Here is a 72,089-nt window from a genome sequence, read left to right as displayed (position 1 = left end):
CCTGAAATCCCCTTTAGCTTTAATCTTTTAGAGACATTTGAAATTTTCAAAATACCTCTTGTCGGTATAAGTTCTTTTTCCCTCAAGACAACTGTATTTGGATGTTACTTAAAGGATGTTGTAATTATTCCATTCTTAGAAACACTACAATTATTAAATGTTGATAATGAACATACGTATATCCATTTATTTAACAAATATTTACTGAACACCAACTATGTGCTAAGCACTGTCTTAGAAGGTACTGGAATACAGACATAGCTACTCCCTTCTGAAGAAGCTTACAGTGTAGAGGGGGGATAAATATTCACAAGGTAAACATGGTTGCTAGAGACAAAACACACTAACTAACGAACAAAGAATCATAATAGAGCAAGAGGGAGCGTGGCATGGTGGTAAAGAGGATGGGCTCTGGAGTCAGATCCCCTGGGTCAAATCCTGCTCCATCATTTCTTAGCCATGACTTTGAGCAAGCTTCTTAACCTCTCTGCCTCATTTGTTTCATCCATAAATTGAGAGCAATAATAGCTCTACCTTAAAGGTTTCTCGTGAAGATTTAAAAAGTTAATATTGTAAAGCACTTGAAACAGTGTCTGGAACATAAGTGATACAGGAGTATTTGTAAAATTTAAAGTAAATAACGGCTAGTAGGAAAAGACTATGATCTGGGAAGTATGTATTACTTAAGACAGCTCATTGGAGGGGTGCCTAAGCTAATCTGGAAGAAGCAATGTTTAAATTGAGAACTGAAAGAACAGGAGTAGCCACTGCAAAGGTAAAGAAAAAGGAACAGAATGGTGTCTGTCTGGCTAGAACATAAAATGGCCATTAAAAACAATTTTAAAATGTCAAGGTAACAGTTTAGGGACCAACTTAAAAAAATCTGGACTTAAATCCCAGAGAGCCAGAGGTCAAGAAGGTATATAATAATAAAATATAGAAGGTTATAAATGTCATGGATTAAATGAAATAAGATCCCAAATACTAAAATTCAGCAGATTCCTTAAATGCTTGAAAGAATAAACATAGAACCAATAAAGGAAGTGATGTTACTTATATGATTATAAATTTATGAAGCTAATTTCCCAATTGAAGTGACACTGATTAAAAATAAACTGTGGCTTCTTGGAAAAATCTATGATATTCTGGAGATAGATCCCTATTTTTAAAACTAGACATTCTACCCTAACACAAAAAATAAAACCCTCTGGGCTAGTTGGAGCAACGACACATTCTTAAGAGAGCAGCAGCTCTTTTTTTTTAATGCCAAGATAAGAAATAATTTATTATAAAGAAAAGAAAATTTTCTCATTCAAAACACAGAAATCCATACAATTTTGCCATGACCAATATATATGAACTGTACAAATTTACACCAGTGCATAATTTACCAAATAAAAGATGAATAACAAAGTTCACAAAATAGATGGTGGTTTGTAGAAAAGACTTTTACCCAATGTGCTGATTTGAATGTATTATGTCCCCCAAAATGCCATTATCTTTGATGCAATCTTGCATGGGCAGATGTATTAGCATTGATTAGATTGGAATCCTTTGAGTGTTTCCATAGAGTTGTGACTCAATCAATTGTGAGTGAAACGTTTGGTTGGGTAATTTACATGGAAGTGTTACCCCACCCATTCACTGTGGATCACTGGAGTACTTTAAAAAGAGCTGCACAAGCCTGGATGCTTGCTGCAGATGAAAGACAGTTTGAAGATGGCCGTTGAAAGCAGACTTTTGCTCCAGAGAAGCTAAGAGAGGACAAACACCCCAAGAGCGACTGAGAGTGTCATTTTGGAGAGAAGCTGAAGCCCAGAGAGGAACGTCCTGGGAGAAAGCCATTTTGAAACCAGAACCCTGGAGAAGATGCCAGCCATGTGCCTTCCCAGCTAACAGAGGTTTTCCGGACACCATTGGCCATCCTCCAGTGAAGGTACCCTATTGCTAATTACTTACCTTGGACACTTTATGGCCTTAAGACTGGAACTGTGTAACCAAATAAACCCCCTTTATAAAAGCCAATCCATTTCTAGTATTTTGCATAACAAGCAGCATTAGCAAATAGGAACACCCAACTAAGTACAAGGAAAGTTACAAACCAGACATCCATTTTCTAAAAATAAGAAGTGTACTGAGTCTTAGAAAACCACAAGCTAGGAAATATACAGAGAGCTGGCAGGTGCTAATACCACAGTTGAAACTGTGTCTTTTTAAGAGTCTTTTTAAAAGCCTGATGCTGGTAGATTCTGATCACTTGATACTTTCCAGGCCAAAAACACAATACAAGGTATGACCATTTCCCCAAGTCCTGCTTACTAGTTTCTTATGTACACTGACACAAATATAAGTGCTAGGTAAAAGTCTTGGCATAAAATTTCTGGTACTACTGTATTTAAAACATTGAGTTTTCCTATTGAGCTGCCAAGAAGGTTAACAATAACAATTTTCAAGTCTAATAGTGCATATTCCTCTGCAAGAGCTACAGCAGAGAAAGATTCTTTGAAATACAAATTTGCATTGAAGGGATTGATGTAAAAATTAGTTATGATGTCTAGGAGAAAAGGAAACCACTCTAGGATTTCATTCCCTAACAAATAAAGTGATTGTTTACTTGGACTCATAGGCTATTAAATCATTGAACGGTACTGTCCAAACTATGGTGCTGTCACATTATTAGTATTATTATTATTATATCACCATTTTTTCTTGTGTCAGATCTCCACAGCTGTGACACAGTTTAAATTCTATAGTCCATCCCCAAAAGGAGCCCTCCCACCACAAAAATCAAATTTATCCATGCACTATAAGATGGTCAGTCCACAGACTATACCTTACCCTGCTGCAGTCATCATATTGTAGTTTTTGGAAGGGCTTGTTCTGCCCCCTCTTAGAGATGTTTCTGTTGTCTACCATTTGCACGTTGGTGCTGTTTTGGGCTGGCGAGCCTTCATACCACACACAGAGGGCGCCATCCTCTCCAATTCTGTAGGAGCTTGGTAGGGGTCAACCCAAAGCGTGAATTCGCTTGGGAGAAGCCTGAGCAGCTCCTGACTGCTGAGTCCAATCGGCGGTGCTGCCTGTCCAAACAGAGGATCCGTATTTTGGTTGATGCGAATACAACAGTAACCGAATCCTTTGCATGGCTTTTCTGGGAACCAGCGATGTTTATAATGTTCTGCCAGCAGCTACTGCACGCTGTGGCTAAAGGTCTGCAGCTGTCGCTCGCTCGTGAGCTCTTTGGTGCAGAGGAACTTGGAGATGTCGCTTCTCAGGGTGGCAACCCGGGTGTAGAAGGGACGCAACTGAATGGGGGCGGCCCGGGACTAAGGGGTTTGGCGGAGCTTGGCGTCGCGGTTCCAAGGGCTTCCTCACACGGTAGAGAGCTGAGTGGCAAAAAGGGCAAGAGGGGCCAATAGCTACCTCTTTTTTTTTTTTTTTTTTTTTTTTTTGCCTCCTTCCTTTTTAGTAAAAAAAAATGTTCCAGACAGCAGGCGCGAGAAGAGAAAAAGTGGTGAGCCACCGCCGGCTGGTCATTCGCGGTGACTTTCCCGCCACTTCATCCTCCAACTCCATAGACTCCCAAGCAAGCTCCCAAGGGTTGCATTTCCAGCTCTGAGGGGCAGCTCTTCTAATCATATTATTAGCAGGTTCCAGGAACTGAATGCAACTTTGTGGTTGGTATATATGGTTCACACTATCTATATGAAGATGAATTTCAATAGCTTAAATGTTGCCCTTCCATTCAGTTCCTAAAATAGACTTCGTGTTCTACCCTGGGATATTATTATCTTTCCATTATGCCCATTTTTGTAAGTTAAAAAAAAAATTAATACCAGCAATTTCATATGGTTAAACCTGGTATCTATTATGAAAATGTTTATAGTGTGTTGTGCTGCTTTTTGCTGAAAGGCAAACCACCAAGGCAGCAAGTGGTCTCCCAGCCCTCGCAGGTGAGTAATGCAGACCATACCATTTCATAGTGAATGTTTCTTTATGGACATACTCCAGCTACTGGAAAAATTTGTCTCCTTATAGGAAGCCAAATGTGCCTCTTTATAAATTCTATCCATTAATACCAGTTCTTCTCTCAAAAGCTACCAAGAGCCAGTGATCTTCCTCTCCCACCAGATAGTCCTCGCCGTCCCACACATTCTCTAGTCTTCCCAGCTGCATGTCCTCAGCAAATTTGATTAGCATGCCTCCCATAATTTAACTCCAATCCATTAAACAGCACTCTAGATACAGTATGTTAGTTTACTGAGATTCCACCTACACCTAGAGGCACTCAGTCTATAACCAAGTTTCCTCTAACTTCTTAGTCTTAAGATACCATACACACTTTGCATGTTTATCGGGGGGGGGGAAAAAAAACTTTATTTTTTTGAAGGAAAGGCATTATAATTTTAGTGCCACAATTCTGTGCTGACATTAAGTATATATCATTCCCTTATGCAGATGATGGCATGGTGATTTGTATCTTTGTGGTGTAGGCTTTTAGCTGTAAGCAACATTCAAGTGTTGCTAGACAGATGGTGATTGAACAATCAAGACTTTAAAAAGTATTTCACATAAGTACCCTGGAAGTAATTGGTTCAACAGCTCCATAATGTGAAGATGGGCATTTCTAAAATTTTTTTGGTTCCCTTTCATTGTCACAGGATGGTGGCAGTGGCTACAACTTTGTCCTTCCATGAAAGCAGAAAGCAGAAAGGAATGAAGTGGAGGGGAGAAAGAAAAAACAATGCCTTGTTTGCCCTGATGACTTCTTAACAGGGAGGGTAAACTTTCCCAGATGGCTCTTACAGCTAATGGACCAAAATGGAATACATGTCTATACCTGTTGTAGTTTCCTTGACTGTTCAAGCAAATACCATGCAATGGGTTGGCTTAAACCTTGGGAATATATTAGCTCATGGTTTTGAGGCTAGGAAAAGGTCCAAATCAAGGTATCATCAAAGTGTTGTAGGGCTAGCCGCCGGTGATCATTTGTCCTGGGCTCCCCTGTCACACAGCAATGCACATAGCGGCCTCTCCTGGCCTCTCTTTCTCTTCTCTGCCAGCTTTCTTTCTCTCTGTCTGAATTTCCTTCTGATTATAAAGGACCCCAGTAATAGGATTAAGACCCATCCTGATTGGGCTGGGCCACACCTTAACTGAAGTAACCTCATCAAAAGTTCCTTCTTACAATGGGTTCACACCCACAGGAATGGATTAAGTTTAAGAGCATGTTTTTCTGGGGTACATAGTTCCAAAACACCATAATACCCTACAATATTGGTTCTCAGAGTCCCTGAGCCATCGGCAGCGGCAGGACCATCCCCTCGAAATTTGTTAAAAATGCAAATATCAGGCCCCAACTCAAACCTACTGAATAAGAAACTCCCAAGTTAGGGCCCAGCAATCCATGTTGTCACAAGCCCTCCACATGAATCTGATGCATGTTAAAGTTTGGGAACCACTGCCCCAGTTATTGGCAAAGGAGAACCAAATCACAATAACTGGCTTAGACCAATCACTATTCCTCCGTCTGAACGGGGCACATTGTGGCCTGAATTGCAAATGGGCTTCTGACAGCAAGGAAAAGAGGGGGAGAGGTTCCATGACAAGTGGGATGGAGGAAAAAGGAGGAGGAGGAGTATAAAGAGCATGAGGAGGGGGGAGGAAGTAGCAGCAGGAATAAGGAGGCCTCAGTCACCATGGAAATGGGGATTAGAAGTAGATCTCAACTCAAGATGAGCCTCTTGCTTTGAGAAGCATCTACAATTATTGATTTTTGCAGATTAGAGAAAGCCAACACAATTAATGAAAAACTGCAGGAAATCAGTGTTCTAATGAAAAATATGCTTGATTATTCTACTTCAAATGTAATTTAAGAGTGTGACAAGTACTATACCACAGCACATTTGCCAAGAAGTGATACACACTGCAAAAATCAGCAGTTAATTAGAACTTCAGTAAGTTCCACATTTCGCAGGGAGTGTGAGGTGGGGTAAAGTTTATCAGCATCATTTAGCAAAATGCAGATTAGTGGTTCAGTGGTTTTCTATCCTTTCTACTCTTTTTTACTTTTTTTTTTTTTTTAGAGAAGTTATGGGTTTACAGAATAATCGAGCAGAAAATACAAATCTCCCATATAGGCGCCCCCCAACACACAGACAGACACACGCACGCACACACACACACACACACACACACACACACACACACACACACACAGTTTCCTCTGTTATTAACATGAATTAGTGTTGTACCTGTTAGGAAAATCACAGACACCTGTTAAAGGGCCATTGCCCAGACCTCACCAACCCCCACCTCCTTCTATGGTGAAGTCACGAACACATCTTAGTGACCATCCTCCAGCCTTCTGCTACCACCACCGCATTTTCTATTCCACAGCCCAGAAAAGATGCTCAGTCTAATGAAAAGGCCCAGCCAGACATTAAAAACAGAAACCAGGAAGCAGCAGCCTGAGATGCTCATCAGAACAGGAATTCTCAATGGCAGGGCCATTCCCCACCCTGAGGTAGATAAAAACTTTACTCAAACAGTATAGATTTGTCACTCTTCTCCTGTGGGAAGAGGGGTGTGTGGAGCTGCCATCTACCCATCCCCTTGGGAGCAGTTTTCAGCCATCCTGGAAGATGGGCTGTGATGGGACTCTTCCTCTGTTGTATTGCACTCTTTGTGCTGTGTGACAGAGACATTATTTGCCCTTTCTGGACTCTTTATAGGGTGCAAGAAATAAAGGGATCATTTGCTGAAAGTATCTGTTGTGCCCCGAACCTGTGTTCCCATGTTGTAGCAAATTACTCCACGGTACCTTTGTTACAATCAATGAAACAATATTATTATAATTTGAATACAAAATAACTACAGTCCATCATTTATATTAGGGTTCACCATTTGTGTTTTACAGTCCTATGTTTTTTTTTTTAATTTTTATTCTAGTACCATATATACAACTTAAAATTTTCCCCTAACAACATTCACATATATAATTCAGTGCTGTTAATCACATTCACAATTTTGTGCTACCATCACCACCATCCATTACCAAAATGTTATAACCAACCCAAATAGAAACTCTGTACAATTTAAACATTAACTCCCCATTCCATAGCCCCAGCCCAGCCCCTGGAAGCATACATTCTGACTCTATGAGTTTGCTTATTCTAATTATTTCATACCAGTGACAGCATACAATATTTGTCCATTTTTGTCTGGCTTTTTTCACTCAACATGATGTCCTCAAGGGTGATCCGTGTTGTCCCACTTCATGAAGTATCAGAACTTCATTCCTTTTCATGGCTGAATAATATTTCATGATATGTATATGCCACATTTTGTTTATCCATTCATTAGTTGATGGACACTTGGGTTGCTTCTATATTCTGGAAATGATGCATAATGTTGCTATGTACATCAGTATACAAATATCTGTTTAAGTCCCTGCTTTCAGTTCTTTGGGGCATATACCTAGAAATGGGATTGCTGGGTCATACTGGTAAGTCTATACTTCATTTTCTGAAGAACTGCCAAACTTTTTCACAGCAGCTACACCGTTTTACATTCCCAGCATTCATTTCTCTAACAGCTAATGATGTTGAGCACCTTTGCATGTGCTTTTTGACCATTTGTATATCATCTTTGGAGAAATATTTTAACAAGTCTTTTGCCCATTTTTAAATTGGATTGTTTGTCTTTTTGTTGTTGAGGTATAGGATTTCTTTATATGTTCTGAATGTTAAACCCTTAAAGATATGTGGTTTCCAAATATTTTCTCCCTTTCTGTAGGTTGTCTTTTTACTTTCATGAAGTCTTTTGATGCACAAAAGTTTTTAATTTTGATGAAATCCCATTTATCTATTTTTTCTTTTGTTGCCCATGCTTTGGTGTAAAGTCCAAGAAACCATTGCTTAACATAATGTGCTGGTTTGAATCTATTATGTCCCCCACAAAAGCCATGTTCTTTAATGCAGTCTTGTGGGGGCAGAATTATTAGTCTTCTGATTAGGGTGGAAACTTTTGATTGAATGTTCCCATGGAGATGTGACTCACCCAGCTGTGGGTAAGACCAGATCATTTCCATGGAAGTGTGGACCTGCCCATTCAGGCTGGGTCTTAATTAGATCACTGGAGTCCTTTAAGAGAGCTCACAGACAGAAGGAGCTGAGAGAAGCTGAGAGAGACAATTTGGAGAGAAGCTAAGAGCTGACACAGACCCAGACACTTGGAGATACTGGGAGATACTGACAGAAGGATGTTTGGAGATGCTAAGCTGAGAGATGAAGCCCAGAGTTTGCCCCAGAGAAACTAAGAGAATGCCCCCAGGAGAACCAAGCAGAGAGCTAAGAGAAGCTAAGAGAGACAGAAGCCCAGAGACATTTTGGAGAAAGCCATTTTGAAACCAGAACCCAGGAGCAAAGGACCAGCAGATGCCATCTACATGCTTTCCTAGTTAACAGGGGTGTTCCAGACACCATCAGCCTTTCTTCAGTGAAGGCATCCTCTTGTTGATGGCTTAGCTTGGACACTTTTCTGGCCTTAAGACTGTAACTTTGTAATGAAATAAATCACCTTTATAAAAGCCAATCCTTTTCTGGTATTTTGCATAACAGCAGCTCTAGCAAACTGGAATACATAAGGTACTGACGACTAGGAATTTTATATTTTGGTTCTTATATTAGATCTTTGATCCATTTTGAGTTAATTTTTGTATATGGAGTGAGGTGGGTGTCCATCTTCATTCTTCTAAATATGGATGTCCAGTTTTCTCAGTATCATTTATTAGAGACTGTTCTTTCTCAATTGAGTGGACTTGGCACCCTTGACAAAAAGCAGTTGGTCATAGATGTGAGAGTTTATTTCTGAACTCTGAACTCAATTCCATTGGTCTATATGTCTGTCCTGTACCAGTACCTTGCTCTTTTGCTCTCTGTAGCTTTGTAATAAGTTTTAAAATTGGAAAGCATGAGTCCTCTAAATTCATTCTTCCTTTTCAAGATGGTTTTGACTATTTAAGGATCCTTATCCTTCCATATAAATTTGATGATTGGCTTTTCCATTTCTGCAAAGAAGGTTGTAGGAATTTTGACTGTAATTGCATTGAGCCTATAAATCACATTGGGTAGAATTGACATCTAAATATTTAATTCTTCTAATCCACAAACACTGAGTGCCCTTCCATTGTTTGTCTTCTTTGATTTTGCTTAATAATGTTTTGTAGTTTTCTATGTACAAGTCCTTTACATCCTTGTTTAAATTTATTCCTGAATACTTTATTCTATGCTGCTATTATAAATGGATTTTTTTTAAATTTCCTCTTCATATTGTTCATTTGTAGTGTAAAGAAACACTAGTGATATTTGTGTGTTGATATTGTACACCACCACTTTGCTGATTTTTTTTACTATCTCAAGCAGCTTTGTAGATTTTTCAGGATTTTCCAAATAAGGATCATGTTACAAATAGGGAAAGTTTTGTTTCTTCTTTTCCAATTTGGATGTCTTTTATTTCTTTTACTTGCTTAATTTCTCTGGCTAGAATAACAGTGGTAACAGTGGGCATCCTTGCCTTGTTCTTCATCTTGGAGGGAAAGCTTGCAGTCTTTCACCATTAAATATGGTGTTACTTGTGGGTTTTTCATATATGCCCTTCATCATATTGAGGAAGTCCTTCTATTCCTCATTTTTAAAGTGTTTTTAAAATGTTCAGCTTCACTAGCTATTAGAGAGATGCAAATTAAGACCACAATGAAATACCATCTCACACCAATTAGAATGGCTGCCATTAAACAAACAGGAAACTACAAATGCTGGAGAGGATGTGGAGAAATTGGAACTCTTATTCATTGTTGGTGGGACTGTATAATGGTTCAGCCACTCTGGAAGTCAGTCTGGCAGTTCCTTAGAAAATTAGATATGGAGTTACCCTTCGATCCAGTGATTGCACTTCTCGGTATATACCCGGAAGATCTGAAAGCAGTGACATGAACAGATATCTGCACACCAATATTCATAGCAGCATTATGCACAATTGCCAAGAGATGGAAACAACCCAAATGTCCTTCAACAGATGAGGAGATGAATAAAATGTGGTATATACACACAATGGAATACTACACAGCAGTAAGAAGGAACGATGTCATGAAACATGTGACAACATGGATGAAACTTGAAGACATAATGCTGAGCAAAATAAGCCAGGCACAAAAAGAGAAATATATGTTACCACTAATGTGAACTTTGAAAAATGTAAAACAAACGGTTTATAAAGTAGAATGTAGGGGAACTAGTGATAGAGAGCAATTAAGGAAGGGGGATAGATAACCCAATAAGAACAGATAAGGTATCATGGGTAAATTTAACGTTCTGTGAATGCCCAGGAATGACTATGGTCTGTTAATTTCTGATGGGTATAGTAGGAACAAGTTCACAGAAATGTTGCTATATTAGGTTACTTTCTTGGGTAGAGTAAGAACATGGTGGAAGTAAAGTAGTTATCTTAGGTTAGTTGTCTTTTTCTTACTCCCTTGTTATGGTCTGTTTGAAATGTTTTTTTATTGTATGTTTTTTTAAATTTTTTTCTTTTTTATATATTTGATTAAAAAAAAGTTAATTAAAAAAAATGAAAAAATATGCAGAGTCCCCTTGAGGAGCTGGTGGAGAAAACAGGGGTGTTGGGCTTCCCCACCTTGATGGTTGCTAATGTGCTCACAGACAGAGGGGACTGGTGGTTTGATGGGTTGAGCCCTCTGCCACAGGACTTGCCCTTGGGAAGACTGTTGCTGCAAAGGAGAGGCTAGGCCTCTCTATATTTGTCCCTAAGAGCCTCCTCCCGAATACCCCTTTGTTGCCCACATGTGGCCCTCTCTCTCTAACTAAGCCAATTTGGCAGGTGAAATCACTGCCCTCCCCCCTACATGGGATCAGACACCCAGGGGAGTGAATCTCCCTGGCAACATGGAATATTACTCCTAGGGAGAAATGTAGACCCGGCATTGTGGGATGGAGAACATCTTCTTGACCAAAAGGGAGATGTGAAAGGAAATGAAATAAGCTACAGTGGCAGAGAAATTCCAAAAGGAGCCAAGAGGTCACTCTGGTGGGCACTCTTACACACAATATAGACAACCCTTTTTAGGTTCTAGTGAATTGGAGTAGCTAGCAGTAAATACCTGAAACTATCAAACTACAACCCAGAACCCATGAATCTTGAAGATGATTGTATAAAAATGTAGCTTATGAAGGGTGACAATGGGATTGGGAAAGCCATATGGACCACATTTCCCTTTATCTAGTTTATGGATGGATGAGTAGAAAAATGGGAGAAGGAAACAAACAAACAAAGGCACCCAGTGTTCTTCTTTAATTGTTCTTTTTCAGTTAATTATTATTCTATTTATTTTTGTGTGTGTGGTAATGAAGTTGTCAGGGATTGATTTTGGTGATGAATGCACAACTATGTAATGGTACTGTGAACAATCGAATGTACACTTTGTTTTGTATGACTGCATGGTATGTGAATATATCTCAATAAAATGAATTAAAAAAATAAAGTGTTTTTATCAAGAATGGGTTCTGGATATTTTCAAATGCCTTTTCTGCTTCAATTAAGATGATCATGTGATTTTTCCCTTTGTTCCATTAATACGGTGTATTATATTAATTGATTTTCCATACTGAATTACCCTTGCATACTCAGGAAAAAAAACTCTTGACCATGGTGTATAATTTGCTTAATGTACTGTTGGATTCAATTTGCTACTATGTCCTTAGAGATTTTTGCATCTATATTAACTTATTTTTTTTAATTCTCTACTTCATTTATCTCTTTCTAATCTTTGTTATTTCCTTCTTTCTGATTGCTTTGGGTTTAGTTTGCTCTTATTTTTCTAGTTCCTCCAGGGCAAGTTCTGTTAGGACAAGCAAGAGACAAGTTTCCTGATTCAGTCTTTCAGGCCGCCACTTGATAGGTTGGCAGCAACATACAGGCACCCCAGTATGCACATCGGGGTTACTCTGCTCTGTTCAGAACAGGGCTAGGGACCCACAGTGGGAGTGTAGGCTGACTTCACACTGCCCTGGGGAGGGGATAAGGAGAGGCCGACAAGGGCTCCATGACTTTCTCCTACCATTTTTAAAGCTATCTTCTTGATGCGGCACTCTCCTTGTTGGTGCAACACTTTAACTGTTTCCTGGAGTTTGAGTAAGATAGCTCTGCCAGTTTTTGCTAGTTGTTCAACACTTCTCTGGGAGAACGGTGTCTTGGAGCATCTTACACTGCCATCTTCGATGACCAGAAACATCTTTCCTACTCTTGAAGAGATTGTTTTATTTCTGCAAAACAATATTAGAAACTGCACAAAGCTTTGTTTCCAACCATTTATATCTATGCTGTCCAGTTTGGTAACTTCTAGGCAAGTGTGGTTATTGAGCACTTGAAATGCAGCTAATCCAAACTTGAGATATACATAAGTATAAAACACACACTGGGTTTCAAAGACTTAGTGCAGCATAAGAATGTAAAATATCTCATTAACAATTTTTTTATTGACAACACATTGAAATGATAATATTGTGATATAATGGTTTAAAGAAAATACATTATTAAAGTTAATTTCACTCTTTTAAACTTTTTTAATGTAGCAACTAGAACATTTAAAATTACATACACAGTTTGGATTATGTTTCTATTAAACAGCACTGATATTTTATATCTTTCATATAATTTTACCATTGTAACCTTAGTAACAAGTTTGAACTCATGAAACATTTTTCATATACCAACCAAGCAAGTCAAAAAATAGGTAGAATTTGTAGTTGCTTATGTTCCTGTGAGGTAGGATCTGAGAGATTCTGGCTGGAAAAACATTCTATCCACAAGTTTTATTACATCCAAGAGTTAATGTCTTTGTATGAAACACATTTTCCCCAAGTACCCTCACTCCTGCAATATTAATATGCAGTCAGCATTGTGAACCACTAACATAAGGGGAATTAGTTTCTCCTCTCACATTCCGCTAAAGCAGGAGGGGTCTGGAAAAGGAGATGGGAACTGGCACCAGACAAGAAAGGGAGGTTATCTGAAAAAGGAGAAATAAGCAGAAAAAAAAGAACAGAAAACAAAGGACATTGAAAGCCAACCCATCTCATCACAGTTTTGCCAAGGTATAGTTCCACCTCTAATCAATGATTTGATTGTTACTGGTGATTTGAAAATACTTTTTTTGTATTATTGCAATATTTTACAAAGTAAATGTGCAATAAATATTTTAATGAATTAATTCTTGTTGCTTATCTGATAATAAAACATCTTTTAGCTAATGAATATTGATTCTTGCCAGTTTTGTGGTCTGCCAGTTCCTCATCCATAGTCCACTCAGTAATCATCCAAGAGGGAGTGACCTCATTCTTATTTGGGGTTTAATGCTGCAAACACCAAGATTTCAGGAAAACATATTTTTCTCTACCTTTTAGAAAATACTTGCTAATTTGACACAGCATATTCACTTTAGAGAACTTCCATGAAGCTTTGTGTTCAGTTTTGTTTACCACGTTGTAAGTGGTAAATTGCATACTTTCCTTTTTCTGGCATCATTGAATTCTGACACTCCATGGGTAATTGGTATTGTTGTTTTGATACCTGGGCTGTTGACATGTGTGGCAATTCCTTTAAACAGTAGCTCACCTGCGGGTACTGGTAATCCTACACAACCTTCAAAGGCTGTCAGAAGGTACTTTCTTCAAATTTTATCATTTCATGAACAAATGTGAAATTTTTGGTAAAGTCGTGGTTTCTTTATATTTATTATTCTGGAAGTCATTCCCAGCTTGACAAGCTAGAATATACATTTGCTATGAATGTTTTCTTTCAGTTCATTTAAGCACGATGCTGATGACAGCAGCCAAAATATTTCCTCACTAGAGGAAAACAATTTATTGTGAAGTACATTTTATTGATTTCGTAGAAAACTTTTCAGATCAAGAAAATACAGGAGTCCCTTACATCAAACAGCATATGCCCCCTTATAATCACAATCCTTAACTAGGCAAATGCTTTAAAGAAGCAATTGAATCTAGTTGCATGATTTTGTAGTTATCTTAGTCATTCCCAAATCATTAAACAAAAGCACAAGGCACAACTGACAGTTTTGTCCCTTATCCAACAAATTTGACAGGTGGGACCATCTGTCTTCACTAATCCCCAATTCTTTCTTTGGAACCCTTCATCTTTCAAATGAATGGATCTTGCATTCAAGGTTCCTCAAAGGCTTTCAATAGCAGGAAAAACTGGGGGGAAAATATCAAGCTGTTGGCTCTGTCAAGTTTTGTTCCTAAAGGCCAATATTTCATGTCAGCTTTCATCGACAAGAGAAAAATTAGAGAAATGGTAAATCAAAGGACAGCCCATTTAATCATGCACAAGTGGCAAACTGGCTGAAAGGTTTTTAAATAACCCAAGTTATTTGGTAACTAACTCTAAGTCCAGGCCCTCACTTTCATTTTCTACCTTCTCTACATCAAAATGTTACCAAATCTAATTGAGTTACTTCTCTATTCTTCCACAGCCTGTGCTCCCTCAGTTCAGGCTCTGACCCCCACACCTAAATTTCTGTGACAACTGCTGACAGGTCTCCTTGCCTGGGACTTTCTCTCTCTCTAATTTGCTCTCCATACCTATTGCTTCTATTATCTTCAGAAAGCACAATTATGATCACGTAATTTCCTTTCTCAAAAAAGCTTCAAAGGCTCCTGAGTGCTTACAGAACCAAACCCACACTTCCTCACCTGGCTTTCAAGACTGTATTGCTTGGTCCCCACTCAGCAAATAATCAACATCTGTAAAGGGCCTCATCTTCCAGGCACTCATGTAAACATTGAGGTTACAAAAAGGAATGAGAATATTAAACAGTTATTGGTATTAAGTGGGGGAAAAGGAAAGATATAGTTTTCCTTGAAGATCTCATCTTGCTGGTGAGGTAGGCACATAAACAAATATGATGCTACAATTCAGTGAGTGTTCATAACAAAGTTATAAACAACACTTTGGGGACAGCATGACGGGAAAGGCTAGTTTGACTCTTGGCCTTAACTTCCACATGCACTCCACCTTCTTGTCCCAAACACACCTGGGCAGAATCCCTGTCCTTCAGCCATTTGGGACAATCCATAATCCTTAAAGGTACATTGCACTCCTCTACCTCTGCACATTTGCTTATCTGGTCCTATCCATCTGGAGGGCTTTTCCCTCCAAATTCTTCCTGTTGGCATATCCATCCTTCCATCTCTCATCACCTGTAAGTTTCCCTCAGATTTTCCCAGTTGGATTAATCTTCCCCATTTCCCCACAGTGTATTTTGTGTCATTAAACTCATATTGTAACATTTATCTTACTACTTAAGGACAAGAATTGTATCTTTATTCTGTCCTTTATGTCCCCCAAGGTATCCAGTACCTGTTACGTAGATAATCCCCAAGATATATTTGATGATATGCAGCAAATGCTTTAGAATAGGACCTTGACAACATGGTACCTGATGTTTGGTATTGACTGTTTTTGATGAAATTCTACATCATTGTTTTCTCTGTCACATTATGCTTAGTTTCAAATATCCAATAGTGTTTTTTATAGCTTCTCTAACCAGATTGCAAGGCAGTTTTCATTTATCCATCAACACAGTGTTGGGGAAAGATAATGTCTCTTTTCTCTAATGTGTTCTATAACTGCAGATTTCCTTGGCTATGCCTCTCTCTGATGATTCTTGATCCAAATGGCAATGCTGTAACCCATGGTAGACACTGAGCCACAGAGCAACCACATTGCAGAGATTGGTTGGCATTTAAAAAAGGTCTCAAATACTTGCTAATTAAAGGTCTTGGGTAAATTCTAGGTTTGTGAACTGTTACCCTCTTCTGCTTTGGATAGAGATATTCTTGGTTTCCATGACACAGAAACTGTGTCTGTGCAATGACAAAATGGCCATCAATTAAGTTTCTTTAAGACATCAATTCTCAATCTGGAGTAGGGGCGGCGAGCAATCAAAGAGGTGTTTGATCTCACACAGACAATGTAGTTGGCTAATTTGATTTTCTGCTTTTCAACTCAGTATTTTATTATTATGTAGACAGGAAACATTTATTGCCTACCTACAGGTTATGAGGCACCATGTTAAACCTTCTGAATGATATGAGAGGACTAAGACTATGTCTTCAGGCTTCAAGCTTACTAGGTATTTGGGAAGCTAATTATATGAAAAATACAGCTAATCCTTTGTCAGCAGATATTCTGACTACAATTCAAAGAAGCCACAAAGGAGTACCTGACCAACTGATATCTATGCATTATCCATAGTAATGGCTGTATATTCAGTTGATGGGAAAACTACTAAGAATTGGAGTTGTCCAGCAGGATGGTCAAGAAGGCCAATGGGAAGCCTGGTTTAACTGAAGAAGATATTCTTAATTGGGAAACTAATTTTTTTAAAGGACTGAAGATAAGCTTATGTATATAATTTCTCAAAATGAAGTGCCAGGTTCTAAGATCCTAAATCACTTCAAGGTTAAGTCATTCTTTAGACTTACCTGTCTCACTGGATGACTCCCTGTCTTTCCAGAGTTAACTCCCACCACCGTGCTGGGCCAAGGCAGCAGCATCTGTTGCCTGCTTTGCTGCACTAAACTTCAAGAGATTTCTCTAGTTCTCCTTTCTTCTCCTTCCATTCTCCACAGGCTATCCCCACACAGAAGCCATAATGTTCTTTAAAATGTAATTCAGACATCACTCCTCTGCATAAAGCACTCCAGTGGAGTTCCACTGCATTTGGAATAACACCCCAAATAGTCACCACCATCTTAAAGACTCTATGTGATCTTGCCCCTGCCAGTCTCTCTTACCTCAAGTAATACCAATCTCACCGCTGGTCACCGCTCTTCAGCCACACTGGCCTTTCCAGCCATCAAATATGCCCGTTTTATCAACGCCCCTGCAGTTCCATCCCCAGGCCTACACAAGGCTGGATGCTTCCCACTATTCTGGACTCACATTAAACTTCACCTCTTCAAAGTCTTCCCTGACCCACCCACTCTAAAGTAATTTCTGCTCTCAGCCCTGTCATTCATCGTTTCACTACTTTATTTTTAAGATCTCCCATTGTTCAAAATTATCTTATTTGTTTAATTATATGTTATCTGTCCCTGTCTATTAATATACATGCTCTCTTGAGCCTGGGGGCACAGTCCGTCTTATTCAGCCCTGCATCTCCAATGTCTAGAGCAGCCCCAGGCATGTAATAGTTACTCATTGCATAAAGTGTGTGCTTTACGCCCTGTTCACCAAACCGCAAAACACATTTTCTCCTTAAAAATGTCCCCTACCCTTCTCCACCACTCTATGTTTACTCTTAGCTGAAACTTACCTCTGCCAATTTCTCTTGTTGTTTAAATTCTACCTGCTCTTCAAGATCCAATTTAAATATCACCTAATTCATAAAAGTTTTGCTAACCCCTCAAATTAATTTTACCTCCTCCCTCCTCCAAGCCTTTATGGTATTCTCCCTATCTTTTTAATATGCCATTCAGTAAATTATGCCATATATTGCAATGATCCATTGTCTTATCCCCACTATAAAATTTTAAGCTACTTAGGGCTAGGACTGTCTCTCATTCATCTTTGTATCCTTAGCATCTAGGAGAGTGGCTTGCCTTATATGAAGTAGACACTCAATAAAGTTTTGATAATCAATAAATTGAATGAACAACTAATGTATCTATGCATTTCCACTCCTGGAGATACGACCCTATGAGAAATGAAAAAGGCACCCAAACTTCAAGGTCCTTTTTAAGCAGATGGGCACTCCTCAGTAATTTTTTGGAAGACTGAAAGTAGGAATAATTCCCTTCCAGTTTTTCTATCACTGCTCTTAACCAACTTACTTATTACTTTAAGTGTCTTATAAGTCAGCAAATTTTGTATTCCAGTTCCAATAATTAAATTCTTTTTTAAAAAATTACTAGGTGACTTATTGAAATGTCATTTAAAAAATAAACTTGCAGAACTGCCTCAGAGGATGGGGCCAATAGCAACCCACTGAACTAAATCAATTGAGCTATATTGAAGTAGTTAGTCAAAGATACTCATTTTTATCTTGGCACTAGAACAAAAATATGGACATAATATCCAGACGGCAAGTAAACAACATTATTGTCATTTTCAAGTTGAAAAAAATATGATTTAATTTCTGCAAAATATATGACAAATATGGGAGTGGGAGAGGAGTTATTTTATAAGACAACTTTAACCTCAAACCATAGTCTACATGTTACAGAAAACGTGAAGTGAACCCCACCCCAATCAAGATGGGGCGTGAAATGCTTCAGGTCTCCATCCTCCCACAGACATTTTGAACAACCAAAATGAGCTGGCAAAAACATCTTTCTCAGAGCTAAAAGAAAAAAAAAAAAAAAAAAAAAAAACAGTTAAAGGGCTGCAGTAAAGGGTGAGCACTGAATCAAGGAAAAGGACTATTTAAAAGCAGTAGGATCTCCTGGCACCCTCACTGGCCCCTCTCCCATCACTCATTGGCTCAAAGTGGGGGTGACCCATGCGCCAAGTGCAGATCCCCAGTCCCAGTTCCAGAGTGAACCAAGTAACTCTCATGCACATATTAGGAGCCTGTATGTCTGGCCCAATCTGTCTGGTGGTGGCCTGAGGTACTTGTTGCCCTAGAACTTGTCTTGCGTATAGAAAGCAGCTCACTGAGCTATCCTACAGAATGCTGTGAGGGAGTAGTCAAGTCTTCCTGGGGTAGTAGATTGCTGACTGTAGGACATACAGTGTAGTTCCTGGGACCATGAGGAAACTGTTTCCTAAGGAAGAGGGGACATTCATATTGTGTAAATGAGGGAATTCTTAAGGCCACACATGCATGCCCAGGACAAGATGCATGCACAGAAAGGATCAGGAAGGCCCTATGCTTTGGCCTGGGGCTTTTCTCTGAATCCACTGCATGGCTAGACTGTGAAAGAGAGCACTTGCACAGGTCAATCTGCAAAGATGGGGAAAGTGGTTTTGTTTTGTTTTTTCCTTCTTTTTCTTTTCCTTTTTTTTTTTTTTTTCCTTAACTGGCATTCAAGAAAAACTCTGTAATAACATTAACTGGATATAAGCTTAAGGAACAGAAATTTCAGAATCTAAATTCCAGTGATAACACATTAAAATATCAAAATGACCAGGTTTCAACAAGAGATTATAAAACATACAAAGAAACAAGAAGCAATGACAAAGGCAAAGGAGAAAATTAATGCATTAGACACTATCAATGAGGAGGACTGGACTTTTAAAAATAGTCCTAAATATGGTCAAAAAGCTAAAGGAAAACATGAACAAAGAACTGAAGGAAATCAGGAAAATGATAGATGAACATAAACAGACTATCAATAGAGAGATGGAAAGTTTGAAAAGGAACCAAATAGAGCTGAAGACCACAGTAATAGAAATTAAAAATTTCCTAAAGGGGTTCAACAGCAGATTGGAGCTGGCAGAAGAAAGAATCAGTGAAATTCAAGAAAAGAGAATTGAAATCATTCAATCAAAAAAGGAAGAATGAGAACAGTGAACAGAGCCTGAGGAACCTGTGGACCCCATCAAGCATACTAATACATTCATTGTGGGAGTCCCATAAGAAGAAGAAAGGGAGAGAGGAGCAGAGAGAATATTCAAAGAAATAATGACTGAAACTTCCCAAATTTAATGAAAGACATAAATATAAATTCCAGTACTATTTTATTTTGGTTTGTAACTTTATTTTTACTTCCTACAGAATATCAAAGGCAAAGTTTTAAAATATAAGATAAATAGTGGTTTTAGACTCAATGAATGAACATAATTTCGGACAAGAACTACATAAAGGTGGGGGGACTGAGGGGTATAGGAACATAGTATATGTCTACTTTTAAGCTTCAGTTGGTTTTCAAATGTGCCTGTTTAGATGTATTATGTCCCCAAAACACCATGTTCTTTTATGCAATCTTGTGGGGGCAGACATATCAGTGTGGATTGTGTTGGAATCCTTTGATTGAGTGTTTCCATGGATATGTGACTCAATCAACTGTAGGTGAGACATTTGATTAAATTATTTCCATGGAGATATGGACCCCGCCCATTCAGGATAGGTCTTGATTTAATCACAGGAGCCCTGTAAAAGCTCACAGACAGAAGGACCAGAGAGCAGCTGAGAGAGATATTTTGGAGATGGCCATTGAAAGCAGACTTTTGCTAACACTTCAGAGATGCTAGCCCAGAGTTTGCTCTGGAGAAGCTAAGAGAGGACAAAACACCCCAAGAGCAACATTTTGAAGAACGCACAGTTGCTGAGAGAGGAGCTAGAACACAACCTAGGATCAGCAGACACCAACCACATGCCTTCCCAGCTAACAGAGGTTTGTTGGACACCACTGGCCTTCACTCAGTGAAGGTATACTTGTGCTGATTCCTTAATTTGGACATTTTCATGGCCTTCAGACTGTAAATTTGAAACCAAATAAACCACCTTTATAAAAGGCAATCCGGGCAAGATGGTGGATTGGTGAGGTGTATGTTTTAGTTACTCCTCCAGGGAAGTAGGTAGAAAGCCAGGAACTGCGTGGACTGGACACCGCAGAGCTATTTGACTTCAAATACTTCATACATACTTCATACAACACTCATGAGCTTGTGGAACTGCTGAGATCAGTGAAATCTGTAAGTTTTTGTGGCCAGGGGACCCGTGCCCCTCCCTGCCAGGCTCAGTCCCATGGGAGGAGGGGCTGTCAGCTCTGGGAACGAGAAGGGAGAACTGCAGTGGCGGCTCTTATCGGAAACTCATTCTACTGATCTGAACTCCAATCATAGATAGACTGAGAACAGACACCAGAGAATCTGGGAACAGCCAGCCTGGCAGAGAGGAGATAGGGATAGAAAAAACAGCAAGAAAAACCCAAAAATAAAAGCTGAGGCTTTTTGTAGTTCTGGTGAACATAGAAAGGGGAAGGGCACAGCTCAAGCCCTGAGGTTCATATGCAAATCCTGAAGAAAAATCAATCTCTCTGCCCCCTGGACCTTTCCTTAATGGCCCTAATTGCTTTGTCTCTTAGCATTTCAATAACCCATTAGATCTTCGAGGAGGGCCCTTTTTTTTTTTAATCCTTTTTTCTTTTTCTAAAACAATTACTCTAAGAAGCCCAATACAGAAAGCTTCAAAGACTTGCAATTTGGGCAGGTCAAGACAAGAGCAGAACTAAGAGAGCTCTGAGACAAAAGGCAATAAACCAGTGGCTGAGAAAATTCACTAAACACCACAACTTCCCAAGAAAAGGGGGGCATCCTCTCACCGGCCCCATAGCCCAGAGCTGCCCCAGACAACCAAGTGTGACGGAAGTGCTTCCAATAACATGCACACAGCACAAAATTGGGCATGGAAATTAGCCTTCCCTGCACCCTCAGCTGGTTGTCCCAGAGTTGCAAAGGCAGACCAGTGTGAATTAACAAGCCCCATTCAGCCATCATTTCAGCAGACTGGGAGCCACCCTACACAGCCCTGCAGCCCAGAACTTCCCTGGGGGGATGGCACTCACCTGTGACATAGCACAGTCATCCCTCAGCAGAGGACCTGGGGGTGCATGGCCTGGAAGAGGGACCCACTCACAAATCTCAGGGGCCATAGGCCAATACCAAGAACTTGTGGGTCAGGGGCAGAGACAAACTGTGGCAGGACTGAACTGAAGGATTAGACTAGTGCAGCAGCTTTAAAACTCTAGGATCACCAGGAAGATTTGATTATTAAAGCCGCCCTCCCTCCCTAACTACCCAGACACACACCCCATATACAGGGCAGGCAACACCAACTACACATGCAAGCTTGGTACACCAATTGGACCCACAAGACTCACTTCCCCACTCACCACAAAGACAAAGTGGAGGGAGAACTGGCTTGAGAGGAACAGGTGGCTTGTGGACGCCACCTGCTGGTTAGTTATAGAAAGTGTACTCCATGAAGCTGTAGATCTGACAAATTAGAGATAAGGATTTCAATTGGTCTACAAATCCTAAAAGAACCCTATCAAGTTAAGCAAATGCCAAGAGGCCAAAAACAACAGAAAATTTTAAAGCATATGAAAAAACCAGATGATATGGATAACCCAAGCCCAAGCACCCAAATCAAAAGTTCAGAGGAGACACAGTACCTGGAGCAATTAATCAAAGAACTACAGATGAACAATGAGACCATGGCATGGGATATAAAGGACACGAAGAGCATGGCACAGGATATAAAGGACATCAAGAAGACCCTAGAAGAGCATAAAGAAGACGTTGCAAGAGTAAATAAAAAAATACATGATCTTATGGAAATTAAAGAAACTGTTGACCAAATTAAAAAGATTCTGGACACTCAAAGTACAAGACTAGAGGAAGTTGAACAACAAATCAGTGACGTGGAAGATGACAGAACAGAAAATGAAAGCAGAAAAGAAAGAATGGGTAAAAAAATCAAAAAAATCGAAGTGGACCTCAGGGATATGATAGATGATACAAAACGTCCAAATATAAGACTCATTGGTGTTCCAGAAGGGGAAGAGAAGGGTAAACGTCTAGGAAGAATATTCAAAGAAATTGTTGGGGAAACCTTCCCAAATCTTCTAAACACCATGAATACACAACTCATAAATGCCCAGTGAACTCCAAATAGAATAAATCCAAATAAACCCACTCCGAGACATATTCTTATCACACTGTCAAATACAGAAGAGAAGGAGCAATTTCTGAAAGCAGCAAGAGAAAAGCAATTCACCACATACAGAGGAAACAGCATAAGACTAAGTAGTGACTACTCAGCGGCCACCATAAAGGCAAGAAGGCAGTGGCATGACATATTTAAAATTCTGAGTGAGAAAAATTTCCAACCAAGAATATTTTATCCAGCAAAGCTCTCCTTCAAATTTGAGGGAGAGCTTAAATTTTTCACAAACAAATGCTGAGAGAATTTGCTAACAAGAGACCTGCCCTACTGGAGATACTAAAGGGAGCCCTACAGACAGAGAAACAAAGAAAAGAGAGAAAGACATGGAGAAAGGCTCAGTACTAAAAAGAGTCAGTATGGGTACATTAAAGGATATTAATAGAGAAAGGGAAAAAATATATATGACAAACATAAACCAAAGGAGGAGATGGCTGATTCAAGAAATGCCTTCACAGTTATAACGTTGAATGTAAATGGATTAAACTTCCCAATTAAAAGATATAGATTCGCAGAATGGATCAAAAAAAAATGAACCATCAATATGTTGCATACAAGAGACTCATCTTTGACACAGGGACACAAAGAAATTGAAAGTGAAAGGATGGAAAAAAATATTTCATGCAAGCTACAGCCAAAAGAAAGCAGGTGTAGCAATATTAATCTCAGATAAAATAGACTTTAAATGCAGGGATGTTATGAGAGACAAAGAAGGTCACCACATACTAATAAAAGGGGCAATTCAACAAGAAGAAATAACAATCATAAATGTTTATGTACCCAGTCAAGGTGCCACAAAATACGTGAGAGAAACACTAGCGAAACTAAAGGAAGAAATTAATCTTTCCACAATAATTGTGGGAGACTTCAACACATCACTCTCTCCTATAGATAGATCAACCAGACAGAAGACCAATATGGAAATTGAAAACCTAAACAATCTGATAAATGAATTGGATTTAACAGACATATATAGAACATTACATCCCAAATCACCAGGATACACATTCTTCTCTAGTGCTCACAGAACTTTCTCCAGAACAGATCATATGCTGGGACATAAAACAAGGCTCAATAAATTTAAAAAGATTGAAATTGTTCAAAGCACATTCTCTGACCACAATGGAATACAATTAGAAGTCAATAACCATCAGAGACTTAGAAAATTCACAAATACCTGGAGGTTAAACAACACACTCCTAAACAATCAGTGGGTTAAAGAAGAAATTGCTAAATATATAGAGATGAATGAAAATGAGAAAACAACATACCAAAACCTGTGGGATGCAGCAAAAGTGGTACTGAGGGGGAATTTTACAGCATTAAATGCATATATTGAAAAGGAAGAAAGAGCCAAAATCAAAGAACTAATGGATCAACTGAAGAAGCTAGAAAATGAACAGCAAACCAATCCTAAACCAAGTAGAAGAAAAGAAATAACAAGGATTAAAGCCGAAATAAATGACATAGAGAACAAAAAACAATAGAGAGGATAAATAACACCAAAAGTTGGTTCTTTGAGAAGATCAACAAGATTGTCAAGCCCCTAGCTAGACTGACAAAATCAAAAAGAGAGGAGACCCAGATAAACAAAATAATGAATGAGAAAGGTGACATTACTGCAGATCCTGAAGAAATTAAAAAAAATTTAAGAGGATACTATGAACAACTGTATGGCAACAAACTGGATAATGTAGAGGAAATGGACAATATCCTGGAAACATATGAACAACTTAGACTGACTAGAGAACAAACAGAAGACCTCAACCAACCAATCACAAGCAAAGAGATCCAATCAGTCATCAAAAATCTTCCCACAAATAAATGCCCAGGGCCAGACGGCTTCACAGGGGAATTCTACCAAACTTTCCAAAAAGAACTGACACCAATCTTACTTAAACTCTTTCAAAACATCGAAGAAAATGGAACACTACCTAATTCATTTTATGAAGCTAACATCAATCTAATACCAAAACCAGGCAAAGATGCTACAAAAAAGGAAAACTACCGGCCAATCTCCCTAATGAATATAGATGCAAAAATCCTCAACAAAATACTTGCAAATTGAATCCAAAGACACATTAAAAAAAATCATACACCATGACCAAGTGGGGTTCATTCCAGGCATGTAAGGATGGTTCAACATAAGAAAATCAATCAATGTATTACAGCACATTAACAAATCAAAAGGGAAAAATCAAATGATCATCTCAATAGATGCTGAAAAAGCATTTGACAAAATCCAACATCCATTTTTGATAAAAACACTTCAAAAGGTAGGAATTGAAGGAAACTTCTTCAGTATGATAAATAGCATATATGAAAAACCCACAGCCAGCATAGTACTCAATGGTGAGAGACTGAAAGCCTTCCCTCTAAGATCAGGAACAAGACAAGGATGCCCGCTGTCACCACTGTTATTCACCATTGTGCTGGAAGTGCTAGCCAGGGCAATCTGGCAAGACAAAGAAATAAAAGGCATCCAAATTGGAAAGGAAGAAGTAAAAATGTCGTTGTTTGCAGATGATGTGATCTTATATCTGGAAAACCCTGAGAAATCGACAATACAGCTACTAGAGCTAATAAACAAATTTAGCAAAGTAGTGGGATACAAGAGGAATGCATGTAAGTCAGTAATGTTTCTATATGCTAGAAATGAACAAACTGAAGAGACACTCAAGAAAAAGATTCCATTCTCAATAGCAACTAAAAAAATCAAATACCTAGAAATAAACTTAACCAAAGATGTAAAAGACCTATACAAAGAAAACTACATAACTACTAAAAGAAATAGAAGGGGACCTTAAAAGATGGAAAAATATTCCATGTTCATGGATAGGAAGGCTAAATGTCATTAAGATGTCAACTCTACCCAAACTCAACTACAGATTCAATGCAATCCCAATCAAATTTCCAGCAACCTACTTTGCAGACTTGGAAAAGCTAGTAATCAAATTTATTTGGAAAGGGAAGATGCCTTGAATTGCTAAAGACACTCTAAAAAAGAAAAACAAAGTGGGTGGACTTACACTCCCTGATTTTGAAGCTTATTATAAAGCCACAGTTGTCAAAACAGCATGGTACTGGCACAAAGATAGACATATAGATCAATGGAATTGAACTGAGAATTTGGAGATAGACCCCGAGATCTATGGCTGACTGATGTTTGATAAGGCCCCCTAAGTCACTGAACTGGGTCATAATGGTCTTTTCAACAAATGGGGCTGGGAGAGTTGGATATCCAAATCCAAAAGAATGAAAGAGGACTCCTACCTCACACCCTACACAAAAATTAACTCAAAATGGACCAAAGATCTCAATATAACAGACAGTACCATAAAACTCCTAGAAGATAATGTAGGGAAACATCAAGACCTTGTATTAGGTGGCCACTTCCTAGACTTTACACCCAAGGCACAAGCAACGAAAGAGAAAATAGATAAATGGGAACTCCTCAAGCTTAGAAGTTTCTGTACCTCAAAGGAATTTCTCAAAAAGGTAAAGAGGCAGCCAAATCAATGGGAAAAAATTTTTGGAAACCATGTATCTGGCAAAAGACTGATATCTTGCATATATAAAGAAATCCTACAACTCAATTACGATAGTACAGACAGCCCAATTTTTAAATGGGAAAAATATAAGAAAAGACAGTTCTCTGAAGAGGAAATACAAATGGCCAAGAAACACATGAAAAAATGTTCAGCTTCACTAGCTATTAGAGAGATGCAAATTAAGACCACAATGAAATACCATCTCACACCAATTAGAATGGCTGCCATTAAGCAAACAGGAAACTACAAATGCTGGAGAGGATGTGGAGAAATTGGAGCTCTTATTCATTGTTGGTGGGACTATATAATGGTTCAGCCACTCTGGAAGTCAGTCTGGCAGTTCCTTAGGAAACTAGATATAGAGTTACCCTCGACCCAGTGATTGCACTTCTCAGTATATACCCAGAAGATCTGAAAGCAGTGACACGAACAGATATCTGCATACCAGTGTTCATAGCAGCATTATGCACAATTGCCAAGAGATGGAAACAACCCAAATGTCCTTTAACAGATGAGTAGATAAATAAAATGTGGTATATACACGTGATGGAATACTACACGGCAGTAAGAAGGAACAATGTTGTGAAACATATGACAACATGGATGAACCTTGAAGACATAATGCTGAGCGAAATAAGCCAGGCACAAAAAGAGAAATATTATATGATACCACTAACATGAACTTTGAAAAATGTAAAACAAATGGTTTATAATGTAGAATGTAGGGGAACTTACGATAGAGAGCAGTTAAGGAAGGGGGAATGATAATCCAAGAAGAATAGGTAAGCTATCATGGGTAAATTTAACGTTCTGGGAATGCCCAGGAATGACTATGGTCTGTTAATTTCTGATGGGTATAGTAGGAACAACTTCACAGAAATGTTGCTATATTAGGTTACTTTATTGGGGTAGAGTAGGAACATGGTGGAAGTAAAGTAGTTATCTTAGATTAGTTGTCTTTTTCTTACCCCCTTGTTATGGTCTCTTTGAAATGTTCTTTTATTGTATGTTTTTTTAAATTTTTTATACAGTTGATTTAAAAAAAAGTTTTTTTTAAAAAAAAAAAGGAAAAAAATATGCAGAGCCCCCTGGAGGAGCTGGTGGAGATTGCAGGGGTATTGGCCTGGCCCACTGCGAGGGTTGCTAACATGCCCACAGACATAGGGGACTGGTGATTTGATGGGTTGAGCCTTCTACCACAGGATTTGCCCTTGGGAAGACTGTTGCTGCAAAGGAGAGGCTAGGCCTCCCTATAATTGTGACTAAGAGCCTCCTCCCGAATGCCTCTTTGTTGCTCAGATGTGGCCCTCTCTCTCTAGCTAAGCCAACTTGAAAGGTGAAATCATTGCCCTCCCCCCATATGGGATCAGACACCCAGGGGAGTGAATCTCCCTGGCAATGTGGAATATGACTCCCGGGGAGGAAAGTAGACCTGGCATTGTGGGATGGAGAACATCTTGACCAAAAGGGGGAAATGAAAGGAAATGAAATAAGTTTCAGTGGCAGAGAGATTCCAAAAGGAGCTGAGAGGTGAATCTGGTGGGCACTCTTACACACAATTTAGACAACCTTTTTTAGGTTCTAATGAATTGGGGTAGCTGGTGGTAGGTACCTGAAACTATCAAACTACAACCCAGAACCCATGAATCTTGAAGATGATTGTATAAAAATGTAGCTTGTGAGGGGTGACAATGGGATTGGGAAAGCCATAAGGACCACACTCCCCTTTGTCTAGTTTATGGATGGACGAGTAGAAAAATGAGGGAAGGAAACAAACAAACAGACAGACAGAGGCACCCAGTGTTCTTTTCTACTTTAATTGCTCTTTTTCACTTTCTATTATTCTTGTTATTTTTGTGTGTGTGGTAATGAAGGTGTCAGGGATTGATTTTGGTGATGAATGTACAACTATGTAATGGTACTGTGAACAATCGAATGTACTATTTGTTTTGTATGACTGCGTGGTATGTGAATATATCTCAGTAAAATGAATATTTAAAAAAAAGCCAATCCATTTCTAGTATTTTGCATAATGGCAGCATTAGCAAACTGGAACACCAAGCAAACAAGATTGCTGTAGATTTAGGATGTTAAATTTAAGCCCCATGGTAACTACAAAGAAAATATAAAAGAATATGCAAGCTCATAGAGACAGAAATTAGGATACAGGTTGTCATGTATGGGGGCAGAGGGAAATGGGGAGTTAATGCATAATGTGTATAGGGTTTCTGGCTAAGGAGATGGGAAAGTTTTAGTAATGGAAGGTGGTGAAGGTCCAAAAATATTGTGGACATGATTAATCCCATTTGTATTAGTCAGGATTCTCCAGATAAACAGGAATGACAGTTTATACACACACACACACACACACACACGTATGTATATATGTATGTATGTATTATATATATTATATTTATAATGTAAATATTAGGAGATTTATTATAGGAATTGGCTCATGTGACAGTGGAAATTGGCAAGTCTGAATTCTGTAAGGCAAGCCACAAGCTAGGAATACCAATGAAGGTTTTGATGAATTCCACAGGAGAAGTTGGCTGGCTGAAGTAGAGACAAATTCTTCTGTCTAACTGCTGAAAACATCAGTTCTCCCTTTAAGTCCCTTGACTGATTGGATGAGACTTCTCTCATTGTGGGAGACAATCTCCATTGTTGATCATGGATATAACCAGCCACAGACACAATCAACTTACTGATGACTTAAAACTACAAAATATCTTCACAGTAACGATCAGGCCAGTGCTTCCTTGACCAAACAACTGGACAACATAACCTAGCCAAATTGACATATGAATTTAACTATCACATCATTGAATGGTATGCTTGGGAGTGGTTGAGATGGCAACGTTTATGTTGGATATATTTTCCCTAAATTAAAAATAAAAAGGTGGAGCAACTAAAGAGACAATGACAATTAAATGCAATACATGATCCTGAATGGGATCTAACCAGGGAGGAGAAAAAGCTCAAAGGGACATTTTTGGGACATATGAAAAAATTGGAATATAGACTGTAAGCTTTATAACAATGTTAAATTTCTTGAGCTTGATAGCTGTACTTAAGGTGTTACATAAGTGAAGATCCTTATTATCAAGAAATGTACATGGCAGTAATAAGCATTAAAGAAGCATTATGCATACAGCTTACACTCAATGTTCAGAAAATGGACTGATAAATAGATAGATGGACATAAAAATAGATGGACAGATAGAATGATGCAGAAAATGTAGCAAAATGTTAAAATTGGTGGATCTGGGTAACTGGAAGGGTAAGAGTGTTTTGGAGTTTTCTGTATAGGGTTTGTATTAATTTTATAACTATCCTGTATGTTTGAAATTATTTGAAAATAAAAAGTTTTTTAAAAACATGATGAAGAATCAGTCTCTGATACTTTTGTATTTATTATTTAATAATAATAACTAAATTACAATGTGCCAGGCATGAGTCTAAGTTCTTTACATATATTAACTCACTTAAACAGCACAACCCAGTAACCTAGATATTATTGTCATTAGCATTATTATCTTTATTTTTATAAATATTTGAGTATTAGCACCATACATATATTATGAGGGCCAGACTGACCAGATTCACACGCCAGCTGTACCATGGGCCAGCTGTGTGATCTTGGGCAAGGGCCAATTTTTCCAAAATATCTCATTCACCTAAAGCAAGCCCATGCTCCTTTCATAGGCAGGGTAATGGATTTGCTAAACCCATAGAAGAAAGTCCTCGGCAGATTTCCACAGATGGGGAAAATGTCTTTCTTTTGTGACTCATGAACCCATAGGAACTACACTGGACAGTGAACTTGAGGACCTTGGGTCACTTCAGAACGTTCCGGAGCCAGCTGAGCAGCTGTATTCCCCAGTTTTCCCCTCAATCTTACTCTGACAGATGTCCCATCAGCATAGGAAGTGTCAGTTAAATTGGTGCAGAGCCCAGTGAAATCACTCTTTTCTGGAAGAACTTTTTCCAGAGTGGAGAGCAAAATTAAGCATAAAAAGAGAAGTTTCTAGAAAAAGAACACTATGCTATGTTTAAGAGAAATTACATTTCCACTTGAAGAACGTCTCTTTGGCAGCCATAGAGAACATGCTGTGCTACTCAGATGTTGGTTTCAGTATGGTGGATCTGTAACCCTGTACAGGAGTAACCGTGAAGGAGAGGCCTTGGGCCTTCAGAGGTGGTTCTGCAGAGAAGAACACAATCGGGCCAGTTCAGGGTCTCCCTAGGTCCCATCTCATTCTTCCTCATCAGCCCATCTCCGTTTTCACCCAGGCATGCCTGCACACTCCGACCTCTGCTCTGATTACTTTGATTTCCAACCACCCACTCCTTGTTTCTAACTTCAATCCACCAGTTCCTCATTTCCCTCTCTCCTCCTCAGCATAAGCAAGGGCAGTCTTTTAAATCACATTTTGGCATCTACATTTTTTTTCCTCTTTTCTCTGATCAGAAACAAAAATGGTTTCCTGTGTTGTTTTCCCCAGCACCCTTACTGCTGCTTTAAAAAAATAAAAGCCTATATAACCAAATTTTCCCTGTAAAGTTTTCAACCATATGTAAATCAGCACTCCAAAAAATATGATCTTAAAGTTAAGGGTTTAATAAAAAATAGATAGCTACCTTGAACTTTAGACTAAATTTTATTATTCTGACAAAAACATGCAAATTCAAAATAATAACTCAAGAGAAAAGAAAAATGAAAAAGCCAGTATTTTTTTCAAATATTCCAGAGAACCTCATATCAAAGTCACTTTTGATTTATAAATATCAAAGACATACAGATTCCATTTATTGAAGGGCCAAACAGCAGTACTGACAAAACTATCTAGTTATTCTTTAGAACAGATTAAGTCTAGATTTTAAACATTCTACTATCTCATGTTTGTCATGAATAGTCAATTCCTTTGCTCTTGGATATTATATACAAATTAATATTGAATAGCACTTTTTCACCGCCTTGAGCATATTGTTCTGAGGCTAGACTGCATCTAGTTTTATTTACCATGATTTCTAAGGTATCTATTTTGTTCAATTTGATTAATGTATTTGGTTCAATACAGATAATATATTTCAGAGAAAGACTAAAATGGACTACTGTACTTAAATCTCTTTCTCTATATAACTTCTTTCTGCCTTTCCCTGCATATCTTCATACATAACCTGATGTCTATAGTATATTTTTAAGAAAACCTTTCTAACATTATTATTGCTATGGTTGGTATTAGTGTTCGCTTGACCCTGTTTCCTTCTGTCAACCAACACATGCTTTTCTATTTGTCACCCAACTAATCCAACAAGTTATATCTATTGGCTTTAATTCCCACATAACCCCACCACCACTACCATCGTAGTTTCTGCATCTTGAATTTCTTCTCCACCAATCTCCAAAACTATGTTTTAGTTCACAGGACTCTGTCAGCAGCCATCTGCTCTTCTCTGTGTGCATCTGTCCTTCTGATGGACTCATCCAGGTCCATGGGTTCGGGGCAGCCTGCCTCTTTATTCCCCACCCCACTGCTCATGAGTATCACATTTCCAACCAGCTACAGCAGCCCTCCAAGTGGATGTCTAGCCACAGCCTCAAACTCAGGAAGTTCAAAATTGAATGCCTAATATGTCTTCTCAAATGGGATCTTTTTTCAGCCATCCAATTTCAAATATTTAAGAATCAAAACTGAGAGATGTCTTTAACTTTTCCCTGTCTCTCTCTGATAATCCCATCTGTTATCCTCAGAATCATTGGCATTTCAGAAGTCACTAAGTTCATACCCTTAACATATTTTATACGCAAACTACTATGGCTTTGTGCAGTTTGGATATATTATGCTCCCCAAAAATGGCCATGATATTTTAATCCAGTCTTCAGGTGGAAACTGTTGATTGAGTATTTCCATGGAGATGTGACTCACCCAACTGTGGGTGATAACTTTGATTAAATTATTTCCACGGAGGTGTTACTCTGTTTATTCAGGGTGGGCTTTAATTAAATCTCTGGAGTCCTATAAGAAATCTCACAAACAGAAGGAGTTCAGAGCAGATGAGAGAGACTTTTGGAGAGCTGACAGAAATGCTCAGAGATGTTTGGAGTTGCTGACAGAAAGATGTTTGGAGATGCTAACAGCAGCTGAGAGACAAGCTGAAACAATCCGGAAATAGCAGATGCCAACCACATGCCTTCCCAGCTGACAGACGTATTCCAGACACCATTGGCCTTCCTTCATTGAAGGTGTCCTGTTGTTGATGCTATGGTTTGAACTGTAAATTTGTAGCCAAATAAACCCCCTTTATAAAAGCCCATCCATTTCTGGTATTTTGCATAACAGCAGCATTAGCAAACTGGAATAAGCTTCCTTCCTGATTTTCAGGCTGAGGTATCTCCTGTCCAATCCAACCTGAATACTGTTGCTAGCCTAATCATGTGAAAAGGACATTTTTATTGGGTCCCTCCCTATTAAGAACCCTCAGTGCCTCCCTACTGTTTACTGTATTAAGGCACCAACACTGGTGGCTTTTAAAGATTCTCCATAACCTGATACACCCTGACCATTATCAACCCACTCTCCCCTCCTCCATAATTTACTCTTTCATCTCTGTCAACCCCGTCCACACAAACTTCCAAACCTTAGTGGTTATAGATTTGTAAAAAAAAAAAAAAACCTGCTTCTTCTCTGTTTATTCCAGATTCTGACTATGTTCTTTTTTCTTTGCATGGCTACTACCTCTTAGCTCGCTTTTGCAAGAAAATGCTGACAATGTCCCAGCTTCCATTGTATATCCTGTGTTGGCCCTAGCACAGTGCTTCACACATGGCATTCATGGCAGGCCTTCCAAAAAGGCTTTATAATCAAGGAACAGGTTAATTAACACAGCTTGTCCTCACAAGAATGTGGGATCTGGGCACCCTCCAGGGTAAAATTTTCCAGAGAGCACACAATTTCTTCCTAGCTCTACAACCACTAACACCCAGTGATTGTCAATCAAAATAAACTTTGCATTTTGCATTCATGGCCCTCCCTGATACTGTTTTACCAACTTTCCATGCTGGTATCCCAATAAATCACCTACGTCTATCCTTTACCTTAACTCTTCAGGTCTACTCAAAGTGTTCCTTTTATCCCCTTTGAAACAAGTTAAATATTCTTATCAAAACATTAGAAAGAGTTCAACAAAAGAAACCTAATAAAATCTGAAAGAAGGAAATAACAAAAATAAAGGCCAATATAACCAAATTAGTAAACAGAATTATATTAGAATTATAAAATGAATCTAAGAAAAAACATCCTCCCCACCAAAAAAACAAAAATGAACCCAAGAGCTGATTCTTCGGGCAAAAAAAAAATTCTAAAAAAACTGATGAAAAACAGTTTAAGCACATGTAACTAAATATAAGAATATAACAGATAAGAATGTTTCACAATTATTTTAAAGTATTTTGTATAACTCTATATCAGCCCTTTCCAACCAGTTCCAGGAAAGAATTAAGCCCTAAGACATCCATTGCATGTAATGAATTAGCTTGTTTCCTCTGAACCTAGAATCATACTAGATTGTCTACCTTGGGAGAATTGAAAACATAGTCATGCAAATCATTTTTTGGAGGCCTAATTCCTTGGAAGTCTCAGTGAAAGTGGCAATTTTTGAAAAATATAAATTACTGAAAACGACTCAGAAAGAAAAAATCTGATTAGAAAATCATAAAAGGAATTGAGTAACTTCAAAAAAATTACCTCCAAAAAATGATCAGAAGCAGCTAGTGTTGTAGATGAGTTCTTTCAAATCCCCATGTAATATACTTCAGGAAACAGAAAAAAAAAAAAACTGTAAAGCACTTAACATATTTTAGGCAGTTAAACACCACCCTGACATCAAAATTTAATGGAGAAAAGAAAAATTGAAACCATCACCTAGTCTCATTTGCAAATATAATTCAATAATCCTAATAAGCAAACAGTCCAGTCAACTAAATTCAATGGTACAATGTAAAGAATGTCTAATAATAAAAACAAAGTTTATCCCAGAAATACAAAATGGGTTTATTACTCAGAAAATGATGTATCTACTATATTAATTCAATAAATCCAGTTACATAAAAACTCAAATAATCTCAATCCATGCTAGAAAACTAGAAAGAGAATACTTCTTTTACATGAAAAATAAGGCCTATTGTTCTAGTTTGCTAAAGCTGCCAGAATGCAAAACACCAGAAATGGATTGGCTTTTATAAAGGGAGTTTATTTGGTTACACAGTTACAGTCTTAAGGCCATAAAGTGTCCAAGGTAAGGCATCAACAAATGGGTACCTTCACTGGAGGATGGCCAATGGTGTCCGGAGAACCTCTGTTAGCTGGGAAGGCACGTGGCTGGCATCTGCTCCAGAGTTCTGGTTTCAAAATGGCTTTCTCCCAGGATGTTCCTCTCTAGGCTTCAGCTTCTCTCCAAAATGTCACTCTCAGTTGCTCTTGGGGTGTTTGTCCTCTCTTAGCTTCTCTGGAGCAAAAGTTGGCTTTCAAAGGCCGTCTCCAAAATGTCTCTGTAAGCTGAAGCTCCTCTCTCAGTTCCAGTGTGTTCTCCAAAATGTCCCTTTTGGCTGTAGCAAGCTCGCTCCTTCTGTCTGAGCTTATATACTGCTCCAGTAATCAAGACCACACTGAATGGGCAGGGCACGCCTCCATGGAAATTATCTCATCAGAGTTATCACCCACAGTTGGGTGGGGCACATCTCCATGGAAACACTCAAGGAATTACAATCTAATCAGCACTGATACAGCTGCCCACACAAGATTACATCAAAGATAATGGCATTTGGGGGGACAAAAGACATTCAAACTGGCACACCTGTCTTAAAACTATAGCCAGCACCAATCTGAAAAGTGAAATACTTGAGACATTAACATCTAAAGTATAAATAAGAAGACATACCCTGTCACCACTAACATTCAACACGTTTCTGAAAGGTATGCACAATGCTTTAAAATATGAGACCAAAGGAAGAGGTAAACTCTTGGGATGTAGGAGATAAAATCACCAGCATTTGCATGTGGCATGATTATATACTTTTAGAAAGCAAAGTAAATCAACTGAAAAACTCATAATTAGTAAATATTCAGTCAAGTAAAAAAATAGGTATATAAAAATAGATAGCTTTCCAATACATCAAATGTAATTAGTTAGTAGATAGCATGGAATAACATATTCATCCCAATAGCAACAAACATAAAATGCTTAAAAATAATCTTATCAAATCACAGCTGAGATTACTTGAATAGAACTAAGAACTAATATAGAAACATATTTTTTTTTAAATTTCATAAATGGAAAAATATACCAGTTCTTCCTGAGAAGGGTTTATATTAAAAATATGACATCCTTTCCAAATTAATTTATAGATTTACTACAATTTCAAATTCAAACACTAATGAAATTATGTTGATTTGTCTAAATGATTCTGAGGTTCATGTGGAGAAATAAAATATTGAAGCCAACTTAGAAAAATGTTAAAGAAAGAGTAATGAATGAGGACACAGCCTGCCAGATATAAAAACTTTTATGAAACTAAAATAATTTAGATGGTGTGGTAATTGCACAAGGCTTGACAGATTAATGGGACAGATGAGATGTCCCTGAAATAGGACTAAAAATATATAAAAACTTAATGAAGAATGATAAATGAAAAATCACATAACATAAAAACTCTAGAAGTAACTGTAGTGAATATAAAACTGATTTAAAAGCAATAAAATATATCACAAAGGAAAAGAAACATAGATTTGACTGCATCATTTTTCAAATTTGTGTATCATGGAAATAAAGCTTATCTAATGTATCATCAATAATATTTTAAAAGGTACGAAGAAAACTCTGTATCAGAAAATACTATAAAATATTAAAAAGCACACTGCAACCTAGGAGAAATATTTGCAACGTGTAAGACAAGTTAATGATTATGGTTTTCAAAAGTGTGTATGCACATCAAAAATAGGAACATACTCTGTATTAGCTTTCTATTGCTGCTGTAACAAATTACCACAAATTTAGTGGCTTAAAACAGCACAAATTTGATCTCTTACACTGTGCTTTTAATATTTTATGGAAGTCCAAAAATCAGTCTCACTGGACTAAAGTCAAGATGTCAGTGGACTGCTTCCTTCTGGAGGCGTTAGAGGAGAACCCGTTTCCTTGCCTTGCTACTTTCCAGGAGCTGCCTGCATTCATTGCCTCATGGCCCCTTCCCGAATCTTCAAATCCAGCAGAGTAGCATCTTCTCTGACCTCTTCTTTCATTGCCTCCTTTTCTAACCCACCCTCCTGCCTCTCTCTTACAAGGACCCTTGTGATTACATTAGCCCACTGGATAATCCAGAATAATCTCCCTATCTCAAGGTCCTTAATTTAATCACATCTGCAAAGTCCCTTTATCCATGCACAATAGCATATTCATATACCTGGGAGTGAAGCATTATCCAGCCTACCAGACATCAATAAAAAACTTGATAAAGAAGCAGAGATAATACACAAAATAAGAAAAATAAATAGTCAATAAACACTAGACACATTCAATCCTGCTGGAATTCTAACAACTGGAAAAATAAAACAATAGTGAGATAATTCTTTTTGCCTAATGAATTGATAAAGATTTTCTAGTTGTGAACACACTATCCTAGCAAGAGTACAGTTTCCCAACCATTCCAGAGAATAATTTTATGATATATGTCAGGAACCTTAGAAAGTTTGTGTCATTTAATCCTATAATTTTATCTTGGGGGATTTTTCTTAAGGAATTTAGCTTAGAGAGGGATTCAGAATGTATACCAAGTCTATTAGACACAGTATTTTTAAAGAGTAATAAATTCCAATCTATGTCCAACAATAATGTATTGGCTAAATAAATTGTGATAAAGCTATATGATTGAATATTATGCAGTCACTAAATTAGATCTTCAAAGATTTTAATAATATGGGGAAATGCTCACAATATACTGCTGAGGACAAAAATAAACAAATAGGATATAAAACTGCATATAATATAAAATATATGCAAATAGGATGCTAACAATGATTAACTCAGAGTCATGGGATTATGGGTTATTTTTATTTTCTTCATTATACTTTTTATATTTCCTAAATTTTTAATAATAAATATTATTGCTATTATAATGATTAGAAAAGTAATTTTCAAATTCCAAAATGAGGGACAATAAATGTTGGCCATTGAGCCTTAGAATTCTAAACAGAACGGAAAACACAGGATTATACACCCCCCAAATGGCAGCTCCCACACATTGGTCGGATGCACATTTTTCCTTTTAGAAGCAAAGCCAGCCAGCACCACCATGCGCAGATCTGTATCTCACAGTTATGCACCGTTGCCAGTAGAAGATCTACACAAAACAAGTTCAAGCAAAGAACCCAGATCCTAAGTAGAAACAGGCTTCCCTCCGTGCAATAGGGCCTAGAAAGGATTATGGGCACATTGTAGAGCCCTCCAGAGTCAGAAGGGAAGAATTAAGCAATATGAGTTCTAATTAACTTCTAACATAGGAAGAAGAAACTAATTGGAATGGTGAAAGAATATGCCAGATAAACACATCAGACACAGTACAATTCACAATGCAACTTATTTCTACTCAGGAAGAAAAAAATTAAAATTTTGTTACAGACTCCTAGAAGCAATACCCATTTCAATGCATGAGTTAGGGCTACCTGATGCTAAATTTGTCAATAAGCTAACAGAAAGTTAGATCCATGCCAGCAGGGATTTTTTTTTTTTTTTTTTTTTGCCCCATGTTGTTCATTGCTATAGCTCCATCACCTAAAACAGTCCCTGGCCCCTAGTAGGTACTGATTAGATAATTGTTAAATTAAGATTGGCTCCATAGAATAGAATTATTATCAGCCTTACATGCTATCTTGAGGTTCGTTGACTTACCGCTTTCACAGGATTTGCCCTCATAACCAAGTAGAACCAGCATGGAGGAATTAATGAGCACGTACTGTACACTGGAACGGATGCTACTTTAGGGGAAATTGTAACTCAGAGTCAAGAAGAGAACTTAAACATCTTAAAATTCAGGCCCTTCCTTACAACATGGGAGAAATAACATCTTGGAATTAAAGTGAATTGTCCAAGCACTCGCCTCTAACTGAGAGCAGAACCTGTCACAGCCACCTGGTAGGTGCCCCTCTCGTCTTCCCTCCCCACACTGACAGCCTCACATGCGGCCAGGTGGGTGACAGAGCAGGAGGGGGCAGGTTTCATGGCACCCGCCATACGGTTCCCACCTCTCTCTTTCCACAAACATGACCACCCACCATCTTGCCCCACACTGTCTACAGCTAGCACCTGCCATTTCCATATTGCTAACTCTTCATCTGAACCTGAGTGGCATTACCATTCCCAAGACTGATGGCAGAGATCCTTTTCCCAGCCAGTTGCCAATTGAATCTGAGGTCAACTGAAGAAACACCATTTCTGGGGGCACTGAATATCTTAAGCCCGGTAAATTTCCTGCTCCTTGTAATTGTGCTGTTCATCCTTGAAATCTCTGTATTTGACATTTTGCCATTGTCGGCTCATTAAATAAATTACTTATTAAAATAAAAGAGCATCCCTGCAGTAAATGCCTGGCCCGCTGACATCCAGCTGAGGAAAGATGCCGAAAGATTTTCAGCTTTGTCTGATTGTACCGAGTCGGCTTCTACAGAGCAGCCCCCAAACAGCTTCTACAGAGACTGGGCACCCACAGAAACAGGGCACGGGGTGCATGGCAAGTCGACCTCGGCTTTCAGTGAAGGAAGACATTTTTATAAATTGGGAACCAAAGACATAAAATTATCCCATTGTAGGCCACTTACTGTTCTTAATGAAAATCTGCAACTTATAGATTATCTTTTTTATTTACAAGAAAAAGAGCTAGGCCGATAAATTGCAGAGGTCTCTCACGGAACAGTTGACAATCGCCCACCAAAGGCAGACACACAGGACATCACTGTCATGAACAAATCTGAAGGCGGAAGAAAGGCTTGGATTCCCTCTCCTCTCACCTCAAAAATGTTTCCCCAAAACTAAAATTCAAGTATCAAGCATAATAGATGAAATATGAGATGTTCCTGCCCTCTTTTGCTTTTTCCTCTGGAATATAAAGCAGCAAATATAGATTTCTGTGATTCTGTGCAAGGAAGATTGGAGTAGATAAGGTCTTAAAGAGCTAGGAAAATGATAAATATTTTCATGGACTGCTGAGTCTCACTAATTGGTACTTTAATGAAACTTGAGCTTTCTCTTCGTAACTTCCAAACACCATTTTAATCATTACAACTTGAGTGGGCAGTTTTTTAACAAAAGAATGTGGAATCCAAAAGAATTTTTTTTTTATTTTTTCAAACAGAAGATCCAGTAATAAAATTGGTAATAGCTCCTAATAGAGAAAGGGCTATTGTTTTTCCCTGCTGCCTTCAGATGAATTAATAAGGAAAATTTCTTTCCAAAGTTCATTCAAAATAAAATTAACACCAATTGAACATTAAGTACTAAGGAAACGCCCGCTGGAACTTTCACACTTCTCTCCCACCATCCACATCCTACTCATTCCTCTGTTAACATACCAGGCGGAAAGATGTCTCTTCCTATTGTACCTAAACAAATCAGTGTACAGGGAAGTGATTTATCATTCATGAAAAGCAATCAGTTTGCTTGGAGCTGACAGCTGTTCCCAAATGCAGCTGAGAAACAGACCTTTGGCAATGTGTAAAATTTGGAATGAAATCATATTACTGTACTTCAGCTAGCAACAAAATAGGCGGACAGTGAGCTTAATAAACAAAATACCATACAGCCCAAAATATATTAGCTAGTCTACATTTATGGACAAAATGGTCATTTTTACCATTTTTCCTGTTACTTTCAGTCAAATAAAATAACTAGTAAAAGTAAAATACATTTTTTATATTTTTTGTTTGTTTTAGATTTAGGCAAATATTTGGTAAAGACTTTTTTTTTTTTCACATGACTCATTATGGGAAATGGACTGGGAAAAAAGCTGATGAGATATGAACAGAGGTTAAAGAAGGGATGCAGCTTTTACTAGAAAAGGAAGAATTCCAGTACATTCTGGCTTCTGTGCCATAATTCATTTCCCGCGTTAAGAATGCTTTCCCATATCTCTCTGCTTGTCTAATCCCTAACTGTCCTTTCAAACAAGATGTAGATCCTCATCTAACCTCCAAAATGCTACAATTCTGAGGCAATTTTTCTGACAGCTCCAGCCCTATATGCCCTCACCTTGTAGCTTTCTTGTTTTTTGTACTCATCCCCTTTCCTTGGCATCCCCTCATCATCTTGACCTTCTTTCTTTCCATGCTCCTCCCATCCAATGACATTGAAAGCATTGACCTACCCAAAGCAAGGTAAGTTTTTTTTCAGATCTCCACATTTCTTCAAACACTGATTCCTTGGCAAATAAATAAATGCCCTTTAACCCTTCTTTATAGCCAATCATACTCAGTCTTTAAGACCTAGTTCTAATGTCCATTTCTTCATTCATTTAATAAACATTTAGTGACTTCTACGATGATACCTGTCCTGAACTAGTAGTTAAGGGTAAAGATACAAACACACAGCCTCTCTCATGGTATTCATATATCATTTTCACTAAAGAGTAGAGGATGATATTGACTGTATTTTAAATCTTCAACTTCTGTATGAGACCAAAGGTAGAAATGCTTATTTGATAGGAAATCTTTATTTTCTGTAGCACACTATATAATTTAACTTGTATGGTCAGTTTATTTGAACACGATAATAACATGGAAACTTGAATAAGGAGTGAGATCTGGTTTGCTTGTATAGGTTGGTGTGAGGCCCCAGTACATCCCAGAGTAATTTGGGCAGAGGATAAAAAAAGTATTTGAAAAGCCCCCTTGAGGGACTGGGGAAAAACGTTAAATTTTTTAACATTTAAAATAAAATAATATTAAATTTACACACCTGGGGCATTCTTCATATCCTTGCAAGCATTGGGGACTACCAATTTAGTAGGTCGAGCCCTCGATCTTGGGGCTTGCCCTTATGAAGCTTCTTACTGCAAAGGAGAGGCTAAGCCTACTTATAATTATGCCTAGGAGTCATCCCCAGAGAACCTCTTTTGTTGCTCAGTTGTGCCTCTCTCTCTAAGTCAACTTGGGTAGTGGACTCGCTGCCCTTCCCCCCTGCATGGAACATGACTCTCAGGGGTGTGGATCTCCCTGGCAACATGGGACATGATTCCCAGGAATGAGTCTAGACCCAGCATTGTGAGATTGAGAAAGCCTTCTTGACCAAAAGGTGGGAGAGAAATGAAACAAAGTAAAGTTTCAGAGGCTCAGAGATTTCAAATGGAGTAAAGAGGTCATTCTGGAGGTTATTCTTATGCATTACATAGATATCCTTTTTTAGTTTTTGGTGTGTTGTAATGGCTAGAAGAAAATACCTGAAACTGTTGAACTGCAACCCGGTAGCCTCGATTCTTGAAGACAAATGTGTAAGTATATAGCTTATATGGTGTGACCATGTGATTGTAGAAAACCTTGTGGCTCACACTCCATTTATGCAGTGTATAGAAAGATGAGCAGAAAAATGGGGACAAAAAAAGTAAATGAATAATAGGGGGGATGGGCTGTTTGGGGTACTCTTTTATTTCTATTTTTATTTTCATTTTTGGAGTAATGAGAATGTTCAAAAATTGACTGTGGTAATAAATACACAAGTATATGATGATACTTTGAATAACTGATTGTAGACTTTGGATAACTCTATGGTATGTGACTATATCTCAATAAAATTGCAGAGGAGACCATCGCACCGCCGCCCTTTCAGCAGTGGCCGCGCAGCACGACGCCGAGACCCGGAAGGACGTGCAGTGTAAAAAGGAAGGAGAAAGCATCCTTACGTTCCCAAGTTGCGAGGCCGATAATTCACCACATCCGGCTCTTGGCAGTTTTTAATCGCAGCCCCTGCTTTGCAGCCAAGGTGTACAGCAACGTGCACATCAAGTCATTAAAAAGCATGCCTTCGGAGGCGGGGCAAGATGGCAGACTGGTGAGCTGTATGTTTTAGTTACTCCTCCAGGAAAGTAGGTAAAAAGCCAGGAACTGCGTGGACTGGACACCACAGAGCAATCTGTCTTTGGGCATACTTCATACAACACTCATGAAAACGTGGAACTGCTGAGATCAGCGAAATCTGTAAGTTTTTGCGGCCAGGGGACCCGCGCCCCTCCCTGCCAGGCTCAGTCCCGGGGGAGGAGGGGCTGTCAGCTCCGGGAAGGAGAAGGGAGAACTGCAGTGGCTGCTCTTATCGGAAACTCATTCTACTGATTCAAACTCCAACCATAGATAGACTGAGACCAGACACCAGAGACTCTGAGAGCAGCCAGCCCAGCAGAGAGGAGACAGGCATAGAAAAAAAACAACACGAAAAACTCCAAAATAAAAGCAGAGGATTTTTGGAGTTCTGGTGAACACAGAAAGGGGAAGGGCGGAGATCAGGCCTTGAGGCGCATATGCAAATCCCGAAGCAAAGCTGATCTCTCTGCCCTGTGCACCTTTCCTTAATGGCCCTGGTTGCTTTGTCTATTAGCATTTCAATAACCCATTAGATCTCTGAGGAGGGCCGTTTTTTTTTTTTTTTTTTTAAATCCTTTTTGCTTTTTCTAAAACAATTACTCTAAGAAGCTCAATACAGAAAGCTTCAAAGAATTGAAATTTGGGCACCTCAAGTCAAGAGCAGAACTAAGAGAGCTCTGAGACAAAAGGCAATAATCCAGTGGCTGAGAAAATTCACTAAACAACACAACTTCCCAAGAAAAGGGGGGTGTCCGCTCACAGCCACCATCCTGGTGGACAGGAAACACTCCTGCCCATCGCCAGCCCATAGCCCAGAGCTGCCCCAGACAACCCAGTGTGACGGAAGTGCTTCAAATAACAGGCACACACCACAAAACTGGGCGTGGACATTAGCCTTCCCTGCAACCTCAGCTGAATGTCCCAGAGCTGGGAAGGTGGAGCAGTGTGAATTAACACAGCCCCATTCAGCCATCATTTGAGCAGACTGGGAGCCTCCCAACACAGCCCAGCAGCCCAGAACTGCCCTGGGGGGACGGCACTCACCTGTGACATAGCACAGTCATCCCTCAACAGAGGACCCGGGGTGCACAGCCTGGAAGAGGGGCCCACTTGCAAGTCTCAGGAGCCATAAGCCAATACCAAAGACTTGTGGGTCAGTGGCAGAGACAAACTGTGGCAGGACTGAACTGAAGGATTAGACTATTGCAGCAGCTTTAAAACTCTAGGATCATCAGGGAGATTTGATTGTTAGGGCCACCCCCCCTCCCCGACTGCCCAGAAACACGCCCCACATACAGGGCAGGCAACACCAACTACACACGCAAGCTTGGTACACCAATTGGGCCCCACAAGACTCACTCCCCCACTCACCAAAAAGGCTAAGCAGGGGAGAACTGGCTTGTGGAGAACAGGTGGCTCGTGGACGCCACCTGCTGGTTAGTTAGAGAAAGTGTACTCCACGAAGCTGTAGATCTGATAAATTAGAGATAAGGACTTCAACTGGTCTACAAACCCTAAAAGAACCCTATCAAGTTCAGCAAATGCCACGAGGCCAAAAACAACAGAAAATTATAAAGCATATGAAAAAACCAGACGATATGGATAACCCAAGCCCAAGCACCCAAATCAAAATACCAGAAGAGACACAGCACCTAGAGCAGCTACTCAAAGAACTAAAGATGAACAATGAGACCATAGTACGGGATATGAAGGAAATCAAGAAGACCCTAGAAGAGCATAAAGAAGACATTGCAAGACTAAATAAAAAAATGGATGATCTTATGGAAATTAAAGAAACTGTTGACCAAATTAAAAAGATTCTGGACACTCATAGTACAAGACTAGAGGAAGTTGAACAACGAATCAGTGACCTGGAAGATGACAGAATGGAAAATGAAAGCATAAAAGAAAGAATGGGGAAAAAAAATTGAAAAACTCGAAATGGACCTCAGGGATATGATAGATAATATGAAACGTCCAAATATAAGACTCATTGGTGTCCCAGAAGGGGAAGAAAAGGGTAAAGGTCTAGGAAGAGTATTCAAAGAAATTGTTGGGGAAAACTTCCCAAATCTTCTAAACAACATAAATACACAAATCATAAATGCTCAGCGAACTCCAAATAGAATAAATCCAAAAAAAACCCACTCCGAGACATATACTGATCACACTGTCAAACATAGAAGAGAAGGAGCAAGTTCTGAAAGCAGCAAGAGAAAAGCAATTCACCACATACAAAGGAAACAGCATAAGACTAAGTAGTGACTACTCAGCAGCCACCATGGAGGCAAGAAGGCAGTGGCACGATATATTTAAAATTCTGAGTGAGAGGAATTTCCAGCCAAGAATACTTTATCCAGCAAAGCTCTCCTTCAAATTTGAGGGAGAGCTTAAATTTTTCACAGACAAAGAAATGCTGAGAGAATTTGCTAACAAGAGACCTGCCCTACTGGAGATACTAAAGGGAGCCCTACAGACAGAGAAACAAAGACAGGACAGGGAGACTTGGAGAAAGGTTCAGTACTAAAGAGATTCGGTATGGGTACAATAAAGGATATTAATAGAGAGAGGGAAAAATATGGCAAACATAATCCAAAGGATAAGATGGCCGATTCAAGAAATGCCTTCACGGTTTTAACGTTGAATGTAAATGGATTAAACTCCCCAATTAAAAGATATAGATTCGCAGAATGGATCAAAAAAAATGAACCATCAATATGTTGCATACAAGAGACTCATCTTAGACACAGGGACACAAAGAAACTGAAAGTGAAAGTATGGAAAAAAATATTTCATGCAAGCTACAGCCAAAAGAAAGCAGATGTAGCAATATTAATCTCAGATAAAATAGACTTCAAATGCAGGGATGTTTTGAGAGACAAAGAAGGCCACTACATACTAATAAAAGGGGCAATTCAGCAAGAAGAAATAACAATCGTAAATGTCTATGCACCCAATCAAGGTGCCACAAAATACATGAGAGAAACATTGGCAAAACTAAAGGAAGCAATTGATGTTTCCACAATAATTGTGGGAGACTTCAACACATCACTCTCTCCTATAGATAGATCAACCAGACAGAAGACCAATAAGGAAATTGAAAACCTAAACAATCTGATAAATGAATTAGATTTAACAGACATCTACAGGACATTACATCCCAAATCACCAGGATACACATACTTTTCTAGTGCTCACGGAACTTTCTCCAGAATAGATCATATGCTGGGACATAAAATAAGCCTCAATAAATTTAAAAAGATAGAAATTATTCAAAGCACATTCTCTGACCACAATGGAATACAATTAGAAGTCAATAACCATCAGAGACTTAGAAATTTCACAAATACCTGGAGGTTAAACAACACACTCCTAAACAATCAGTGGGTTAAAGAAGAAATAGCAAGAGAAATTGCTAAATATATAGAGACGAATGAAAATGAGAACACAACATACCAAAACCTATGGGATGCAGCAAAAGCAGTGCTAAGGGGGAAATTTATAGCACTAAACGCATATATTAAAAAGGAAGAAAGAGCCAAAATCAAAGAACTAATGGATCAACTGAAGAAGCTAGAAAATGAACAGCAAACCAATCCTAAACCAAGTACAAGAAAAGAAATAACAAGGATTAAAGCAGAAATAAATGACATAGAGAACAAAAAAACAATAGAAAGGATAAATATCACCAAAAGTTGGTTCTTTGAGAAGATCAACAAGATTGACAAGCCCCTAGCTAGACTGACAAAATCAAAAAGAGAGAAGACCCATATAAACAAAATAATGAATGAAAAAGGTGACATAACTGCAGATCCTGAAGAAATTAAAAAAATTATAAGAGGATATTATGAACAACTGTATGGCAACAAACTGGATAATGTAGAAGAAATGGACAATTTCCTGGAAACATATGAACAACCTAGACTGACCAGAGAAGAAATAGAAGACCTCAACCAACCCATCACAAGCAAAGAGATCCAATCAGTCATCAAAAATCTTCCCACAAATAAATGCCCAGGGCCAGATGGCTTCACAGGGGAATTCTACCAAACTTTCCAGAAAGAACTGACACCAATCTTACTCAAACTCTTTCAAAACATTGAAAAAAATGGAACACTACCTAACTCATTTTATGAAGCTAACATCAATCTAATACCAAAACCAGGCAAAGATGCTACAAAAAAGGAAAACTACCGGCCAATCTCCCTAATGAATATAGATGCAAAAATCCTCAACAAAATACTTGCAAATCGAATCCAAAGACACATTAAAAAAATCATACACCATGACCAAGTGGGGTTCATTCCAGGCATGCAAGGATGGTTCAACATAAGAAAAACAATCAATGTATTACAACACATTAAAAACTCGAAAGGGAAAAATCAATTGATCATCTCAATAGATGCTGAAAAAGCATTTGACAAAATCCAACATCCCTTTTTGATAAAAACACTTCAAAAGGTAGGAATTGAAGGAAACTTCCTCAACATGATAAAGAGCATATATGAAAAACCCACAGCCAGCATAGTACTCAATGGTGAGAGACTGAAAGCCTTCCCTCTAAGATCAGGAACAAGACAAGGATGCCCGCTGTCACCACTGTTATTCAACATTGTGCTGGAAGTGCTAGCCAGGGCAATCCGGCAAGACAAAGAAATAAAAGGCATCCAAATTGGAAAAGAAGAAGTAAAACTGTCATTGTTTGCAGATGATATGATCTTATATCTAGAAAACCCTGAGAAATCAGCGATACACCTACTAGAGCTAATAAACAAATTTAGCAAAGTAGCGGGATACAAGGTTAATGCACATAAGTCAGTAATGTTTCTATATGCTAGAAATGAACAAACTGAAGAGACACTCAAGAAAAAGATACCATTTTCAATAGCAACTAAAAAAATCAAGTACCTAGGAATCAACTTAACCAAAGATGTAAAAGACCTATACAAAGAAAACTACATAACTCTACTAAAAGAAATAGAAGGGGACCTTAAAAGATGGAAAAATATTCCATGTTCATGGATAGGAAGGCTAAATGTCATTAAGATGTCAATTCTACCCAAACTCATCTACAGATTCAATGCAATCCCAATCAAAATTCCAACAACCTACTTTGCAGACTTGGAAAAGCTAGTGATCAAATTTATTTGGAAAGGGAAGATGCCTCGAATTGCTAAAGACACTCTAAAAAAGAAAAACGAAGTGGGAGGACTTACACTCCCTGACTTTGAAGCTTATTATAAAGCCACAGTTGCCAAAACAGCATGGTACTGGCACAAAGATAGACATATAGATCAATGGAGTCGAATTGAGAATTCAGAGATAGACCCTCAGATCTATGGCCGACTGATCTTTGATAAGGCCCCCAAAGTCACCGAACTGAGCCATAATGGTCTTTTCAACAAATGGGGCTGGGAGAGTTGGATATCCATATCCAAAAGAATGAAAGAGGACCCCTACCTCACCCCCTACACAAAAATTAACTCAAAATGGACCAAAGATCTCAATATAAAAGAAAGTACCATAAAACTCCTAGAAGATAATGTAGGAAAACATCTTCAAGACCTTGTATTAGGAGGCCACTTCCTAGACTTTACACCCAAAGCACAAGCAACAAAAGAGAAAATAGATAAATGGGAACTCCTCAAGCTTAGAAGTTTCTGCACCTCAAAGGAATTTCTCAAAAAGGTAAAGAGGCAGCCAACTCAATGGGAAAAAATTTTTGGAAACCATGTATCTGACAAAAGACTGATATCTTGCATATACAAAGAAATCCTACAACTCAATGACAATAGTACAGACAGCCCAATTATAAAATGGGCAAAAGATATGAAAAGACAGTTGTCTGAAGAGGAAATACAAATGGCCAAGAAACACATGAAAAAATGTTCAGCTTCACTAGCTATTAGAGAGATGCAAATTAAGACCACAATGAGATACCATCTAACACCGGTTAGAATGGCTGCCATTAAACAAACAGGAAACTACAAATGCTGGAGGGGATGTGGAGAAATTGGAACTCTTATTCATTGTTGGTGGGACTGTATAATGGTTCAGCCACTCTGGAAGTCAGTCTGGCAGTTCCTTAGAAAACTAGATATAGAGCTACCATTCGATCCAGCAATTGCACTTCTCGGTATATACCTGGAAGATCGGAAAGCAGTGACACGAACAGATATCTGCACGCCAATGTTCATAGCAGCATTATTCACAATTGCCAAGAGATGGAAACAACCCAAATGTCCTTCAACAGATGAGTGGATAAATAAAATGTGGTATATACACACGATGGAATACTACGCGGGCAGTAAGAAGGAACGATCTGGTGAAACATATGACAACATGGATGAACCTTGAAGACATAATGCTGAGCGAAATAAGCCAGGCACAAAAAGAGAAATATTATATGCTACCACTAATGTGAACTTTGAAAAATGTAAAACAAATGGTTTATAATGTAGAATGTAGGGGAACTAGCAGTAGAGAGCAATTAAGGAAGGGGGAACAATAATCCAAGAAGAACAGATAAGCTATTTAACGTTCTGGGGATGCCCAGAAATGACTATGGTCTGTTAATTTCTGATGGATGTAGTAGGAACAAGTTCACTGAAATGTTGCTATATTATGTAACTTTCTTGGGGTAAAGTAGGAACATGTTGGAAGTTAAGCAGTTATCTTAGGTTAGTTGTCTTTTTCTTACTCCCTTGTTATGGTCTCTTTGAAATGTTCTTTTATTGTATGTTTGTTTTCTTTTTAACTTTTTTTTTCATACAGTTGATTTAAAAAAGAAGGGAAAGTTAAAAAAAAAAAAAAGAAAAAAGACAAACAAGGAAAAAAAAAAAAAAAGATGTAGTGCCCCCCTTGAGGAGCCTGTGGAGAATGCAGGGGTATTTGCCTACCCCACCTCCATGGTTGCTAACATGACCACAGACATAGGGGACTGGTGGTTTGATGGGTTGAGCCCTCTACCATAAGTTTTACCCTTGGGAAGACGGTTGCTGCAAAGGAGAGGCTAGGCCTCCCTGTATTTGTGCCTAAGAGTCTCCTCCTGAATGCCTCTTTGTTGCTCAGATGTGGCCCTCTCTCTCTGGCTAAGTCAACTTGAAAGGTGAAATCTCTGCCCTCCCCCCTACGTGGGATCAGACACCCAGGGAAGTGAATCTCCCTGGCAACGTGGAATATGACTCCCGGGGAGGAATGTAGACCTGGCATCGTGGGATGGAGAACATCTTCTTGACCAAAAGGGGGATGTGAAAGGAAATGAAATAAGCTTCAGTGGCAGAGAGATTCCAAAACGAGCCGAGAGATCACTCTGGTGGGCACTCTTACGCACACTTTAGACAACCTTTTTTAGGTTCTAAAGAATTGGGGTAGCTGGTGGTGGATACCTGAAACTATTAAACTACAACCCAGAACCCATGAATCTCGAAGACAGTTGTATAAAAATGTAGCTTATGAGGGGTGACAGTGGGATTGGGAATGCCATAAGGACCAAACTCCACTTTGTCTAGTTTATGGATGGATGTGTAGAAAAGTAGGGGAAGCAAACAAACAGACAAAGGTACCCAGTGTTCTTTTTTACTTCAATTGCTCTTTTTCACTCTAATTATTATTCTTGTTATTTTTGTGTGTGTGCTAATGAAGGTGTCAGGGATTGATTTAGGTGATGAATGTACAACTATGTAATGGTACTGTAAACAATCGAAAGTACAATTTGTTTTGTATGACTGCGTGGTATGTGAATATATCTCAATAAAATGATGATTAAAAAAAAAATTGCAAGGGAAAAAAAAAGGAAGAACCAACTCACTAACTAACCCATTCTGAAAGTCACTGTGTCCTATGGCCCCCAACTATTTCACCAGTCTCATCATGTGTCACTCCACACTTCCTTTCTTGGGCTTCAGCCATAGCAGCTTCCTTTCATTCTCTCAAACTGATCCCTCCAACCTCAAGACTTCTATGCATACCATTTCTTTCAATCACCCAATCATCTTTTAGTAACTCCTGCTCTACTTTACTTCTCAGCCCCCATATTCTGTTCTCATGGACATCTTCTTCAAGCCTTGACTAGGCCATTTCCCTTACTAGGTACTCTTACAGCACCATATGTCTCCTTCAGAGCAGTAATCACAAGGGTAACTTTACAGTTACTTGCATACTTCTTTGTATAATGCCCACTTCTTTCATGAGGCTATAAGCTGCATTTAGCATAAACTCTGTGTCAGTTGGCCAGTAATTCCCTGCCATCTGTGATGGTGTCTGTATATGGTAAACATTCAACAGATTTTTGTGGAATAAATGACAAAAGGAATGAATGTGTGAACAGAGTCCAGTGGAGTAAGACAACAATGAAGCCATTGATTATAATGGAATACATGAGAGTGGATGTGATATAGGACCCCTAAAGAGAACTTGATTTAATAGGAGGCTATTGGTTATTTCCATGGAAACAATTTCTTTAGACCATCAGTCAGTGAAACCAGATTGAAGTTAGTCAAGGAGTGTATAGGAAACAAAGTAGTGGAGACATTGATGAGGACTTCCCTTTCAAGTTTAGTCCAAGAGTGTCTAGAGGGAAGATCTAGACTTGATAGGATAATAGGTTTTATGAGAGACTGAAAAATATTCATGTGCTGATGGAGAAGCATTAGAACCATGAAGAGAATGGGTAATTGGTTGATCTAGATCCCTGAGGGTCGGAAGGAGATGGGAAGTGGAGCCGAGGTTTGGAGGAATTATCCTTATCAGGGAAATCTCTCTTTAATTAGGAAGGAGACTGGGATGTTAAAACATGTAGGGAGGGATGGCAAGATGGAAGCATAGAGAGGAGTGGAATTTAGTTAGTCCCCTGGAACAACTAATGAACAACCAGGAACAACTAGTAAATAATCTGGAATAACTGCTGGAGGACAACCGTGACTATCCACATATCGTACACCAACCTGGACTGGGAGGAATGCCTGAGATTGCAGCATAAAATCTGTAAGTAAAACTGGGGAAGTGTGCCAGGAGCCCCCTCCCCCCACAGCAGGCTTAGCTGCAAAACCTCGCTGTGGTAGAGAGCAGCACTCTCTCAGCAAGTGAATATAGCTGAACCAAGCTCCAATTGGGGGTTTTAATTAACAAATGTGGACTGTTGAATACAAGCTACAAACCCCCAACAAGCAGACTTTTAGTGATGACTGACCTTAAAGAACCAGAAGACTCATCGGTCCCAGCAGGGGGAGCCCAGAAGACCAGGTGTTACCTCTAGCTGATGAGTGAAACTGGGGGCCATGTACTGGCTCCAAAAGGGGGCTTTCTGTCCCTTTTTCTCTCAACCTGAGGGGCTCAGAAGAGAGAGCCTCAGCCATTTTCAATTCTCAGCACTCTGACCCAGACAGGGGTGGAGATAGCAGAGTCAGAGAGATAATTCAAATGCAAATGATAACTCTCTAGGGGGTGTGTCTTCCCTAGGAGTAAGGCGGCGGGGCCCAGCTTTCCCTTCAGAACCAGACCCCAGAGGCTGGGGGAAAACAGCCAAAACAGAAACTGAATGGGCCACATCTCCTTACAGCAGTTGGGAGTGACATGCTGACAGATGCCACCTGCTGGGCATGTTAGGAAAATCACAGTGGCTAGAGGCTTCACAGGAAAGTCTGTTGTTCTTCTAACATACATCTTGAATATAACCCCATTCTGAGACCTGAACCATTCTTGTTTGGGAGAATCTGACTGGGGTAAACAAGGAAACCAGATGCCTAGACAACAAACTATAGTCTATACTAGGAAAAACAAAAATATGACCCAGTCAAAGGAACAAACTTACACTTCAATCAAGATACAGTTGAGAAGATATTGTTTCACTTTACTGAAACAATCTATTAAAGATTTTCAAAGAAATATGCTAAATCAAATAAAAAAACAAATCAACAAGTTCAGGGAAGGTACAACAAAAGAGATTAAGGCTATAAAGGAAACACTGGGCGAACATAAGTTAGAAATAGAAAGTTTGAAAAAACAACTGGCAGAATCTATGGAAATTAAAGGCACAACATAAGAGATGAAAAACACAGTAGAGACATACAACAGCAGATCTCAAGAGGCAGAAGAAAACTCTCAGGAACTGGAGAACAAGACACCTGAAATTATAGACACAAAAGAACAGATGGGGAAAAGAATGGAAAAATATGAGAAACATCTCAGGGAATTGAATGACAACATGAAACTCATGAATGTATGTATCATGGGTGTCCCAGAGGGAGAAGAGAAGGGAAAAAGAGGAAAAGCAATAATAGAGGAAATAATCAATGAAAACTTCCCATCTCTTATGAAAGACATAAAATTACAGATCCAAGAAGCATAGCATACCCCAAACAGAATAGATATGAATAGGCCTATGCCAAGACAATAATCATCAGATTATCAAATGTCAAAGACAAAGAGAGAATCCTGAAAGCAGCAAGAGAAAAGTGATCCATCACATACAAAGGAAGCTTGATAACACTATGTGCAGATTTCTCATTAGAAACCATGGAGGCAAGAAGGAAGTGGTGTGATGTATTTAAGATACTGAAAGAGAAAAACTGCCAACCAAGAATCCTATATTTGGCAAAACTGTCCTTCAAATATGAGGGAGAGTTTAAAATATTCTTTGACAAACAGGCAATGACAGAGTTTGTGAACAAGATACCTGTTCTACAGAAAACACTAAAGGGAGCACTACAGACAGATAGGAAAAGACAGGAGTGAGAGGCTTGGAACACAATTTTGGGTGATGGTAGCACAGCAATGTAAGTACACTGAACAAATATTACTGTGAGTATGGTTGAAAGAGGAAAGTTGGGAGCATGTGGGACACCAGAAGGAAAGAGGAAAGATAAAGACTGGGACTGTATAACTCAGTGAAACCTAGAGGGCTCAACAATTGTGATAAAATGTACAAATTTTTTTTACATGAGGGAGAATAAATGAATGTCAACCCTGCAAGGTGTTAAAAATGGGGGGGGGGGTATTGGGGAAAAAATACAATCAATGCAAACTAGAGACTATAGTTAACAGAAACATTGTATGATGCTTCCTTTAATGTAACAAAGGCAATATACCAAAGCTAAATGACTTTAAGAGGGGGATATAAGGGAAGGCATGGGACTCTTGGCATTGGTGCTGTTGCCTGAATCTTCTATTCTACTTTAGTCTAATTATATCTTTCCTTTTGTTGCTTTTTAGCTATCATTTTTTCTTTATTTCTTTTTCTTTTGTCTCTCTACCTTCTTTGACTCTTCCTCCTTCTTTGTGGAAGAAATGGAGATGTCCTTATATATAGATAGTGGTGATGGTGGTGAATACATAAATACATGACTATACAGGGAACCATTGATTGTTTACTTAGGATGGAAAGTGTGGTGAGTGAACAAAACTCTCCATAAAAAAAAACAGATTGATGAAAAAAACTTGAGGGCACTACATTGAGTGAAATAAGACAGACACATACGGACAAATATTGCAGGGTCTCACTGATACGAATTAATTATAATATGTAAACTCATAGACATGAAATACAAGTTATCAGGATATAGAAGAAGGTTAAAGAATGGGGAGCAGTTGCTTATTATGAGCAGAATGTTCAACTAGGTTGAACTTAAGTGTTTGGAAATGGACAGAAGTGATGGTAGCACATTATTGTGAGAATAGCTAACAGTGCTGAATGGTATGTGAATGTGGTGGAAAGGGGAAGTTTAGAGTCACGTATGTCACCAGAAGAAAAGTTGGAGGTTAAAAGATGGGAATGTATAAAACAGTGAATCTTGTGGGCATCTCTGTGATTAACTGTACAAATATGAGAATCTCTTTCATGAACTAGAACAAATGTATGACACTATAACTAGAAGTTAATAATAGAGGAAGATATAGAGAAAAATATATACCTATTGCAAATTATGTACTGCAGTTAGTAGTATCTGAACATTCTTTCATCAGTAGTAACAAATATATTATACCAATACCATGAGTCAATAATGGAGGGGGGGTGGTTATGGGTATGGGAGGATTTGAGTTTTCTTTTTTTGTCTGTATTTCTTTTCTGGAATAATGAAAATGTTCTAAAAATTGAAAAAAAAATTGTGATGGATGCACAGCTGTATGATGGTACTGTGGGCAAGTGATTGTGTACTTCTGATCTTTGGATAATTGTATGGTATGTGAACAATCTCAATTAAATTAAAAAAAAACATGTAGGGATGCAACATTTGTTCAACAATATTTATTGAGCATGTAAAATAATTATGATACTTTTCTTTGTTCTTACATTATATTGGTAAATAAAGCAGACAAAAATATCTACCCCGCAAACACTTATATTCCAACAAAGACAGATGTAATATATAAACAAGTTAGAGAGTATGTTACAAAGTAATATTTGCTAATGAAAAAGGCAGAGGGAAGAACAGGATAAAGAAAATAGAATGCATTGCAGAGGGGGTGGAATGGCGTTTAAAATAGGATAAACCTTCTTGAAAATGTGACAATTAAGCAAAGACTTAAAGCCATGCAGGTATATGGCAGAGGAATGATCCAGGTTAAGAGAATAGCTGGTACAAAGGCGGGTACTAAGGTGGGAGCAGGCCTAGCATCTAGAAAGACCAGAAGTTGATGGTGTTTAGTGCTAATGATTTCTAAATTTTCTCTGTGAAGCTAAAGTAGAAGTTATCTGCTGAGAGAGAAGCTGAGGCTGAGCTGAAGACAACAGTGAAAGTCTGTAGTAGCTTCTATAGAGTATAAAAGGGGGTGCGTCTGTGAGATGTGTGCAATGACTTCTGCAGTGTTAAATGAGCACAGAGTTTAGAGTCCATGTATTCGCACTGGGCAACATTTCCATTTCACAGTCCAGTCCCAAGACCAAAGGAGGCACAGAGATGAACTGATCCAAAGTAAGGGATTTAAAAGGCAGATACAAGAAAACAAGGAAGTCCCAAGAAATTGATCAAAGAATGATTCCTGAAATGAGCTGTGGAGTTGGAAAATAAAAGATGCCAGAAATAGAACAGATGCATTGAGAGAAACGGAGAAAACCTTTCTCACTTCCATAAACTCTCCCAGAGAGCTAGCCATTCTCTCTTGTGCTTGCATAGCAGGCTCCATATATATGTTACCACATTAATTATGCCACACTAGATTGTGTTTGTGTGTAAGAACATCTTATTTTCCTTTTGATCTCCTCCACTGCTTTTTCCAACCCCTGATCCATAGAAGGCACTTATAAGTGTCTTTTGTCTTATATAATTAATTAAATAATATACCCTTTGTAGTTCGCTACCACTTTTAATTATTTATCTTTTTGGTGTCTATGCTATCTTCTCTACTATATGATGTAGTTTAAGAGTAGGATTCATGCCTTATACTTCTTTGATTCTCCAGGGGTATGCCTTAGAAATAGAAAAACAACAACAATAATTTTTTGTTATTGTTGTTGAAGGGAAAAAATAATTAAGACAGTAGAGCAAGGTCAGTTTCTGGAGTTCTCGCTCCCTGAAGCAGTCATAAACTTGTAGCTGAGTAATTGTAAAGTTTTGAGAAGAGAGCAGGAAAAAATGATGTAATCAGAGGAACTTCAGTGACAAGTGTTGAAAAAGATGATCCGGGAGATAAATGGCTCCTTGCATCTCCAACATTGCCAAGTGCTTCTAGAAAATTATTTCCCAGGATAGAACCATCCCTGGGGTTAAGAAGGACATTTTACAAAATCATCATAGCTTGCTTGAGCTATCCTTCAGGACAATGATTCTCCAATCGTGGCATGAGTGCCCACAAAAGGATCGAGGGTGACTACGGAGATATGAGAAGTCAGAAGGTAAATATGATGCATTTGTAAATATTACTAGATGTCAAATTAGAGCACATCGTTAACGTTAAAATAAATGCAGATATATTATTGGATAGAATGTAAATTTTGAGAGATTTTAATGATAAAAATGAAACTGTATTAAGGTAAGCCAATATGGCCTCTGTTGCTACACCTGGTGCACAATGTTGGGATCAGACAGCGTTGGGGAGGACAGGGGTGTTCACTTTCCTTAGCTATTCTAAGCATGTCACTAGGTGAATTTGAGAAGTTATTGTCTCAGAGTTACCAACTCCTTGCTGATCTGATTAAATACCAAGTAACTTCTTAAGCCAATTGAATTTCCAAGTGGGTCCTACCAAGAGAGAGAAAATACACTGTGCAGACAGCTCTTTGTGCTCCCAGGTCAGGCATATCCCTTTCAAAAAAAATTGTCCCGCAGGTACAATTCAGTCTCATATGAGCAAAGGCAGTGCAAATCAAATAAACACAAAACTCATTTGCCCTTAAAAAAGTTTGTTTCTGTTTACTTGGAATCCCCTAAAAGCTTTAACTAAAATGTTAATTTCATTGACCCAATGTAGATGCAGCTCCAGATCCACAAATTCACTTAATTGGAAAAGAACTGCTGAATTTCATGCTTCGGCACCGCAACAGTATTAACCTAAGTTTTTGGTAGGTTTTTTTTCTCCTTCCCACATTGATTTGCTAGTTTTGTGTTTATGGTCTTATGGATATGTGCCTTCTATTATAAGCCTTCTCAAATTGAACTTAGCAGCAGGTGCAATATAAATTATAAATTAATATACAATTTGAAAAGTTGGGTCTTTGAGGGGGAGAATAGAAGGGAACATAGAAAGTTCCCTTCCATCTTTACATATTCATGCTCCTAGAATCATACATAGCCATCCTTCAAAACTCTCCCACCCACACCCACCAGGAGAAGAGGATTGGAACAGGTATGAGTACAGAATCTAAAGTTATTTTAACCACTCAGAGAAAATAAGGTATAAAGAAAACAAATTGAGGAAGAGAGAGAAAGGGAGAGATTTACAATGTTATCTTTTACACAATGCTTCAACAAAAACCAAGAGTAAAGAATAAAAGACACTTGGGGGCAAGTTCTTACGAGCTTATAATTAATTTATGTTTGTTCCCAAACTCCTCCTTTCCCCCTAAAATATTGACATCATTAACATTCAATATTCAAACATATATGTGGATTTTATCTAAAGTAAATTAAATTTAGATGAGTTCGTGTTTGTTTCTTTAATCCACTTATGTATCTATTATTTGATCATCAGAACATTAGATAATGATTTCTAAGGATTGGACTGTACAAGTAGGCTTCTTATGAAACTCATGAAGGTTTTTTTTTTTTTACTGTCTTGATTATTTGTATGTTAGTCATTTTAATTGAATTACTTTATTCAATTGCCAAACAAGCCATTTTTATGGAAACAGCTGAAATGTGTTTAAAGGAAACCACAATCAACTTAAAAATTGTTCTCATTGGTTTTAATATGGAAACAATTTAAAGCCAATTTGGTGCTGGTTTAGATATTTTTCAGTCAGCAGGAGAAACTAAATTATTCAACAACGAATACTCAGAAAGTTTTCCCTCTGTACAATTACCTAGGTGAAGCAAGCAAGGCATGCAGCCTAGAGAACTCCCATCCAATTTACACTAAGATTTGGTTCCTGAAAGGCCTCTTCCTTCATGCTTTTTCTCTCTCAAAAGCCCATGGCATATTTTTCAAGGATTTTCGCTGCCAACTTCCTTTCCTTATCCTTAAAGTACACTTCTTAAAGTACTGGTATACTTGCCAGTATTTTTCCTCAATTATCTTTCACTCTTTCAGGTTTACCTAAAGGGACTTACTACCAGGTATCCTTCTTCTTAGACAAGCACAACACAATCCTAACTGCTCCCCCAAGAATCTAGCAAAAGTGCAAGTTGTTTGGAAGGTGCTTGTGTATGTGTTCAATGTAATTTCAGTTACAGCCTTTGGCTTTGATTCTCCACTCTCTACGCAGCACCAAATACAAAGAGACAGGTAGAAAGTACCCATCTAAGCTAACCATCTCTTTGTAATTTCACTTGAATTATTTCAGAGTGGATTTCTACTTTAGTACGCATTTGCATATTTATTATTGGGCCCAGAAGTCAATAGTCTTAACTGCCTCTGAACTCCCTTTACTCATCATCAAGGAAAAAGTAAAACAAAATTAGATTTTGACACAGATGAATTTATTTGTATTTATTACAGCATGATCTGAAATGGACACAAGACAGTCCCTTGATTAGGAATTATAGCTCAAGTACAAAGCCTAACTCCTATTTACATGTAATATGTGCTGTGTGCCACTGTTTAAATCTCATTTAGCCAGTTCTGCCCCCAGCCTGGCTGATCAACTAACCAAAGTACCATGAAAGTCACAGAGAGGAAATGTAGTTGTCCTCCCTTTACTCTATTGTTTTCATGACAAAGATTGGACATGGACACCTTCAAGGGGCTGTGGTCCACAAGGTGTGCAGCCTCCAGGGGTACAATGGAGAAACTGAGCAAAATTGGAAGAGGGAAAAGAAGAGTTTTCTTCATCTCTCTCTCATTCTTCCGTTCCTACACCAATACACATAGCAGATTCTTGTACTGAAAGGGTGCTCAGTAAATGTTGAAGTAGAAAAATAAGCAATCAAGTAAAAGCAGAACAGCCCTTAGACCCTGATAAGAGGGATCCTAACTTTAGAGGACACCACATGTAAAAGAAGTCCCATTCTGACCCTTCTCTGGCTGCATCCCTCCCCATGGGGCCAAGGGGCAAGCCTACCTCTGACCATGATCTGGGAATACAGGGCCTGAGAATTCCCTGCCCAAATGACCCTGAGCCGCTTCCAGTGACTGCATAGGTCTCTTCCCAGGGCCAGCCCTCCCAAGGGTAACCAAACTGGTGTACGCAATTTCAAGAGGTGGCCAAGAGGCAGCTGTTTGGCCACTGGGAGGGAAAGGGGGTGGGGGAGGGAAGGCAGAGCTTGGACCTACAGGCTTCACAGCAAACATGCATGCAAGCCCCCTCCAAGAGCTGGAGAAGCCAGAAGTGGGAGAAGAAGAGAAGGTAGCTGAGTACTGTATACAAGGCATGGACTCTCGCTAACCCACCATATTCTAGCTAGTAACTACGAGCTGTTTAGTAGGCAAGGATTAAGTATTTCATCTTAATATACTGTGCTCAATTCCTAGTAAAGTGTCCAGAATGTTTCAGGTGTTTAATATAAATTTGTTGAATGAACAATCAATCAATAATGAGGAAACCAGGCTAAACTTGATGCAGACATAGTTGTGACCAAACCTAGAATCACAAATCTTACCACTATAACTTGCCACCTCCTTCTTCAGCACTTGGTCCCAATCTCAAGCATGGAAGAAGACATAGAATTGGTAACTAACCAACTGTGCATATCCATAGAACCCTGATGACAGGTCCACCAAGCCTGTCAACAGAGAACCAATTGACCCCCAAGGACACACCCTTAAACCTTAGGCTTCCAAGTAATCAATACAGAAATAGGAAAGCCTGCTTCCAGGCTACTGAAATTGTACCTCTGCAAGATGAAAACCTTGAATTTGTCAAGGACAATGAAGCAGAAGAGGAAGTGCTCAGATTTAAGAATATTTCAAAAGGGAAGTCAAATGGGTCACTGAATATGGTCAATAACAATGGTAATTCAGATTTATTTGTTTAAACTTATTTAAAGATTCTGTTTTGTATACAGGCATAACTGAGTGAGAAAGCACATTAGCTTCTGTGATGGTTTGAAATGATATACCCAAGAAAAACATGCTCTTAAACTTAATCCATTCCTGTAGGTGTGAACCCAATGTAGTAGTACCTTCTGATGAGATTACTTCAGTTAGGATGGGTCTTAATCCTACTATTGGAGTCCTTTATAAGGTAATGAAATTCAGACAGGGAGAGAGAAAGCCACAGAGGGAGCAGCCAAAAGCTGAGTAGAAAAGGAACCCAGAAGAGAAGGGAGAGAACAATAGATGCTGCTGTTTGCCTTGCCATGTAACAAGTTAAGGACTAAGGATTGCCAACAGTCAGCCCCAGAATGCCATAGTCTTTGAAAAGCATCACCTTGATGTTGCCTTGATTTGGACTTTCTTTTAGCCTCAAAACTGTAAGCTAATAAATTCCCATTATTTAACCCAACTCATTTCACAGTATTTGCTTGAGGAGCCAAGGAAACTAAAACATCTTTTTCTCTCCTCTCCTCCTGCACCCCACCTCTATACTTCCATTTAACTACATAGTAGTTTTCAATCATGGTTAGTTTTCAATCATGGTTCTCAGTTTTGGAGGGTTTAAAAAATAGCAATGCCTTGGCCCCACTTGTAGAAATTCTGAATTGAATGATTTGGGTCAGGGCCTGGGAATCTGTATTTCTAAGTGTCTCAGGAAATTCTAATGTGCAATCAAGGATGGGAACTATTGAGCCTAGGGAGTACTGCTGTTTGGCCCATTAACCTGGCAACTGCTCTCCCTACCTGGAGGCAAAAAATATCTAGAAAAGAGTGAAGTTCCTTTAAGAAGGTGAACTTCCAAACCGCAGTCCAAGGGGCTGGCTATTATTACATCACAGAATTTTGGTTTACCAATGTTTTTCCTTGCTTTCACCATTGAAATTTATTCTATCTATGAAGGACTCAAGTCCAAATTTTTCAGTCACCAATTTGTATTTCAGTTTTCTAGAACAGAAACATCCCGCATATTGGGAATCATTTGAGTGTTTAAGGATATTCTCAACTCTTTGAACCATATTCTTGATAATAATTTTTATTAGATATTGAATAATACCATTCTACTCTGTGCATCTCACACTTCAAGGAGTATAAAACTATGCAGGGTGTTTAATAAAATTCACGTTCTAAGCTCATCTCCCAAGTAAATCTGAGAAGGTACTTAAGAGTCTACATTTTTAACAAGTTCCTCCTTGGATGATTCTGCTGTTGGTGATTACTAGGCAACCCTTTAGGGAAATACTACTTTCAGGGAACCCAAGTTTATAGATAATCACCAGACACGGAAGTTATCTTCTCCCTCTACAGCACAATGACATTTTGTAGTACAATGGCATAGCCATTCCAACTCTATAAACCATTGGAAATCTATTACAAATAGCTTGGTTTCCTTTGGCTCTTGATCATGTTAGAGAGTACCACCTGTTTCAGATTCTATGGTGTACTCAAATCAACATTTATGAAATCTTGATAAATCGATTCAACGTTGTTACATTAAATCCTTGAACTGATTGCTTATCCCACTACATTCCATACTACAGAGCATACCACATGATATATTCCTGGTTAATTAATGATAATCACATAAGTTAAACCAAAAATAAATAGATGATTGATTTTTCATCTTTCATTCATACCTTGACAATCATGCAGGTTTCCACCGGCCCTTCTCTTGTCTTTTGTGGCTGTTCTCCAATTGCAGAAGGTAATAAAATCAGTAGGACACAACTTGATCTTCTTAAAGTGATGTGAGTTGCTTCCCAACCTCTTGATTCTTTTAAATTATTGCTAATTAATTGATGATTTTTTCCCCACTGGCTTTCCAGATATCAGTGAAAGCTGACATACCACTTGCTATCTTGTAGAGAATTGTACTTCATGATTTCTCAAAAGCAAATGCTGGCAGCTGTGTAGTGACATCTGCAGTTATCAAGTATTCCCTAGATCCAAATAGCACCTCATAATTTACTCCATTTACTATGTACAACAGTCTCATAAGGTTGGTGATATTATCCCCATTTTATGGGTATAGAGAGCAAGGTTCAGAGGCCTTATATTCCCAAGGCCACTCAATTTCTAAGACAGCTGAGCTGGGACTAGATCCTGGGTGTTCTGAATTATCATCCAATTCTCTTTCCACTGCATTTCACTGCCAGTCATCTGGTTCTACTAGTTCCACTGTGCTGAGACATTCCAGGTACTCTTTAATTACTTCTTTCCCTGTCCTAGTTGGCCTTCTAATCTCCTCTCACAGCTGAGACTTATTCTAGCCAAGCGCTCACATCTGACCATTTCTATAAAAGGCAGAAATGAAAAATATATTAAAAGCTTCTGCCATTTAACTGTCCTCTATCATTACCTTTTCTTTCCCTATCTACCGAGAGATGATATTTTCCTGGTCATCTTCTTTTATCTATTATATTCATCATCTCTAAATATTAGTTGGCCACTACTGTGTGGCTGGCACCATACTAGGTGCTATGGTGGTCACACAACAAAATGACAGTCTCCGACTGCCAAACTTATATTGGCAACAGCTAATAAACAGGAGGGGAAGTAGATGGGGGCAGGAGGAGTTGGGCCAAAATTAACTCAATAGGTGTGTGCTTTGACAGAGACCAGGTGCAGAATGGATGGGAGGGAGGTAGAGGGAAGCAAGTCTGCTCTCCTATTCCCCAAAGCCTGGCTGCTACCCTCTACCAAGTCTAGGAGTGTGTTGCCAATCAAGGACACTCGTAATGGCGGCTGAGATGGGCACTCACTCTGGGCTTCTTGGGAATCAGTTGTCCCTTGAATTCATCAGCTGTCTCTCATCCCTGTGAGAATGTGTATTAATTATAACTATTGTCGGACTATATTTCATGTCCAGTTGTTGAAGTTCATTTGGTAGCAGGATTTCAACATTTGGAGATGATTACAATTTTAGCCCAAAGAAACTATTTGTTTACTCAATAAATATTTATTGTGCACCCGTAATATATGTGGAGTCCCTGTGCTCAAAGTTATAGGAACAGAGATGACAAGACACAGATGTTTCATTCCCTCGTGGAACTGACATTCTGACTGTCTCAAAATTCTAGCTGTCATTTGCTGAGAATCTTCCACATAATCACTTAATCCATTTCTCATTAGGATGTAATGTGGAAATAATACAGACTAGAGAAGTAGAATATTCATTTTAATATTCCAATCCCCAGGCCCCAGAGTTGTATTAATTGGTCTGGAAAGAGGTCGGAGCATTAACCGTTATTTGAAAACTACACTCTGCCCCCCCCACCCCCCGCCACGCCCAATAATTGAATTTGTCCTAGGAGTAGAAACCAGCTCTGCTCCAGCGTTTCCTATACCTTACAGGTCCTAAGAATTATGTGCGGGAAATTATTAAACCTAGGACCCACACTCAGTATATTAGAATAAAAGGGCTGGGGAATCTGTATTTTTAACAGGCATTCCAGGTAACTTTTATGATCAGGCCAATTCGGGAAATATAGATTTTGTCAAAAATGATGTAAAACTTGTCAGTTGAGGCATGAATCAATCCATCACAAATTCTGATTTTCTACTACCCTATGGATTCATTATTTTTAAGTTAAATTTTAAAAATGCATAATTAGTTTTCCAATATTAACAAGCCAGTATTTATCTTTGTAATAAATCTCATGTCACTGTTTAATGAAATATAAGAATGAAATGGAATTAAAATAAATACGGCTCTGTATGTTGTTAACCTTCAAAGGGCCAAATTAAAAATGGAGTTTATCCTGGGAGCATTAACACAGTTACAAATCAGTGTGTTCAAATATGAAAAAAAAAAAAAAAAATTAAGCATTATTTGAAATGTCAGTCTGTGTTTGGATTCAGAACATCTGATTTCTTGCTCATAAACTAACATAAACATTTCTTGTTAAATGAACTTTAGTCATGACTTAAAATATTTGAAGGAAAGCAGTCATCCAGAAAATTAAGGTCAACCAAAAACAGATGGCATCTGTGAATTAAGGTGTTGGAGTCTCTGTTATCCCAAGTAAAAAATAAATAAATAAATAAAATGCAATCTTCATTAGAAGGCAGTCCTTCTGAAATTTATCTCTTATTTGGGAATATATACATATGCAGATATATTTTGTAATAGCCAAGAAACCTTTTAAATGGTAGCAAACCTTTCAAGTTTCCATCCAAGACTTCTATTATTTGACAATAAAGTTCCAAGGAAGCATGGTTTCAAAGAAAATATGTTTTCATGTCACATATCAGTTAAATTATTTTCAGGGCCTGTTATATACGCTGCATTTCCATTTGCATCCATTAGAAATAAAAAGTCTTTTTTGCTTTCTTACTATTGCCTCATACAGAAATTTATTTTCCGCCTACTGCTAATTTTGGAGGAAAACATCCCCCCTTGTAATGCATAAGGAAAAACGATATATTCTCAAGTCTCAGGTGACTAGACTACCTAGACCACCAGGGGAAGTTAGGAAGAGTAAATGACACTTGACAAGGAAACCAAATGGATTTTATGAAGACAAAAATAACAGATACTATTCCAGGACAACAAACACAATGAAGCAAACAGTTGCTGTTGTAGGGCTTTTTTATCACTCATTTCCACTACATCTTTCTTTCAGGTATAATGAACAACCCAGAATTTTTCATTTACAAATGGAGAAAACATCTTTCTAGGGCACTGAAATGTGAAAGGCATGAATAAAGATGAAGAAATGGGCATTTTCATTTTGATTGGAGCTAAGTGGTTTAAAAAATGATAATGGGATTGAAGATGTATTTAATAAAAAATTATGCTGTGAATAATAAAGCAGGTATTGTAAGTCCGACATTAAATCATTTTCTAGAATATCTGAGTTTCTCAGTGAAATATGAGTTCAAATCTAAGAACTAGAAAATACATTAAATTTCTTCTACTCTGAAGGACATTTTTTCTTCTTTATAGAAAAATAAAAGGCAAAACCATGCCCTAAACTAATATTTATGGGTAGTATAGTGTACAGTTTTAAAATTGATTGCTTTTTGCAATGTTTTACAAATATTAATTCATTAATCATTAATAAATTCTTTTGTAGAACATAGCAAGAATGCTATTAAAAGAAGCCAGACCATTGTCCTGCCTTCCAAATGACTTTTCTTGTACTGGGCTATACAGTGAAGAGTTGTACATTTCATGATTATTCATCTTCCTAGGAAGAATTTGGTCTTTTCCTGAAGGACATTTGTTCCAAATACCTGATTTCTAAGTTATAGGATAAATGATTCACATTATGGATTTATTCCAACATAACCACTTTTGCTGACATCTCACTGAAACCTAATGATGTGGAAAGATATTCATGTTACATTATACAGTAAAATAGACATTTATCAAAAAACTACATCAAAATGTACACATATATACCTATAGCTATAGCTATCAACACGTCTGAAAGGAATTGTAGTTGATTCCCATTTTTTTCCAATTTGTACATCTGTATTTTCTAATTTTTCCACAATGAATGTGGCTTCCTATTTTTTTTTAATTTTTTATTGTCACATACAGCTAGGAATAGCCTTAGTCAGGGTGATAAGAGATAAAGAAGTTGATTGTTGAAGTTGTCATGCTTAATTGTATTTAAATAAAGTATTCTTTAATAAACAGAAAATGCTGAGACCACAAAACCGAAGTTAGACTTCTTGTCATCAAAATTTCCAAGGATGTGGCTAGTCTTTCACCCTCTGCTCACTCAACACCCAGGCTCCCTCATCTCCTCACACACATTCCACACTGTCCACTGTACTCTAGATATGTGCTAGAACAACCACCAGACATCTGGGAGTGCCCAAGGCTTACCACGGTTTCCACAACATGGACAAACCAAACCCCGATCTGACCCTCAAGGAGCTTAGAAAAGAAGAGGAGCTGTGTTCCCAAATGGAAGGCCATAAAAACAGTATAGGTTAAGTTCCATCAAAGGAATAAAACCACAGCATCAGAGAACTTTCAAGACCTTCTTCGTGTGCATTTGATTCTGCTCCCCACCCTTCACTTCCTGGAAACCTTCATTGTCTCTTCTTCATGCACCTTCATCCTCTGCCAACCCCTTTCCTTGTTTTCTTCCACTCTCTCCTCTCATTCACATCAACAAATTTCTATCTCTCTTCTTTCAGGGTAAATATGCATAGTCACTACCCCAATTGTCTTCCCTTTTCCTTCTCCTTTATAACATGGCTTGGAACTGCCCTCTCAAATTTAGGCATCTACTTAAAGCTCCTTTAACGATTTTCCTGTGTCCCCATGCATCATTCCAGAGTCAGTCTAAGCAGGCTCGGTCTGAAGAGGCAGTCAGCACCCCATCTCCTGATGTACCCTTCAGCACTTCTCATTGCTTTCCCCAAGGAAGGCCATACAATAAAGCACACAAAACATGAAGTGTTGAGGGGAGAGTGTCAGGAATGGAGGAGAAGGATGATAGGAAAACAATAGTTCTTATGTGGAGTCTGAGTTCTGAATCTGTATCAGATTGTGTCCAAGTCTCTTTGACAGATATAAAACATTCACATATTCACCACCTTTCTTCCTTCGCCAATTTCATAGTCATGGCTTGCTTGCTGCTCACTTCCAGGATCTTCCACATACTGATGGGATATTTGGTGAAGAAAAAAGAGCCAAGAGGGCAAAGAGCAGCAGACCAAAGAATGGAATAGATCTGGGGCTGGAAGTGGGGATTGGGGAGGTAGGGAGTCAGGGAAGGTCAGAGTTGCTGAAGAACAAGCCAAGAAGTCGGATTTTTGGTCAATGGTCTAGGAAAGAGAAAAGAGAGTAGGGGAAGGGGTAGCCATGTGGATAATGAGGATAAAGGGGCTGATTGCCAGGCAATACAATTCCCCTTTGCCATCTCTTTAAAAAAGTTCGGTGAAGACATATAAGAATTTTAAAGGCATTTTACAATTTATTTGGGTTTCTTTTGAATTTGATAGGAGCAAAAAGACCTAGATCTATTCAGGTTTCAGTGTGATTTCTAGATATGTTCAATGCCAAGGTTAGTGAGGGACGGAGGAATGACAAAAGGTGAAAGAGAAAGCTACATACCAAACTAACGGTGTCAGTAAGGACTTTACCTGAATGAAGTCTACAGAGTATGGCGCTTTAATCTCCAATGCTTTAAAAATGCTCTTTATTTAGGCAATAGCTCCCTATTTTCCCTTGATACTTATTGCTGCCAATTTTTCCCTATGAACAAGAAATGTTCTACAGTGTCACACTAATCTGTTTAAAACCCAGAGAACCAGGGAACCATGAAAACTCTGCCCAAAAATCCTTAACCCATGATGAAATAAACAGAAATGTGCATATTGCTATAAACAGGTCCTTTAAAAGCTGTCAATGTTCATTAAAAAATACTAAATGACTGAATAAATATTAGCACAGATTCATTTTTTCATTTTTTTTTAAATTTCAGTGGCATTAAAGACTGCAGAGATAGCAAGAGCTCTGGTTCACTGATGGAAATGATTCATTCTGTCCTAAGTAAACTCCTACATAATCAAGTTCATTATATTTCTGTTTCATTTGGTTAAAAAAAAAATTATTAATAGGCCAAGAATCTAAATTCTGAAAATTAGTTGTTATATATTTACAATATCATATTCTTAAAAATAAGTTCATCCTGGGATTGAAGAATTATGAAAATGCAAATAACATCAAGAGAAAAGAGAGCAATAATTTAAAAAGTTGACACCATGAATCTTTTGGTTCATCTTACTCACCATAGAATTTTGTTCTGCTTTAACCCTAGTTTTGCCCTGATTGGAGGTATTCCAGGTATGGTTCAAGTCAGCTGCACTTTGGCTGAACCATAATTTTAAGACTAATTCCCAATTTTAATAGGATATGTTCCATACACATGCAACCGAAGTTTGCCTTTCTCTGACTCATTAAGCTCATTTGTTACCAGATTTCAGCTTCACGAATCCAGAAATTTCAGTGTCTCTTGCCAAAGGAATTCATATGGGCACCAATCTGTCCAGCAGTTTCTCTGCAGGATGTGTCTGCCGAATACCCTTTGTTCACTGTGAAGTTTTATTGCTCTGGAAGTTGAAGTCCTTCTGAATCATTATGAAAATGTCTGCTGAGTGACCTTCCTTCAGGAACATCTAGGAAAGCTTCCACAATGCCCTACCATTACCAAAAACCAAGGGATTACATATACATACTCTGAGCTTCCTGGGACTTCCATGTTATAACCATAACTACCACATCTTCCTAAATTCTTTCTATCCAGGTGGCTTTAATTCTTCCAACAATAATCTTCATTCTTTCACTATAATTTAGACTCCTCTACCAATCATAGGAAATAGAGAAATATGGTCAGGTCATTTGTCACTTTGATGGAAAAACAAAATTTGATGAGGCAGACCTGTTTATTTTTATTCTACTTAGCACAGTTGGAAAATTCATGATTATATTAGTTCTTCACTTTTTGTGTGCCCTGTTGAACTTTGAAAAACAAAGGTAAAACTTGAGCTTCCTGCAAGTTTCCTACTCAGCCATTTACTTTCCAGGATTCTTCATCAAGCCATTTACTTTACTAGATGGAGTAAGAGATTGGAGCTAGTATCAGAAAGAAGAAAAAGCAAAACTAGGGCCTGGCTCAGTGCACAGCCTCAGAGCAGTTATATTTGGGGGCTAGCAGAGGTGGCTAGAGACAAAAAAGAGATAAAAGTCACACAAGGTTTAGGAGCACAGAGACCACACAAAGTTCCAAAGCCAAATGAATATTATATAACACATTAAGCTTATGGGTTATGGAATATTCCTTTGGGGGAAACTGCTGTGGGCCTGGAGGACCTGAGCTGACAGCTGGGATATGACTGTCCATGCTCCAGCTCCTGGCGGCAATCACCTTGTGCCCCTGCTGATCCTGTTTGAGTGGTTCTTCCCTCCTAGGGACAAGCTTCCTGGGGGGGTTCCTCCTCTTTCCCATAACTTTTCAAAACCCTTTATTCTCAACCTTACATTGAAAGAGGACTTGAGTCTTCTCAGATAAGTCAGGGCTCTATAACCCAAATTCAATTAAATATTGTAGGACCCTCAATTAATATTTGCTGCTGATGAGGATATAGGGTGCTCTAAACCCAGAACTTAGAGGTTGTGAAGGCCCGATCTTGACAACACTATTTTGAGCTGAATAAGTTCATCAATGATTAATGCAACGATAATAGCAAAATCTGTCTGGTGCTTTATATTTTATGAAACACTTTTTCAAAAGTCATTATGTCATTTGAACCACAAAACTCACTAACGTAGTGGGGCAGAAATTCTTGGGGTTTTTTTTGCATTTACAGATTGGGAAATTGAGACTCTGGGAGGTTAGATGACTTGCTCAGGATCAACAGGTTTTAAATGTCGGAGCAGATACCCAGAACCAGGTCTCATGACTCCACGTCTGATATTTATCCCACCATTACATCATGGTGGCCTTTTCCTGTCTTGGGCCCACATGAGAATTAAAATCGCAAGCTAAAGGGCACTAACCATTTTGCTGGCATAACCAAGCAGCTGAATGTCACTGTTGATGCTTTCAGTCTTGTGTCTTTATGTTTGTTTCACAATTGCCTTGTCTTTACACATCTCCTAAATGCCTTTTGTATAGAATAAATGTCAGAAGGAGTGGGTGGTCACTGTCATTTTGCTTCTTAATGATTTGATGGAAGATGCACTAAAGGCCTGTGTATGTTTGATTTGGAAGCCAGCTTGAAACAGTGAGTCACTATAAAGATAAGCATTTAGCCATTATATTCATTCATTTTAGGAAACTACACTATTTTATCATTTACCCTTTCTTCTTTGGAGCTGATAAAGAAATGGATGACTCCTTTGTCTGCTAATTATCATGACTGAGGGAGATAGTGGCTCTCTTTACAGGAATCAGAGCTATAGTTATATGAAGGGAGGAGGCAGATAAACTACCATGATGGCTTGGAGTTCTGTACCCCAGAAAAGCAGGTTCTTAATCCATTCTTGTGGGTGTGAGCCCCTTTTATAAATAGGGCCTTGTGATGAGGTTACTTCAGTTAAGATGTGGCCCAACTGAATCAGATAGATTTTAATCCTATTTCTGGAGGTGTTATAGAGAAGGTCACAGAGAGAGAAGTCACAGCAGAGCAAGAAACTGAAAGTCAACTGAATTTGGAAGAGAAAAAGACATCACCACATCCATTGCATGTGACAGAAAGACTAGGAACCCCAAAGATTACAGGCCAGCCAGAAGATACTGACCCTTGGAGGAAGCAAGCCTTATAGCCTCTGAAACTGTGAGCCAATAAATTCCTGTTGTTAAGCAAACTTATTATATGGCATTTGTTTCAGCAGCTAGAAAACTAAAATAACTACTTACCCTAATCCAAACAAGGCCGTGAAAAAGTCTTCCTTTGTATTTATTTAAGTGAAAAATGTTTGGTCACCCTCTGAGAAAGGCAAGGTAATGCTTTATTTTACATCAAACTTTGTGCACTCAGGGCTCATTTTAATTCCAGCTTCTTCCAGAGCAAAATAAAATGGAATATATTAGGTACGCCCTGAGCAATCCCTCACTAATTCCTATCACTTTAATGCATACCCTTCACTCCTCCAAAACTTTTCTGCTCAAGACTAGATGAAAGGTACCATACTTTAAATATAAGGACTTATCTTTAATGTTAGATAAAGAGAGTCCAGGTTGCCACATAAAATAATTGTAGTTTTAGTGTCTTTGAAAAAGAGAATGAAGAATAAAAACAGTCTTCTACGAATTCAATATGTTAAAAAAATGTGTTTCATTCACCATGATATTATCAATAAACTTCTGAAAAAAGAAACAACACATATGCAGAACGTATTTATGTTTCATCTACATATGGATTCACAACCATCATATTCACATCCACCCAGCCTTGACTCACAAGTTGGGATGACTGATCTAGAGTTTTGCTTCTTAGGCCATCCCATTGTCTGAACAGTTTCAATAGACCAACTTTACAGGTATAGAGTCACATAGGTTGACCTTTAGGGCTCTCAGAGCAAGGGGCATCTGCCTAGTATGGATACATTCATCCCTTCAACAAACATAATTATGTCAGCCACCACAAAAGTCCCCCGACTCCTTTTCATCTCCCACACTCTAAGCCCCTTAGGGCTCCCTACATACCCTATTTTTCCCCCTTTTCCTTCCTTCCACCAGTCCTTAAACTATCCACTGTGCCTTCTGAAATTCATGATGATTATTTGAAAAACCCCTTTTATTAGTTACTGATGCATAAGGAACAACTCCACAATTCAATGGCTTAACACAATAAACATTTATTATCTTTCACAGTTTCTGCAGATTAGAAATTTGAAAATGGCTTGGCTAGATGGTTTTAGTTAAGGATCTCTCATGAGACTACAGTCAAATGTCAGCTAGGGCTTCAGTAATCTGAAGGCTTGACTGGGGATGGAAGATCTATTTCCAAGGTAGTTTACTCATATGCCTGGCAGGTTGGTACTGGTTGTTTAAAGGAGGCTTCTCTCCCTCTCCACATGGGCTTCTCCATGGAGCTGCTTGAGGCACCCACATGCCCTGACATCTAGATTCACCAAGAGCAAGTGATCCAAGAGAACAGGAAGAAGGTCCTATGCCTTTTACGACTGTTCTAGTTTGCTAATGCTGCCAGAATGCAAAACACCAGAAATGGATTGGCTTTTATAAAAGGGGGTTTATTTGGTTACACAGTTACAGTCTTAAGGCCGTAAAGTGTCCAAGGTAACACATCAGCTATCGGGTACCTTCACTGGAGGATGTCCAATGGTGTCCGGAAAACCTCTGTTAGCTGGGAAGGCACATGGCTGGTGTCTGCTCCAAAGTTCTGGTTTCAAAATGGCTTTCTCCCAGGACATTCCTCTCTAGGTTGCAGTTCCTCAAAAATGTCACTCTTAGTTGCACTTGGGGTATTTGTCCTTTCCCAGCTTCTCGGGAGCAAGAGTCTGCTTTCAATGGCCATCTTCAAACTGTC

Source organism: Choloepus didactylus, chromosome 9 (genome assembly GCF_015220235.1).
Source record: "Choloepus didactylus isolate mChoDid1 chromosome 9, mChoDid1.pri, whole genome shotgun sequence".
NCBI classification, from domain to species: domain Eukaryota; kingdom Metazoa; phylum Chordata; class Mammalia; order Pilosa; family Megalonychidae; genus Choloepus; species Choloepus didactylus.
Note: the sequence above shows the minus strand (reverse complement) of the source record.